This window comes from Tachypleus tridentatus, chromosome 10, assembly GCF_004210375.1.
Source record: "Tachypleus tridentatus isolate NWPU-2018 chromosome 10, ASM421037v1, whole genome shotgun sequence".
In the NCBI taxonomy this organism is placed as follows: Eukaryota; Metazoa; Arthropoda; class Merostomata; order Xiphosura; family Limulidae; genus Tachypleus; species Tachypleus tridentatus.
The window spans coordinates 88204054-88267672 of record NC_134834.1 but is presented as its reverse complement, the minus strand read 5'-3'; the positions used below and the strand labels follow the sequence as shown (position 1 = coordinate 88267672).

Genomic DNA, 63619 nt, shown 5'->3' with positions numbered 1-63619 from the left:
AATCTCGAAAAACTACTCACTTCTGAGCATTTTTTTTCATTTTTTGTATAACTTTAGTATAAATGCATGTAAATCTTGATTCATACGTTGTTTGATTCAAATCTTATGTAAATTAAAATGTGCAAATTTGCCTGTTTCTACATAGCAAAAAGGTTAATTTCTAAATTTCATTGTCCAGGTCACAAAAGCAAAGTTTAAAGGGAATAATGGCCATTTTCTGTACTTTTACAACATAAGCAATTAAAAAATAACACATACTACGGAGGAACAAAATTTGTGTGACGTAATGTAATCAGAGAAAATCTTCTGAACATAAAATAAGTTGATTTTAAATTACACTAGTATGCAACAACAATGACAAATTTAATCATGAAACATTTACATGAAATATATATTACATTATTTCATTCACTTTCGATAACATCATAACACAAATTTAAGAAATTGAGATCTCGATACATCGTGTTTATAAAATCGCAATCACACACAATTTATAACATAAAGATCTTAGAGAGAAACTGTCAAATTATTTGATAAATGGTATTATTATACGTAATTATCTTTATAGTCAGCTATAATAAATTGTTGTGAACCAGCCTTTATTTGTTCGTGAAAAACCAGTTGAACAAGATTGTTGTCTTTATATTAGCTTAAGAAGTGTTTTAAATCCTCAAGCTATAGGCCTGGCATGGCCACGTGGTTAAGGTGCTCGACTGGTAATCCGAGTGTCGAGGGTTTGAATCCCCGTCACACCTAACATGGTTGCCCTTTCGGCCGTAGGGGCGTTATAATGCGACGGTCAATCCCACTGCTCGTTGGGTGGGGATGACTATCTGCCTTCCCTCTAGTTTTACACTACTAAATTAGAGACGGCTAGTGGAGATAGCCCGCGCGTAGCTTTGTGCGAAATTCAAACAAACCTTAATGTACGTTAAAGATTTCTTTTTTTTCAACTGTAAGTACGAAATATTAGTTGTAAGACAATCAAAAGCTGTTTATAGATTGATATATCCCAACTGTTGATCATTGTTTATAGGATTTGTCATTAGATGGTACAAATCTTCGCGTGTAAACATGAAAATAGTAAAGAACAAACTATAAGTACATATATATTTCTCTACAAGTGGGTTTTTTCGACATCACTGATTATAAGTACATATTGCACAGTTTATTATTCAAATTGCTTTAACATCTTTTATTCGTTGGCTTTTTATTTAACGCAAAGTTACACTATAGGCTATCCGTTGGTACTGAGCCCATAATTTTAACTATAAAACCTCGAGATTTTCAAGATATTAATTAAGACGAATGATAAGACACAGTCACGGTATAAAGTACACTCCGTTTGGCCTAACCATACAAGTCTGTTAATGAAACTAAGAAAAATAATTTTGTTTTTCACACTAATTACAAAATGTTGAAAACTGCTTCATTTATTTTTATTAATTGAAAATGCATATGAATTTGTTCATGTACATCCGGGAAGTTTTAGGTTTAAGTAACATATTAAATAAAAAGTAAAATAACAGACAGACAGACAGACAATAACCAGAGAAAAGAATCAAACAATAGCAAAACAATATTCCGCCAGCTACACTATTAACAGAAGAAAGGAAACAATAGTTTGTTTGTTGTTGAGCATAAAACTACACAATGAGCTAGCTATCTTAGTTCCTCCTCACATGAGTATCGAAACTCGGTTTTTAGCATTATAAGCCTTCGGACTGAAAGTGGGGAGAAAAAAAAAACAATAGTTAAATAATATTTCACCAGAGACTATTTTAACACAAAAGTATGAAACAATAGTAAAATAATATTTCACCAGAGACTATTTTAACACAGAAGTATGAAACAATAGTAAAATAATATTTCACCAGAGACTATTTTAACACAGAAGTATGAAACAATAGTAAAATAATATTTCACCAGAGACTATTTTAACACAGAAGTATGAAACAATAGTAAAATAATATTTCACCAGAGACTATTTTAACACAGAAGTATGAAACAATAGTAAAATAATATTTCACCAGAGACTATTTTAACACAGAAGTATGAAATGAAACAATAGTAAAATAATATTTCACTAGAGACTATTTTAACACAGAAGTATGAAACAATAGTAAAATAATATTTCACTAGAGACTATTTTAACACAGAAGTATGAAACAATAGTAAAATAATATTTCACTAGAGACTATTTTAACACAGAAGTATGAAACAATAGTAAAATAATATTTCACCAGAGACTATTTTAACACAGAAGTATGAAACAATAGTAAAATAATATTTCACCAGAGACTATTTTAACACAGAAGTATGAAACAATAGTAAAATAATATTTCACCAGAGACTATTTTAACACAGAAGTATGAAACAATAGTAAAATAATATTTCACCAGAGACTATTTTAACACAGAAGTATGAAACAATAGTAAAATAATATTTCACCAGAGACTATTTTAACACAGAAGTATGAAACAATAGTAAAATAACATTTCACCAGAGACTATTTTAACACAGAAGTATGAAACAATAGTAAAATAATATTTAACCAGAGACTATTTTAACACAAAAGTATGAAACAATAGTAAAATATTCCACCTGAGACTATTTTAACACAGAAGTATGAAACAATAGTAAAATATTCCACCAGAGACACTACTCCCAGGAAAATATTAAAATAAACAATAGTAAAATAACATAACACCAGAGATGTATTCAGTTTTGTTGTTCTTGGGCAGAAAGCTACATAATTGGCTATCCGTACTTCAAGTATCGAAATCCGAATTTATGCATTTTAAGTCTGCAGGTGGAGCATACGCTCATAGAAAAAGAAATGAAACAATAGTAAAATAATATAACACCTCAGACATATATCATCAAATAAAGAATGAAACACTACACGTGAATGTTGTTAGCTAGTTTACTGAAATTTTAAAAATATATAGAAACATTTAACACTCGCGCTGTATAAACTAATTAAACCAAAACACTTGCATTAAACTTAATTGAAACATTCGTATATATCTTACAGAACACGGTTTAGAACTTTTTCGTTTTTTATTTACGAGCACTATTATTAAATAAATTATACCGTGGCATTTATGAAATGAAATACGTACGTCATGTCATTAAATAGCTTTTTAACAATAACATAAAAGATATGTAAATTGTGAAAGCTTACAGTTATGACAGAAAGTGCATGTATCCCTGCGTCGTGAGTAGTTTTTTCCTCATAACTTAAAAAGTATCACGATTAGAATAATGAAAGTAGAGTATATTATAAATATTAAACTAACACACATCTACATAATGTTTTATGTGAATTGAACGACAAATAAACTGTTTATAAACAAATAACCAAACATAGGAGGGGCAGAAAGTGTTCGTGCGTCTACTTTAATGGTCAGTTGTGTAGCATTTCAGGTGAATTACTTGGCGCAATCTCTCCTCATAGCCCTCCATGATCGTTTGACAGTACTCGACTGGTATTTTCTTCCATTCTTCTTTACAGAACGCCTCCAACTCTTGCAAGTTTTTAGGATGACGCTGATTAACCCTGGTCTTCAACTCATGCCAAACGTTTTCAATTGGGTTGAGATCGGGTGACTGCGATGGCCACTCCAGAATGCTTATATGGTTCCTCTGCAACCAGGATTGCACATATTTCGATGTGTGCTTAAGGTCATTGTCGTGCTGGAAGATCCAACGACGCCATAGCCGCAAGTTCCGAGCATCATTCTTGATATAAGTGCCTAACATATCAACGTACTCTTCTTTTTTCATGATTCCGTTGACGCGGTGAAGGCTGCCTACACCAGAAGAGCTGAAGGAACCCCATAGCATGATCGAGCCACCTCCGTGTTTAACTGTAGGGACAGTGTTCTTTGGAAGATTTCGTTCCCCTTTCTTACGGAAAATATTGCGAACATCATTGTGGCCGAAAAGCTCGATTTTAGTCTCGTCTGACCAAATGATACTCTTTCAATAGGTAAATGGTTTATCTACATGCTTTCTTGCATACCTCAATCTGCTTCTAAATGAACAGGCTTCAAATATGGAGTTCTACGAGGACGGCATGATTTGAACCCAAAAGAGCGTAACATGTTCGTAACTGTAGAGGTGCTTACTTCAACCCCAGTTTCCTTTACCAGTTTCTGTATGTCATTACGTGTTAAACGAGGGTTCCTACTAACTTCTCTGAGAACTTTCCTCTTAGTTCTCTCTGGAATTTTGGTGGGGCGTCCGGAACGAGGGAAGTTAATAGTTGATCCTGTAAGCTTAAACTTGGCAATTATGCTGTGAACAGTAGATTTCGGCACATTACGTTCTGTAGCAATACCGGAAAGAGACAGAGGAGACTTCTTTTTACAATAATTCGATTTTTTAAATCACTGGACAGTTGTTTCCTGTTCACCATGATGACCAAGCAGATAATGACGGAGACGGCGCTAAATTGCCAGAAGTACATTTTTCGCTGGCTAAATCCAAATAATTATGAACCCAGTGTCTAGTTCTGAAATGGTATAATGTAGTTTATTCGCCAAACTAAACAAACTTTTTATGGGAATATCAGTTTTTCACACATTCTGAAATGTACGAACACTTTCTACTCCTCCTATTTTTGGTTATTTGTCGTTTAATTTACATAAAAATGTATGTAGATGTGTGTTAGTATAGTATTTATAATACAACACACGTCTATTAGCCTAATCGTGATACTTTTTACGTTATGAGTAAAACACCACTCGGAACTCAACGATACGAACACTTTCTGTCGTAACTGTAAATTAATGCTTCGAATTTTCTTGATTATACTTTCAATTAAATTTCTGATACAGAGGATTATGGGCAAATCAAGGATCTACGTGACATCATTTCGGTATGTCTGCGGTCTTATACTGCCAGAAACCGGGGTTCGATACCCTTGTGGACAAAGCACAAATAAACCCATTATTTTGAAGATTAGCACCTAAAACATTCTAAACGTAAAGGATTGGTTTGTTTGGAAGTTCACGCAAAGCTACACGAGGGCTATCTGCGCTAGCCGTCCCTAATTTAGCAGTGTAAGACTAGAAGTAAGGCAGCTAGTTATCATCACCCACCGCCAACTCTTTGGCTACTCTTTTACCAAGGAATAATGGAATTGACCACAACATTATAATGCTTCCACGGCAGAAAGGACGAGCACGTTTGGCGGAATAGGGATTCGTACCGGGACTCTCAGGTTGCAAGGTCCAGTACCCTAAACACCTGGCCATACTGGGCTATGTGTACAATAATTTGTGCGTCTCGTTTCAAAGGTAGAGCTGAATTCCCTATCCAAATGTGGCCCAGAATGGCCAGGTGGTTAGAGCGCTCGACTCGTAATCCGAGAATAACCTAATACGCTCGCCCTTTCAGCCATCGGATCGTTATATCGTGAGCGTGGTCAATCTCACTATTCGTTAGTAGAAGAATAGCTCAAGAGTTGGCAGTGGGTGGAGATGATTAGCTGCCTTTTCTCTAGTCTTACACTGCTAAATTAGGGATGGCTAGCGCAGATAACCCTCGTGTAGCTTTGTGCGAAATTCACAAAAGAACAAACAGTTACAAACTATTCTAACCAAGTAAGCATCATGAGAATAGATAAACTCAATGCTTGGTATGTACCTCATGTTTTCTAAACTATCAATTTATTCAAGACGTTGGGAATTCGTTTGCTGCTTTCAAAATTTGCTGAAAAAAAAAATTCAAAGAGTTCCTGAAATTCAAGTGATCCAAAACCTTAAAAGAACTCTAACCAGACCAAAAGTGGTAAATACTAGCGCTCAAAAATATTCTGAGATCCTCACTACTTTAATAACGATAACTGATTCAACAAACTTCAAAATATTGTCTGAGTGCTGCTGTTGTTCTCTAAATCAAAACTAACCCTTGATAGATCAATGGTAATTTGACGGACTTACGAAATTAAGAACCGGGATTCAATTCCCAATGGTGAAAAGAGTGCAAATAGTGCCTTGTATACCTTTGTGCTTAGAACAACAACAACATCTAAATGTTCAGAGCTAGTTCCACGCTAGTACAGCGGTATGTCTCCGAATTTCCAACGCTAAAACCAGCGGTTCGATTCCCGCGGTGGGCTAAGCAGATAGCCCTTTGTAGCTTTGCTATACGAAAAACACACACTGAGCCCAATGCATAACCACCTTTTTATTCTTTAGTCTGACATGGATTAAAATACAGGTATATTTGTAGTTGTGTCTCCCGTTAGAGGGAGTGTAACAAAGTAGTGATAGCTATACAAAATGTTATGTATTATAATTTATCCTGGACAAGCCCCCAATTTATTATGTTACGTGTACTATGTATTGAGATTTCATATAGCCAGAAATTTTAATTTAACTTAGAAGTTAATTGAATGTTGATGTGTATCAAAGGTATGTTATTTGTCAACAATATTGATACATACAATTTTCTTCCTTAACATAAATATATTTTAATATACACACAAAAATACAATTTATATTAACGTTTACTACAAATAGTTATTAAAAATAGTAGTTTATATACGAGAGTTGTATAACTTTCAAACAATATTCAGTATTTTACCTGATATAGAACTGAATATTTTATTAACGGTCTAGGTCTACGACGAGCACATTAATTCTGAATTGATGTTGTTACACTTAAGCTAGCCAGTTTGGCTGGCCTCATGCCGCTTATAAGCTGACTTTTTACCGATGAAGATATTTAATATTCGCATAGAAATACTGACGTGCAAAATTGATTGTCTGAAGTTGAATGGTTTGTAAGTTTAAAATATATAAACTTTCCTGGTCAAATATGTAGTTTTCCGATTAATAACACTGCACAACAAAGTTTTTGCTTCTTGAACACTGTTGGATGTTCCTTATATATTTTTGGCTGCTGATCACGAAAATCACATTAAAATTTGCCAATCACGTACCGTTTCATCGAAATCTTCAGTTTCACCAGGACATTGCTACAATGAAAAAACTATATCGGGGCAACTGGAATCCGTCAATGCTTGCTGACTACTATTGGACACTGCAATGTGATACACCGGACATTGAATACAAACAATAATCAGGAGCAAAACACTTTTAATTATGTTGAACTTAATAGCATATTAGAAACATAAATGTAATTAAATACGTTATTGCCAGTAAACAGTTAACTGTCTATTTTTCAGAGTTCCTACGTGATGAAGCAAACACAAAACTATATTTGTGTATATGCACCAGGTACCTGTCACAATCAGCAAAAACTTTTCAAAAAATTACTGTGCAGTGTAAGCGTTGTCACAATTGTAGCTTCCGAGCCATATAGTATACTGATTATAGCTACTAAATAATATTCTATATCTGTCTTTTAGCGCTTCGATTTATAAATTTTCAGGCGAGGTGTAGAAAGTTCAGTTAACAACATTACTGGTAATCACTAGTATTTTACATACATCGTACATTGTTGATTCTTATGCTCGATAATATTTTACAAATTTAGAGAAGAGGACCTGTGCAATACACATTTAACAATATAAATTATATGCATTAAACTGAAATAGACATAGGTATTAAAATAAATCTATAACATTAAATATGTTTTAAAATCCTCACTTACCTATTCAACCTGCGGTTATTATTAAAGCAGAGTCTGATCCAGTCATATATTTTAAATACTCTACATTGTTTTCGCTCTCAGATGTTTAAACACTCAAAAACGTCTTATTTTAATTCCAATTTTGCTTCTTGTGGTCAAAAAGACTACGATAGCAACAACTGCTAGCTACAGCCTCACTATGTCAAATTCTTTGGTCCCAAACCTTTTTATTTGAAGAAAAATATTTTATTATTTGAGTGTTTTTGACATAGCTACTAAGACAACCAGTAGCTAAGTCTAGATTTGATCTGTTACTGACCAGAAAGTAGGCAAATCTCTTCACGCTCAGCTCTTTAAACTCTAGCCCGGCATGGCCAGGAGGTTAAGGCACTCGACTCGTAATCCGAGGGTCGCGGGTTCGAATCCCCATCACATTAAATATGCTCGCCTTTTCAGCCGTGGGGGCGTTATCATATGATGATGAATCCCACTATTCCTTGGTAAAAGAGTAGCCCTAGAGTTGGCGGTTGGTGGTGATGACTAGCTGCCTTCCCTCTAATCTTACACTGCAAAATCAGGGACGACTAGTGCAGATAGCCCTCGTATAGCTGTGAGTGAAATTCAAAAACAAACAATCGTTTAAGCGTTGCTCTGTCATAGAGCAGCGAAGATAAATCTTTATATAGTTTGGAGGAGAATTTGGTGTTTCTATAGAACCAGTTGCTACTGGAGCTACAAGTGAAAGATAAAGAATACGATAAATGTTGGGACAAAGATCAGAATTAGGAAAGTCAGTAGAGAATACTTTCTGGAACTGTCGATTGTAGTTTCTGAGTTGGAATTACAATTATATTTTTAGGAAGAAGACAGGACTAATTGCTCTGATTGATAGTTGGTCAAACCTTAACTTCAGGTCCTCCACAAGATGACCGGTAAACTCTTCCTTTGACCCTGACTAACATGTTTGAGATATGTGGAATATCTGATATCTCGTGTTTGACCATCATTCATTGCAGATGCAATACATGTAATAACACGAGATATGTAAGGAGCAGCGGGGTATAACTTTGCTTTCACCCCCAGCCGTTTAGAAAGATTTTTTTGCGAATCTAAAGAGCTAACAACGAACACAAAATACAACCAAAAACTCGGATGACTGCCTTTGCTTTAGCAATCCCGAAACTTCAGTTATACCGTGAGTGTCCCATTTCACACTGGTATCAACATTAGGTATCTGCTCGATACATAAAAGTCGACATTAATAGAGATCATGGAAGCTTCCATTGTAGTTTGTTCGACCCATCGAGTACCACACAAAAAATTAAGCTTTTTCTTGAAAAGTATTAGCTTTTCTTCAGATTTTCTATTCTCGTTCACACGTTCTGTACAAGCCCGTAATTTACTCTGGCGTTTAGCTCAGTATTTAGAAACTATGCCTAGTCCTTTCATTGAAAAAGCCATTCTATGCATCTCCGGAATTGTACGTGCCTTGGACAATGATATGTTGAGCTGATGACTGCTACAATGACAATGCATTATCCTTTCTTAGCTCCTGTCATAGTACAGTTCCGTCACATCCTTGACTTCGATACTGATTTAAGTCTCTTTCGGGAGATGAATTTTTTTTCTCTCAAAACGTTTTTATCTCCCGAAAGAGATCTTTCCCACGTACACTTTCACACGCCACGAAACCAAACAATTTCTCAACAGCCTTTGACGTACCTGTTTCACTATTCGTAATTGTTTCCAGTTTAACACACCAGCTACCCCATCGACTATGAAAGTGTAGAAATTACTTGCTTTGATGTCGGTGACAATTACATCACCGATGCACGTGCAGGCTCATTTGTTTTTTTTCGCTGATGGGATCTTCGAAGATATTTTGAGAGTCTGAAGCACGAGTTCTAACAGGACACTTCTTTCCAGATACATAAAAAGCTGTTATTCCTACTTCTGTTCCTTTCATTACGTGGAACTATATTTCGGATATTGCGGTAGTAGACGTGTGTATCAAATACTTATTGTACATTTATGTAAAAGATTAGTATTAGTCTATTGATTGAAAAATATTTATGTAAAAACTGTTCGTTTGGGTTGAGAAAAATTTTTACGTAGAGGAGCGAACAACGTTTTGACCTTGTTCGGTCATCGTCAGGTTCACTGATTATTATGAGTCTATTGACTGAGTTTCATATAACAGCAATTGGTACTAAATGTGTATCATTCGTTAATGTTGTTAACACAGATATGTACACGAGGTTTTGTACAAAGAAGGCACTCCCTTCTTTTGAAAGAACCTAGCCCTAACATGGATATCCATATATATGATTGTGAAGATAATCTTATAATATTTTCCTCCTAGCTGTTAAGCTAATTTTGAAAGATTAACAATCTATGTTTCTTTATATTAAAAGGAAAACGTTAATACGTAAATAAAACTTTGCTAACAGTGAGTTTTACCTCATTAATCGTGTTTGACTGAGTATTTGTTCAATACCATTGTACTTGCCAATTTTAAGAGACGGCCTCCCACTGGCACAGCGGTACGTCTGCAGACTCACACCACTAGAAACCGGGCTTTGATACCCTGGTGGGCAGAGCACAGATGGCCCATTGTGTAGATTCGGGCTTAATTCCAAACAAACTCCATTTAGGAAACGTGTTTAAAATTAGTTATATTAGCTTAACTAGCCTTCCCTCCTCTCTATTTACAATACTTTTGTCTATGGCTGAAGGAATTAGATTACTAAATGAATGTAAACAAAAATAGGCATGATGAGTCTACAAACACATAAAATGAACATTGTACATAAGTTTTTCTTATCTCCAAGACGAAGAGGAGTCCAGACCACTGTATGGTAGAAAAGAAATATTAGCTACAAGACAAAAAAAAAATCAAATGAAATCAGGAGCAGAGAACTCTACCGAAGAGTATGTGTTTTTTTTTTTATGACAAAGCCACATCGAGTTGTCTGCTAAACCCATCAATGGGAATCGAACCTGATTTTAGGGTTGTAAATCCGTAGACTTACCGCTGTACTAGCGGGGGCTCTAGTGAAGAAACTGTGTATATTCTCTAGCTTCGAGTTCCGAATTTTCTAATTTCTAGATAAAAATTTATATTACCTTCAAATATATGTTTTAGAACATAAGAAATGTAATGATTACAATAAAATGTCCCCAAATCACTGTAATTTATCTGGCTTTAAGTTTTAAATTAGTTAAAAAACATTCCTTAAGTGCCTAGAACAACAAAATATGATTAGCATTAATCAAACAATTCTGCTAACTACTGAAAAAAGTGGGAAAACTGGTGGATATAAATATGCCTATCAGTCATGCAAGGTCGAGTAGCAAACAACCTCAGAGAAAGGGAGAGAGGTTTCACGAATTACAAAGTAAAATTTTTGCTTCCAATTTAATACAGCATGTATGATTAATCTGTTGGTAACTATAGAGGCCTATCACTTGAGTTACACAGTTTTTAAATTCAAGAACTGGAGCTCAGATGCATCGTGCAACAAAAATCTAAAAATTATTTCTCTTTGAAATGAAGATGTGGAAAATGCAGTAAAATAGAGGGTAAGCAAAGATGTTCATTTTATACTATCCACTAATTTTCTAATTTCCGAATTGACTAATGGTAATTTATATTAATGTAATATAATAGTACTACATGCTTAAAACTTGAAGAAACTGCAACAGAAAGTACTTAGCTATATTAGCAGTACATAACTGGTAAACTAATCAGTTAGAAAGTCTACGTTACGGAAAAATAACATTATTCATTCCATTACGTTATGTCGATCTACTGAGATTGCTATGCACCTAATATTATCAGATTCATTGACATATTTTCGACTTCTTGTGTAGAAGCCACAGAATAATAAGAAAACATCTATGGTTGAGTCGAAATCGGGCTCTCTCTGACCTCAATTGAGTGTGAAGCAAAACAAGAGACAATAATAAGATGGAGATAGCAAAAAAATATTTATAATTTCAAACACAATCACCTAGTCATACTGGGACCTACCGGCAGGGGAAACGTAGTATTATATAGTAAATGAAACAATGTCATTCTACGATGAGCACCACTTCGTGACTGATGGTCACTCTCACTACATAACACTTGAAGAGATATTGTATTTCTGGGTGACTGACGGTCACTCTCACTACATAACACTTGAAGAGATATTGTATTTCTGGGTGACTGACGGTCACTCTCACTACATAACACTTGAAGAGATATTGTATTTCTGGATGACTGACGGTCACTCTCACTACACAACACTTGAAGAGATATTGTATTTCTGGGTGACTGACGGTCACTCTCACTGCATAACACTTGAAGAGATGTTGTATTTCTGGGTCGTTTTCGTTTTATTTTTTTAACTGAGCATTTTTTGCAACATTTGAATATACATTCAATTTTCAGCGTTACATTAATGAGAGTTCTTAATATAAAGGGAAGTGCATAAATTATGATATATATTTGGTTTTACATTATGACGCGGAAATGTTTAACCACCTTACAAATATTTCACACTTAGATGTTAAATTTGTTTGTATAATACAAATAAAGAGAAGGATGAATAGCCTATTTTACAAAATATGTTAACTATGGTTGAGTTAATATAACACTATTAAATGTAAAATAAATATTGATTGCAGGGTTGTTTTAATTCAGTTGTTTTACAAAGTATAATTACGTTTACATCGATATTTATTTCATTGTTCTATCTACAGATGGCACTACAATATCTGCCATTCTCATAACTCAGCGGCAAATCTAAGAGCTTACAGCATTAAAAATCAGGTTTCGTTACATGCAGTGTGAAGAACACAGATGGCTACTTGTGTAGCTTTGTGTTTAATAACAAACAAACGAAAGTGGGACATAAATAAAGGTTTTATCTTGTTTCAGTATTTTGTACATACTGTATACACTGTTACCGCACTGCCGTTTGGTTGTTTTTTATTATTAAAATAAAAATAATACCTATATTTTAATCTTTCATTTATGAAGGCTGGTGAGATAGATGTATCGATTTTTTTCGATAGAGAGATTTATAATATTTGATTAAGCTTGAAATTATCACACTATAGAGGTTACACACGTGACGTCATGAACTGAGCTGGTTTTATTTATTCCGCTATATTTGACTAAGTACAGATTAGCGAAATAACGACGGGCCTAGCATTTATATCCTTAGACCTGAATCGTGTAATAATATCAGTTAGTTGTGTTTCTGTTCGTTGTACAAAATACAGAACTAACCTTTCTTCGTCTTTGATGTCGATTCTCTTTTAATTTAGAACGACATCAACGGTCAGCACACATGAAATACTGCTAAGGATATAAAAAATGATTATTCAAACTCATCCATGCACAATTTAAAACAATAACAGTTTTTGTACCAGTTGTTTCACTTTCGATCAAATTACGAAAACGCTGTGCATCCAGCCCGTCACACAGTATTTACATGCATATAAACTTTGTATGCCTTTAGTATAAGACACTAGAAACTAGGAAACTGAAATTATCTGGGTATTCCATGTTGGAAATGTCCATAACTGTGTCTCTCTTTGTCAACATGACTAACGAAGCGGTAGCTAAATTTGTGGTCATTGCCGAGGGAATATAGTATTGGTCACTCATAGCCATTCGAAACTGCTAATAATCTACCATCCATCGATGTTTAGACGGTTCATCTAAATCGTTAGTTAAAGCGACAAACGCAAAGTTTTTCTGTACAATGTAAGATTACAGTTGTTAAAGTTAACATGATCAAGTCCAAAATGGCAGATGGCAAAACCAGTTCCACTTCAGTCACATGCCTGCATAATTTATACATTTTGTGTATTTATTACTTGAAAATCATGTCATGCTCATATTGAAAACGTATTCATTTTGTGTATTTATTACCTGAAAATCATGTCATGCTCATATTCAAAACGTATTCATTTTGTGTATTTATTACCTGAAAATCATGTCATGCTCATATTTAAAACGTATTCACTTTGTGTATTTATTACCTGAAAATCATGTCATGCTCATATTCAAAACGTATTCATTTTGTGTATTTATTACCTGAAAATCATGTCATGCTCATATTCAAAACGTATTCATTTTGTGTATTTATTACCTGAAAATCATGTCATGCTCATATTTAAAACGTATTCACTTTGTGTATTTATTACCTGAAAATCATGTCATGCTCATATTCAAAACGTATTCATTTTGTGTATTTATTACCTGAAAATCATGTCATGCTCATATTCAAAACGTATTCATTTTGTGTATTTATTACCTGAAAATCATGTCATGCTCATATTCAAAACGTATTCATTTTGTGTATTTATTACCTGAAAATCATGTCATGCTCATATTCAAAACGTATTCTTTGTTTTTAATCAGAAATCACTTAATTATACTTCTCTCTTTGATGCTACAGTAACATATGAGATATTAAACATAATATTACTAAGTGTAGCATTAAGTTCCCAGAATATTTTTGTTATGGACTAATATTTTGTTTTCCAACGTTACCAAACACTTCTATATGTATATTGTTGTTGTTGTTCCCGATAAAACACTGGTAAGTTTACACACTTACAACGCTAAAATCAGGGATTCGGTTCCCCGCGGTGGGCTCAGCAAACAGCTCAAAGTGGCTTTGCTTAAAAACAAATAAGCCTGCTTTTATATCTATTCATTATTATTCATTCAGCAACAAGTGAATTTTCCAGCAGTCACTCCCATAAAACGTTTTGTTGATACACAATAGGTGGCAGCACCAGTTTTACTTTTGATTTTCTTCAGCGAATGTTGAAATTTATCGTAAAGTTTGTACTTTATTCAAATATTAACAGCAACTCGCAAAATGTTTGCAGTATTTTTCTTGTCCTTCACCTTAATTTTCCTTGTTGTATCATTTTCACGCACGCTATTTAACTTATGTTTTCTTGTAAACTGTATGTGTTGCATCGATAAATCTTGGTCTATTTGAAGCAAACAAAATTATGAGAGTAGACAATATAACTCAAGTGGACGTAACTTGACTTAATAAACTACACGTAAAATAAATGATAAATTAAAGAAATGATACTTATAATAGTGTAAAAAGTATAAAACACTTATGATCGTTTAGTGTATAAGACTGTTTTACGAGTTGAAATAAACTCACGAAAAAAAAATGAGAAATGAAAACCCGTAGTGAAGAAGAAATGTATCTAAAAGGTGTTTGTAGCAGACTATGAAACTAATCGAAGATAAATTATTGTAAAGTTGTAATGAAGGCAAACTTATCTGTAATGCAGAAATGTCTGAATGCTTGTTCAGAAAGTGATAAGCTTGTGTTTTGGAACGAACTGGGCTATCGTATTTAGACCTAAATAAGTGAAGATTGTTTGTTTTGAATTTCGCGCAAAGCTACTCAAGGACTATTTGCGCTAGCTGTTCCTAATTTAGCAGTGTAAGACTAGAGGGAAGGCAGCTAGTCTTGAATATACATAAATAAGTAATATTATTTTATGATTTTATAAGTGTAAATATCTGACATACATCGACTGATAAACTTCTCAAATGTCACGTTATCCAGGTGAAAAGATATGTTTCATTATTTTCAAAAGAAAAATGAAAGTTTACAGCATATCTGTTTTTGCCAAATGTCACTAATACGCTGTAAGACATGAAAATATAAAGTGTACAGTGCTTATTAGTCATATAAAAAGTCAAACGTCATGAAAATGTAATTAAATTGCACGACTTTTGTAGAAAATCAGACACCCTATATGAGTGACTGTCTAATGACAACACATGTAATTCACATCTACTTCACATACAATGTGTATTTTTACACAGGAAATGTACACTGAAAGTTTGAAAAGATTATTTGAGTACACTCGAATAAGAATATATTAATTTCCCAAGCCATAAAATGGTTACAACTATAACATTTGGTTGTTACAAAAAACAGTCTGTCAGAAAATATTATAATAGAAGTATAGTTTGGACGTTTTGATCAGAGAAACTGATGTTAACATTATTTTCGTTAATCATACTAAATTCAAATCTACTTCTATACAAATATGTAAAGCAATGCTGTATTCATCACTCCTCATAGATGTAGTTTTTTTTTTTTTTTACGTGCTGTGGTTTCAGCCTATATGGTATTTGAAATATAACATTCACTCTTGTACTCTGTTAACTTTTTGTATTTTACTGTCAATACACTTTAACGGTACAAAGTAAGCAGGTGTTTGCAGTTATTTATGAATGTTTTTAAAGTATCCATTAATGGTATACAATATATAGTAAATATAGTTTTAAAGTAGTGTCTTAATGAGACACCTTACAAGTAAAATAAAATCCTAACGAGACACCTTACAAGTAAAATAGTGTCTTAACGAGACACCTTACAAGTAAAGTAGAATCCTAACGAGACACCTTACAAGTAAAGTAGAATCCTAACGAGACACCTTACAAGTAAAATAGTGTCTTAACGAGACACCTTACAAGTAAAATAGCTTCTTAACGAGATACCTTACAAGTAAAATAGTGTCTTAACGAGACACCTTACAAGTAAAATAGTGTCTTAACGAGACACCTTACAAGTAAAATAGTGTCTTAACGAGACACCTTACAAGTAAAATAGTGTCTTAACGAGACACCTTACAAGTAAAATAGCTTCTTAACGAGACACCTTACAAGTAAAATAGTGTCTTAACGAGACACCTTACAAGTAAAATAGCTTCTTAACGAGTCTCCTAAGTAAAGTGGTATCTTAAGGAGTCACCTTACAAGTAAAGTAGAATCCTAACGAGGCACCTTACAAGTAAAGTAGTGTCTTAACGAGACACCTTACAAGTAAAATAGTGTCTTAACGAGACACTTTACAAGTAAAATAGCTTCTTAACGAGACACCTTACAAGTAAAATGGCTTCTTAACGAGACACCTAAGTAAAGTGGTATCTTAAGGAGACACCTTACAAGTAAAGTAAAATCCTAACAAGACACCTTATAAGTTCAGTGAGTGTAAGACAGATATGTTTTACTTGTTGCACACCTTATAAGTTCAGTGAGTGTAAGACAGATATGTTTTACTTGTTGCACACCTTATAAGTTCAGTGAGTGTAAGACACATATGTTTTACTTGTTGCACACCTTATAAGTTCAGTGAGTGTAAGACACATATGTTTTACTTGTTACACACTATTTTTTTTCTCCATATGAAAAACACCTCATGGACACAATAGGTTAAGTGGCCAGGTCAAAGCCTCTCTATAGTTCAGGCATATTCATCTTTAATTTAAACTGTGGCTAAAGATAGTATAACTGTTTGGAAAAGCCCACCGCACTTAACCAAATAATGGAACTGATTGCCATTCTTATAACATGTTTACCTCCGAAAGTGTAAAAAGTGTTAAAAGCATTTCGCCTTGAGCTCGAGACATTATGGTCCACAGTTCGAGACCACAGAGACACGCTTGAGCCCATTATTGAAGTAATACATACGGGTTATTAGTGAAGGTAACTTATTTCTGAAAAACAAAACAAAAATGTAATTTGTAACTACTTGTAACAAAATGGCTTCAGGATATGTTTACAATTTCTGTGGCATTTTAACTTGCCCCGTCAGTTATTCAGCGGTAAGTCTTATGGCTTATAACTCCAATATCCTGGTTTTAATATCCGGTGGGAAAAACATAGATAATTAATTGTACAACTTTGTGTTTCATAAGAAGCTAACAATGTAAAAAAATCGTTTCAGCATTTTTTATTTGGCCCTATTTATAATTAAGCACAAAGCTACACAATGGGTTAGGCCTGGCATGGCCAGGTAATTAATTACGGCACTTGACTCGTAATCTGAGGATCGCGGGTTCGAATTCCCATCGCACCAAACATGTTCGCCCTTTCAGCTATGTGGGCGTTATAATGTTACGGCCAATCCCACTATTCGTTGGTAAAAAGAGTAGCTCAAGAGTTGGCTGTGGGTGATGATGACTAGCTGCCTTCCCTCTAGTCTTACACTGCAAAATTAGGGACGGCTAGCGTAGATAGCTCTTGAGTAGCTTTGCGCGAAATTCAAAACAAACCAAACCACAATGAACTATTTGTGCTCTGCCCCCTAAGGGTATCGAAACCCAGTTTTTAGCAGTGTGAGTCCGCAGACGTTTTTTATTGCCTACTGTTATTTCTTTTTTCTGGTTTTCTGGTTAAAATAACTTTTAAACAAACACATTCAATAGACGAAAGTCAGATATCTGGACAAAATTGAAATAATTATTATTTTGACTTTGTTCACAGCTGTGGAGGTTGTGTAATCGAATTAAAGCTTACGAGTTGCACACAGCGATGAATAAGGTTCAGCTTCCTACTCTGATTTTGAAATATGTGAAGAAATAAACGTGTTAAAGGTTGACACCACCAAATGTAGGATGGACACCCAGCAGAAAACTGAGTAGGGGTGACGAGCATCTTGCAGTTTCAAAATTCAAATTTGTTAAAATACCACCCACGACTTGATTAGAGTTTACACAATTTTAGGTGAAAAAAATAATATTAAGAAACAGTATTTAATAAACAAAACAACAACAACGTCTTACTTACGTGTCATTAGAAAAAACTGTTGAAATGAATGCTACCGAAATGTCATTAGAATATCAATGACAAAACAAAGTTAACTAGAGAGACACTCAGTAGAACGTATACCACCTCCATTTGGCATTAGTCATATCCGGATCTCAAAAAAATACAAAAATGTGTTCATATGTCCGTTGTTATCATCAGAAACGGACCATTATAGGCAGAGTATGTGTGTGTGTGTGTTTTCTTATAGCAAAGCCACATCAGGCTATCTGCCGAGCCCACCGAGGGGAATCGAATCCCTGATTTTAGCGTTCTAATTTTAGACAGAGCAATGAGGAATAATATTCTATATACGTCCATCAAATTTCCTCAACATCCAGTCACTCGTGACTAAGCTAACAGACCCGTGTTAACAGATAGTAATTTTTATTTTCGTGACATTATTGTGAACTTTGCCCTCCAAACAAGTTGGGTCTCAGTCCAAATGTTTACTAACATTCAAATCCATTGATCCGTTTTCGGGAAATCCTCCTGACAAACACAAGTGGAAACATAACCCTCGGTGGCCGAGGTAAAGAAACACAAGTGGAAACATAACCCTCGGTGCCCGAGGTAAAGAAACACAAGTGGAAACATAACCCTCGGTGGCCGAGGTAAAGAAACACAAGTGGAAACATAACCCTCGGTGCTCGAGGTAAAGAAACACAAGTGGAAACATAACCCTCGGTGGCCGAGGTAAAGAAACACAAGTGGAAACATAATCCTCGGTGCTCGAGGTAAAGAAACACAAGTGGAAACATAACCCTCGGTGGCCGAGGTAAAGAAACACAAGTGGAAACATAACCCTCGGTGGCCGAGGTAAAGAAACACAAGTGGAAACATAACCCTCGGTGCCCGAGGTAAAGAAACACAAGTGGAAACATAACCCTCGGTGGCCGAGGTAAAGAAACACAAGTGGAAACATAACCCTCGGTGCCCGAGGTAAAGAAACACAAGTGGAAACATAACCCTCGGTGCCCGAGGTAAAGAAACACAAGTGGAAACATAACCCTCGGTGCCCGAGGTGAAGAAACACAAGTGGAAACATAACCCTCGGTGCCCGAGGTAATAATTACAATCTCTGCTTTTATTTCAGTAACGTTCCTTACTTTTATTTACTTACAAATACCAATTCAAACACGAACGAAGTCGATGATTCATGGTTACCTTGTCCGTTGCGTGTGTGTTTTCTGATTTTAGAGCTGTAAATCCAGTTTATTACATACATTCTGAATTAGTTTGTTTGTTTGTTTTCACAAGCAGCTACAAAAGGGCTATCTGCAATAACCGTCTATAATTGAGCAAAATAGACTAGAGGGAAGACAGCTAGTGAACAACCATCTATCCCCAACTCTTGGACTACTCTTTACTCTTTTACCAGCAAATAGTGGAATTGACCATCAGTTTATAACGACATCATGGTTAAAAGAGCGAGCCTGTTTGGTGACAAGGATTCGAATCCGAGGCCCTCAGATCGTGAATCGAATGCCTTAACTATAAAAAGTGTCATTAAATGAAGCTGTTAATTTTATGAGATTTCTCTCACAGAAAATTTACAATTGTGCATTGAGCAAATCACAAATGCTTATATGTTTATATATTTTGTAAGTTATACTATTTTCTCTCTTTATCGTTATTTCTATTAATTCTCTTTTTTTCTCATTGTATATAAATATATAAATAGATTTCTTCTTTTTTTTTGTAATACGCTTTAGGGTAATCTGTATCTCCTCTGCCGGCCTTGAGATATCATTAGGATTATGGACGAAAATAACGCCAACAGTGAGAGTATTCAAATAATGAAACAATGTAAGAACAGTACTTTAATATAAGTATATTTACTACTGCCATAAATTTTAGTTCTGATCTATGCTGGTAGTTTGCTTTGAGTCGAAGTTCATTCATGTCTAAGCTTAAAACGATTAACTAGGGATCCAGTATTTGTTAAAGGCTTTCACTTTTATCAGCTTTAAAGATATGTTGTTGTTGTTTTTTAACAGACTGGAAAACAAAATCACACTACATCAACTAGCTTTCCTTTATTCTTAACATAAAACGAGAAACTAGAAACGAAATAATATATTTCGAAGCATAGGATCCTGCTGGTATACAGTGTTTTGAAAAGATTAAACTCTTGCACAAAAATTTCCTTTTATATATATACACATTTATAACAATGCGAAATTTATCTGTTTGACCTTATTTAGTAAAGAAGCAGGTAACTTCAGTTCCAAGTAGTCAGTCAATATGCTACATTACACAACACCTACTCGCTCAAGGGTCCCTGGCATTCCACGTTGTTTTCTAAACAGAACAGGAATATATCTACCACGGTCACGTGCAAGGGCGCGACTTCAATTAGCAAGGACGTCATTTCGTTTCTTCTGTTGTATTTTAATGAAGTAGTAGAAATACTAATTGAGGGAACTAGAAGTTAGATATCATTCTTAGCACCCGTTATAACCCTAAGCACCCGTTATAACCCTAATTTTCTCCCCATTGGCACAGAACTATGTGTGCGGATTTACTACGCTAGAAACCAGATTTCGATACCCGTGATGGGCACAGCACAGATAATCCATTGTGTAGTTTGTGCTTAACTACAAAAAAATTATAAACAATATAATTGTAATTACTCTCTGTGAACAGATGGTGTTTCTTATATCTTCTCAGACCGTTCGCGTAAAGCTACAGAAAAGGTTATCTGCGTATACCCGTCCCTAATTTTGAACTGATATACAGTCATAGCGTACCAACTGAATGCAGGGAAAAAACGACAAAGTTTTAAAATATATGTTTATATATTTTTTTTAATTTATAAGCTAAACTGTTGAATTATTACACTCATTCATGTGACGATTGACGTCATATGTGCCTGAAAAGCGCACTTAACCATGCGCTGGATATAAATACATTTGTCAAATTAACAGACCATTTGTAGAGTGTTATTTGATCCAAACGCATGGTACTATGAATCTTAATGAAGAACTACTAGATTAGATAATGTGTTAGTAAATTCAATATATAATGTATATATAAGGAAAACCATCCAGGATTGTAGTCCAAACTGATCTCATGTGAGGTCAGGTCAGGCACCAAGTTCCTCAGGCCAGATGTAAAGCAATAGAGTAGATCCCCATTTACTTTTTGCCCGACATGGCCAGGCGTTTAGGATACTTCACTCACAGTCTAAGGGGCGGGGGTTCGAATCCCCGTCCCGACGGATGTGCTTGCTTTTGAAGCCGTGGGAATGTTATAATGTCACGGTCACTCTCACTATTCGTTGAAAAAAAGAGTAGCCAGGTGGGTGGTGATGTTTAAGCTGCCTTCCCTCTAGACTTTCTCTGTTAAATTAGGGATGGCTAGCGTAGTTAGCCCTCGTGTAGCTTTGAGAAAAATTCAAACAGTTATGTAAGGTATGCTATTAACGCATGTTTGAGAAAGCATTCGACATTGTATGGCACAATGGTCTACGGTTTCGTATGCATGAAATGTGACTACCGCGTGGAATTATTCGCTGGTTATCTAAGTTTTTGGAAAACAGAAAAAGTAGAGCAGACGTAGAGGAAACCTTTCTTGAGTTCTTTGCTCTAGAAGATGGCGTCCCTCAGGGAGGGGTGATTAGCTCTATTCTCTTCATCATGTATGTAAGCAATACGTCACTGAAGAATCGCAATCATGGATTTTCTTCACAGTTCGCTGATGATGTGGCAGTCTGGAAAAGTGTCCCAACACCAGCAATAGCAGCCACAAACATACAACCACAATTAAACAGAATAAGTAAATACTGCCAAAAATGTAGAATCAAAATAAATACAGGAAAAATACAACTAGTTGTATTTACCAAACTGACAAAACACAAAAACCTACAGCCTGAAATATATGTGAACGGAACACTACTTCAGACTGCCACAAAATTTCTCGGTTTAACCTATGACTCAAAATTAACATGGATTAACCATTTAAATGTTAAATTAAAAGTAAAGTCTGGCGAAGAACCAACTATGCTGGAAGTCTAACTGGCAAGAACAGTGAAGCATCCACAGACAACACACAAAAAATTTACAAAACATATATTAAATCAGTAATTGACTATGCAGCTCCAACTTGTATTAATGTAAGTGACAAGATAATAAAAATCAAACTGCAAACAATACAAAACACACTACTCACAACAACATACAGAGTTCCCAGAACCACATCATCTAACTTCATACACAAATATTCAAACACACCAACGATAGCAGATAAACTCCTACATAGTACAATAACGTATTTTGATAAAAATTGGATGAAAAATAAATTATTATACGAACTATGCAGGTACCTCATACATGATGAAGATAGTCCTAAACATATCTCCCCGATCAACATATATTTTAAACACAAAAGTAAATTAAAATAAAAAAAATATTAAAAAGGGAGAAAAAAACAAGGCCACCATCAAACTGGACTTCCTACTGATGGGGCAAATCATATCGATAAATGTACGAAACTAGTACATGGACATTGTCATAAAAGGGTCGGAGTAAACTCTGACCCTAAATGCTGCATGACGATGAAAGTGAAGAAAGGAGGAAGAGGTACATAAGATCACCCAAATCCCGAGAAAGAGAGATTAGTGCATGTATGCCATGTTCTTTTCATATTCTTGTTCAACATTTACATGTATGTTATTATTGCAATAAATAACTAACCTCAAATGTTTAGTGTTTATTTTGTATTACTTTATATTGTATTCGGGTATCAAAAATTAGGGACTTCTTCTCCAAGACACCATTCTAACTTTTCAGTACTGAGTTTTTGCGACAAGACGCGAGCTCAAGACTACCATAGCTACAGCCCAAGCATGATAACCAGTAGGATGCTGCCAACTCTCGTTGGTTATATTTAATTTTTAAAACAGATGAATTACACAAGTTAAGTCCGCCAGTGGGGTTCGATTCTACCCGACTCTCGGTGGACACAGCATTTGCTCTGAAAAGAAATATACAAAAAACAATCATGTTCAAAACACTTTAATGTACCTAATACGCGTAACACTTCTTTACACTGCAAAAACTTTAATGTTTTAATATACTACTAGCTGTGGTGAAGTTGTTAGAAACTGCTGTCTTTAGCTGATCGTAACACAGATGATAATGTCGTATGTATTCTATTAAATATCGTTATTCATATTCTTAAAATTCATTCTTCAATATTTAATCGTTACAATTCTTCAACTTGGCAGTGAAATCTATAAAATATTCACAGTCAACATCACTAGTATTAAACTAATGTTTGGCACTAGATAAAGTAAAAAGGCCTAAAGTTATTTGATAGATTATTCAGGCAGAGTGAGTATTTATGATGAAACTTTGTAGAATGGACGACAACTGTCTGTTGTGAAACAGACAGTTGTCGTCCATTCTACAAAGTTTCATCAAACTAAGAAAGCATATAACAGAACGAGGAAAAAAAATATGTATCCAGTACTTGGGAGGTCCTTGTTATAGATAAGATTCCAGGCTTAAGCTAAGAAACCAATCACTTTTAGCCACTGACATTCTACACGAGACTGGTTTCTAATAAAGGTACATTCTCTCCTACCTATAGAAACTTAGTGGATTTGTCTACTTGAATGCCTTTACTAACCGAGTCCGCAGTTGTTCAGAAGCACAATAATTTTTTTCTAGTATTTCACTACTAATTTTCTGCTCGGAGCTCTGAACTTATTGGTTTATGTTTAGACACGCTCATGATTTAACACTTTTCACAAATCATTTATGACCGAACAAAAACTAATACCTTATAAAATACAAAAACTACCTTCTATATTTCCTGCTACTTTTGTCACAGACCATGCAAATAACGAAAGGTTTTTACCGTATTGTACTGCTTAACGTTCCTCGTATAATTCGTACGAGACTTAACATAAATTTGTACGTATAATTAATTTTTACACTTTTTTTATTTTCGTTTCTCCTTACTTTTTAATCCGTTTACAACTAAATGTTCCGTCACATAAATCATAACTACGTTCGAAATTAATTACTGGACGGTATATTAATAGCGTACGTTTAAACACAACCAAACTAATACTATTTAGCTTAACACCCGAGGCAGAAAAGAACAAACATAAACAATAAGTTCGATCACCAGAATATAATGTAGGGAATGCAGCATTTTTCACGTACCTTTAAACTCACTGCTTTGGTTTGTTTTGGATTTTGCGCAAAGATACACGAGGGCTATCTGCGCTAGCTCTCCCAAATTTAACAGTGGGAAGGCTACTCTTTTACCAAGGAACAGTGGGATTGACTGTCACATTATAACGCCCCCACGGCTGAAAAGGGGAGCATGTTTGATGCAACGGGGATTCAAACCCGCGACCCTCAGGTTACGAGCCGAGTGCCTTAACCACCCTGCCACGCCGGGCCTACACTTACTGTATTACATAATACATATGACAATACGAGACTTTGTTCATTGTGCATGCCAAGAGAACAGGATGAAACGAGTATACTGGTATATAACAATCTTTATTTCTATGTTGGCAGTTGTTGGCAAGTTATATAGTTGACATCATCACAGTTTCAGAAATACCTAGGAACTTTACAAATAAAACCTACAGTAGTATTCCAAACTAAATTTCTTGCAAATGTATTATGCTATCACGTTTTCATATAAACTATTGTTTCAAAACCTTAACCCAAAATATTAACGTATTTTTCTCCACAAAACATAACAACTAACACTAACTACGAGCTTCAACTGGCAGTTGGAAGTAAACAGTGTCTATGTAGTATAGCTAAACAAAGTACCAGTTTGTTTTTTCGCGTTATTCATATACTAAAATATCAACCTTTTATATACATGATCAAAACACAAAATCAATAAGTCAAATATAAAGACATTAGTGAAATACTATGCGCATAAAATTTTGATCATGTGGAATTTTATTTCTCAAAGAGTAACTCGATCTGTTTTCATTTTCCAAAAAACAGAAAAGAAAAGAGAAATACCTAATGACACTGAACTCTGGCTACATTAAGGTAACATTTCTGGTGCGCTACATACTCTTGTCTAATTCAGTCATACGTCAATGTTTTGTGTTTTTTTACAAAAAATGTTTGAAACAAATAGAAGATGGTTTGAGTTAAGGTTCAATAAGTCAGGACCCATTACTCTTTCTTGCGTGTTATTGGAACATTAGCTTGTGCTAGGTAGGCCCAAAGTTCTTTGGGATAGATGGAATAAGGATAATGAGAATGCATCATGTTTTCTTTCTTTAATTTTTGGTATCGTTCACCAACATCTGATGTTTGAGAATTCGCCAGAAGGGGTTTCGTTGTAGTACTATGGAGTTGTTCTGGGGTTGTTATAATAAACTGGAAGGTATTAGATGTATTAGGTGTTTTCAAAATGTTCGGTCCTTCTGTTTGAGTGTTTGGTTTTTTTAACTTTAAAGATGAACTATTATTCTCTGCTGTTGTAGTGGAAACAGGGTCTATTTTCTGAAGTCTTTCTGGCGACTCGCTCTTCGTGGGATTTCCAAATTCAAAGAGATTTTCAGTATTGTCTTCATCTTTCACCGGATCATTCACAGCTTTATCTATACTTGTGGTTAAAGTTTTATTGTTTCTCAAACCTATAGATGAAACTCCATTTTGCTCTCTTCTATTTGTTAAAACTTCATTGTTCTTCATGTTTGTTTGTGAACTTTCGTTGATGTTCGTAGATGTCGCTCTACTACCACTATCATTCCTATTTACATTGGAAAACTGATCGCTAACCGTAACTGTAGTTGTCACGGACTTCGTGGAAACTTCAATGTCACCTACAGTCGTGTTCATACCTTCACCGATGTCCACAAAGCTTGTCAAATATTCCTTTTTGATTGCACCTAAAACTTGCCCTCTATTTTTCTCAGTTTCAAAATGTTCAACAGAATCTAGTATTTTCGATGATGGAAGGTTTCTACGATTAGAAAAAGAATAATTTCTTTTAGGAAATGAAGATCTTGATTCTCTAATCTGGCCTTTATTGGTATTGTCTGTAAGCATTGAAGTTGTTTTGGTTGAATCTGGTATTGGGTCGTTTGAAGTTGATGACCTAGTCTCGCCATTAATGCTCACTGTTGAATGACCATCACTATGGCTGTTCCACTGGGAAATGGATGGTTTAACAGCTCTGTAACGTTTGCCGAAAGAAGTTTGTGAATCTTGTGTAATTTGGTGGTCATGATTGGTATAATAATTTTCAGATGAATGTATATTCCTCTTGGAAGCGTCTGAAAGTCTAGGAATATTATTGTGTGAAGAAACGGAATCCGTTACGACTTGTGACGCTTGTGGATAATGGTTGTTTCCAGAAGGTCTCGAATTGTCCAAAGTGTTAGAAGGAGGTTGAGCCTGTGACCATCCATCCGGATACACGTCACCCCAGGCCTTATAGCCTAAAGGCCCAGCTTCATAATAGACAACACGGAGCTTTCCATATGGATCAGTGTAACCATAACGACCTCGAACGATCCCGTTTTCTTCGCGATATTCCTGACGAAAGGAGTGAGCTCCAAAGAGGCCCGTGTCGTAGCCGAAATTATATGTTCCTCTGTCTGTTTGGGAATGATATTGAATCGGATGGTGTACGTAGTCTACCGCTAATACAGCAGTAACAGTAACCAAACCGATGAACGAAATAAATAACAAATCCTGAAATACAAAAGAGGAAACGTTATTCAACCACAAACTGGTATTAGATGAAGCAAACTTCAATTTTTACTGATTTCCATTTATCACATATTAAATAATATACGACGATTATCGTGAAACAATATTCGGAAAACTTTTAAATAGTCTTCTCTATCTTATGATCTCAGCTTGTATGTTTGCTTGTAGTGAATCACAAAGCCACTCAATGGGCTGTCTGTGCTCTGCCCTCTACGGGTATCTAAACCCGTTTCTAGCACTATAAGCACACAGACACTCCGCTATGCCAGTGAGGAACTGCTCTGAGCTAAAGTATACCAATGAACTTTTCTTTTTCTTAAATTCATCTAACAGCAAAGGATAGTTTGAAATTCCTGTTTTTAATGGCACGATATACTTTTAAAAACGAGCACTTGGTTGAAAACCATTATTTTATACTTACACATATGTTTATAGATAATAAAAATCTTTTGTTTTAAACTACCATAAGCTTCTTACAAGGGTGACGGAACGTAAACAAAGTAACCTATTCAATGTCAACCGTTTACAGTTTACTGTGATGTAAATATACCAAATTTTAAAATCAATTCCGTATATGTTTGTCGTTTAATGATTGGTTCAAGTACAGCCTGTAACATTGCTGTATATTAATCATTTTAACATACGTGCCCATGTTAAAGTAAGCCGTAGCTAAGAGCCTAGTTAGAACTCACTGTTTGAAACATTCTTCGTTATATTGTGGTCTCATCGTTACATATTCATGTTACTTAACGTTATTTATCTAGAATTAGGCTTGGCATGACCAGGTGGTTAGAGCATTGGACTCGCAACTTCAGGGTCACGGGTTCGAATCCCTATCACACCAAATATACTCGCCCTTTTAGCCGTAGGAGGTGTATAATGTGACTGTAAATCCCACTATTCATTGATAGAGAAGTACCCCACAAATTGGCGATTGGTGGTGATGACTAGCGGCCATCCTTCTAGTCTTACACTGCTAAATTAGGGACGGTTAGCGCAGATAGCCCTAGTGTAGTTTTGTGCGAAATTAAAAAAAAAAACAATATGTAGAACTGTATTTTTATTTTCAGGTATAAAGCACGTGTATTTATTGGACCTTCTGGTCAATGATTAATAAGGACATTTATTAATGTTTCTGACTTGACGCACAGTTGGAAGAGCTTATGCTTAACGGATATAAAGATGGAGCAGGTGTTTATAAGACCCGCTAACCTTGACGAGGTTTGCAAACCATGTGACTTTTGTGCCAGGAGAAGTTTTTAGTTTATTTTACAACAACAAACAAATAATATATCTTAGACACAGTTAAGTGGTATAATCTTTGTGTTCTTAGTTTTCCAAATTATTTTCTTATAAAATATGCACATATTACTGATGACGCTTTTGATAGCATGGTATCTAACAGCTGAGCATGCCTAACTGGTAGCTGATATCTGGCGTTTCTTCCAGCTAATGAGTAACTGAAAACTAGTGTTGTTGTCGATTATTCGATACCTGATAGCAGGTGTTGCTTCTAACTAATTAGTAACTGAAAACTAGTGTTGTTGTCGATTAATTGGTAACTAATAACTGGTGATGCTGTCAATTATTTGTTAACTAACAGCTGATGATGCTACAAAGTATTCTGTAACTAACAGTTAGTGATTGAAGCGATTATCTGGTAACTGAAAGTTGGCGATGCTATCAATTATTCGGTAACTGACAGTTTATGGTAATCGACAGCCGACGTTTAAGATCTCTTTAGGATTGTTGTTTCCAGCTCATGATACAAACACTGGTTTGTGTCTTACTGTACGTGGGATGGGTCTCATTTAACGTCTGTTTCTAATATCTTGTTCACTGACCCAACGTTAAGTTGTTGTTGAAATATCTGATTCAGGTTAACAGGAGGTTAGCCTTCGATTTCAGCCAGCTAGAGTTAAAAAATAATGGGCGTTTGCTTGCGTTATGGATGATATACATCTTGTTCGAGAACCCAGCTATTTAGGAACAATATTTCTTCATATTTTCCTTATGGTTCTTTGTAACACTCGTAGCTAATTCACAACAGAGTACTGTGATCTGGCAACTTCCATTTGTCCAGTAGACCTCCACACGATCCAAACCTTCAGATATGTTCCTCAAATCCAACTATGGCTCACGAACAACTTTGAATAGCTTAAAATATGAGATTAACTGTGAAGTAATATCTAAGATGAGTATGTGCGGGACCACCATAAGTGAAATGTTCATTTCAGTTCACATGACTGACCAGATACTTAATCGTGCCAAACATTGAACTAAAGCAGTAGTTGATAGTATTCAATAACAATGGTTTTCACCTTGTCATAACCGTAACTGTAGCATGGCCCGATTCTTTAAATACATTGTTATGTGCACAGTAGCTATCCATCCCATAATACTTTACTCATTTTTACGCGCACACAAAAATTCGACAACTGTTTTGTTTGTTTGTTTGTTTTTTTGAACTTCGCACAAAACTACTCGAGGATTCTCTGTGCTAGCCGTCCCTAATTTAGCAGTGTAAGACCAGAGGGAAAGCAGCTAGTCATCACCACCCACCGCCAACTCTTGGGCTACTCTTTTACCAACAAATAGTGGATTGACCGAACGTTATAACGCCCCCACGGCTGAAAGGGCGAGCATGTTTAGCGCGACGGGGATGCGAACCCGCGACCCTCGGATTACGAGTCGCACGCCTTAACACGCTTGGCCATGCCGGGTCACAAACTCGACAACCAACGTTGATAAATTTCATTTTAGATACTGCAAAAAACAAAAATAAATAGAAAACTGTAATAAGTTTTTTAATCAAATGTTTAGAAAGCAGAGAAGAAAATGATTCATCTCCAAAAAATCAGAAATTGTAATTATATGTCAGGTTTCACTTATTGCACAATCAAATATTGCGTGAATTCACTTCGCGCACATGTAATTTCTATAGAACAATGGTCCTTACGGATTTTTTTTTTTGTGAATTACAGAAGTGTATTCTTCTTAAACAAAAAGGTGTTTGTTATTGTTTGTTATTAAGCACAAAGCTACACAAAGGGCTATCTGTTCTCTGTCCATCACGGGTATCGAAACCGTTTTGGCGCTATAAGTCTGCAGATATATATATATATACACAACTGTGCCATTGAGGGGATGGGGGAACAAAAAGTGTCTTCAGAAGATTTTAAATCAGTTTCAAAAATCTGTAGGCGTCTCTAGGAACTTCTTTCATATGCCAATCATATTGATTATAGGGAGCCTGAGTTACAGAATTAATTTACTACAGGTGATGCAAATAAGTAGCTTAGGGGCAACTTAAACTAAAACAGTATACTATATTGGAAATGTGTCTTGTTGCATTGAGGGGCAAATGTTGGTGATAACACTAAATACATAGATTTGAGGCAAAACATTGTTGTCACTTTTAACACCAAAAATTTAGATCGCTTGTAACCTAGACTGAATATATTTTTTTCCTGATCAGTGTCTGGGTGACGTCTAAACATTCTGTGCAAAATATTCTCCAACTATACTAATACATTTTAGAGGTAGTACTTTGTAACGAATTTTCATGGTACTATTTCGAAATGAAACGGCATTATTCATCAGGACAGCTTTTGTTTGATGTTAGCCTTTTTACCATTCTTTATCTTTAATATTGAATAAATAAACGAGATTCTCGTTCTCACTCAAGCGACTTATTCACACAGAAAACTACCAAATAGCTGATAAAAATAGGTTTTCATATTTGGTTAAAAGTTTGAACACACTTGTGCTGTTTGAAGCCGGGAATGCATTGTGAAGTAAGCCTTCAATGTTTTGTTAAAGTGTCAGAGAATCACCTTTTAAAATAAAGGATAAATATTTTAAAACTGTCAGTTGAAAACACAGGCACGTGATGGTTTTCTTGTCTTGAACTTTTTACATGTTCTAAAGTAATTCTTGTAACCTAAATCTAAAACAAGCAATGCTATTTTAAATTTATTGTTAGCTTCAAATATAGAAATGATTGAGAGGGTGGAAAATGAGGATCATCTGTGTGCAAGTTAACATTGCTTTATTAGATTCAATACTGCATCATATGTAAAAAAAAATATTAAATATATATTTTTAACTACTGAAGATAAAATATTCCTTGTAAAAGTTTTGTTTTGTTTTTGAATTTCGCGCAAAGCTACTCAGGGGCTATCTGCGCGAGCCGTCCCTAATTTTGCAATGTAAGACTAGAGGGAAGGCAACTAGCCATCACCACCCACCGCCAACTCTTGAGTTACTCTTTTACCAACAAATAGCGTGATTGATCATAAAATTATAACGATCCCAAGGTTGAAAGAGGAGCATGTTTGGTGTGACAGAGATTCCAACCCGCGACCCTCTGATTACGAGTCGAGTACCTTATCCACCTTGCCATGCCGGGCAACAAATCTGAAAATGATATCCATTTATTTCCATCAATTACAAATTTTTCATGAATCATTATATGTACTTTTACATAAATGAATCACTTCCATCGTAATCGGGTCACATTTTGTTGTACTTAAAATTTTGACAACCACTGACTATAGATTTCTCTTACTAATTGCGACATGATAATCTTATCGATCATTGTAGAACCCACGAGAAACACACCGCTAGTATATAAACGGTTAAAGGCCACATGATGAGTCATTTCTGAATAATATTTGTTTGTGCCTTCGATTTGATATCATTATTTTTTCAATATTATTTATTCGTCGTTATGACAACAAGAGGTTGTGTAAATGACCCAAATATATTTTGTATACCTGTGGCAATTTTTTTGTAAATTTGATCTAAGTAAGAGATCTTTCTTCTCGATTGGTAAAAAATTCTTACGTAACAAAAGAAAGAATATTATTTTCGAAATCCGCACAGCTGAATTATGAAAAACCGTTATTAAAACTAAAACAACTTTTATGAAGCTTAAATTCGCAGACCTGTGTAATTAAACGCCAGGAAATAAAACATAAGACAGCTACACGAGAATGAGGAAACCTCGACTTACCTGTAAACCTAAAAAAGTAACAATACAATGAGCCCAAGACTTACCTGGTTATACATAACAAAAGCCTCAGGTATGTCTGCGATCGGTAATATTGGAGATGCAGTCGCTAGCAGGACTTAACGGGAGGTCTTTCCACTGCGCGTGAGTTTATAGGTTTCGGAACATGATCGAACGCTTTCGTTCGGACTTCTAACCACCTAGCGAGTCTCGGCTGTCCATATATAAGTTGTGTGGGTGTCCATTACTGGCAAATATCCAAGCATTTCATGCTGCCCCTCCTTTCTTTTTTCATTTCCCTTGCTGATAGCCCCAACCAAATACCTCTTCTAAACATTGCCTTTAAGGGTAAGGATTTTCGGCCACTACACGATAGTTTTATGCCCTTTCTTCCTAAGACTAACCTCATATGTCTATGTTATCTGTCACTCATCAGCTTGAGATAATGAAGACAATCATATTCTTCTTATAACCTTCGTATCCCTGATGATTCGCCACGTGTTTACTGATTAATTATTATTAATCAAAGTTTGTTAATCATAGACTTGAAACCAAAAAAAAATAAAATAATGTTTGAAACTAGTGAATTTGTTTTCAACCTTTCACTTTAAAATAAAATACATCGTAGTTTGTAGTTTTTGAAACACCTGGATATTTGATAGTACAAAAGAGTTAGTGCATCACCAGTGACGTCATATGTTAAATATTATATAAATTGATGACATAAAAGAAACAGGTGAATAACCGGGTTGACTGGTAGAATTAAATGGTAATTAGATTTCCACTATAACGGTGAATACTAACTGATGTTTTTAACTACAACATCTGAAGTTATATTAGCCATGGTGAAAAATTAGCACATAAAAAAATGAACTATACGAAAAAGCTCGAGTTTCTGGGTATTTTAAAATTTATATGAAATTATATTATTTAAAAATACCTATTAACTAGGCATCATTCTGTAAGATTACTACACCACACTTTATTTTTAAAAAAATTAACTTTGAGAGAGAAAGAAGCTTTTGAGTGCAGTGACCTTTAATAAACCACCTGGTGACGAAAATTGATATCAAAGATTTATTTTAGTATCGCAAGCATGTTTTACATAATTGTTTTTTGCTGACCATTGCAATAACATAAATCCTGTTTCCAAAAATAGAAATATGCAACATTTCAAATTTTACATAAAATTAGTTTTCATACATTTTCCGAACACCTTTTATTTGACGTAGAGGCAAACAAAACAGTATGTAATACTGCATAAACCCTTTCCAAAATTAAGTGAGGTTTTCTTCTACCTTGCAGCAACCACAGACGAAAAATATTTGGCAACCTCCTAAAATGGAAAAATTTATTATTAAAATTTGAAGTTAATCAGAAAGCTACTCACTGTACTATCTGTGCGGTTCCCACCATGGGTATCGAAACGCGGTTTCTAGCGTTGGAATCCCGCAGATACACCACTGTGCCACTATGGTGGATCGTGTTATAGAGCCAGTAATAGCGTCGAATTGAAGCGCATTTAGCTTTGCTTAACGCTATGCAAGACTATACAAAAATAATCTCGAACAAAGACATGCAGGACTCTTGAAATGTCAAAGCTTTAAATTACTTCAATAAGTTATTTCCAAACAAACAACAAGCTGTAATCCAAATCATAAATATGTATGTGTATGTGTTTCATAATTCATATTAACAAAACGAATTTCATTTAAAATGTAGGCTTTCCACCAAAGGATAGTTTTGTTCTTTGTATTAGTAATGTCGGTTCGTTTTTGTTCTCGTAAATTGTAGATAGGTTTACAAAAGTTATCGATTCAATTGTAGCAGAGCGGATTTGACGCAGGTATGAAGAAACAAGAGTACACGAGGGGAGATAAGAAATTGCGAAGGCGACGATTTAAGGTTAAGAAACTTTCATTTTCAAGAACTAGTACCCCCAGGGCTAGAAGGAGAGCTGTATTCGTTTTTCGCATATCGAACATCTGCTATTAAGTTATAGTAAAATCTTAAGTCCAAAACATGCGACTGAATTGAAAATAATGTTTTAATGGCGCAGAGATACAGAAATATGCAGCCTGTTAGCCGCTATTAGGACTTTTTCGTTCGATAAGAACAGCTTTCTAGAAATAACCATCTGATGTATAAAATAGTTAATCCTTTCTTGCTATACATGTATACAAAACAAAGAAAAAAGAAGCATACAAAAAAATCAACAGGTTTTGGTAATATTTCATTTTTTTCTTTAGTGCCTATATGTTAAATTGCTTAAATCTTTCGCTTATTTACATTTAGCTTCAAAATAATTAGATCGCGTTCCTGATAATAATAAATGTCAATAAAGATTTTAGTAATCTAGTACGAGAACTTTTTTTTTACCTTCTAGGAAGAATAAAAGTTTAATTAGCACTAAAATAGTGTGATAATACCAATTGTATCTGGCAGGAAGAATAAACGCCTAACTAACATTAGAATAGTACGAGAACAAACGTTTATCTGCGAGGAAGAAATAACGTTTTATATTCACAAGCACGGTACGATAATACGTTTTATCTATCAGGAAGAATAAACGCCTAGTTAGCATACAATGTACCCATTTGTCGAAAGCAGGACGACAGGTGACAAACAAAATTAACAAATTCATCATTTTGTGTGTAATAGAAACAATGGTATTGAAAAGAAAATTTAAACTGCTATTTTTGAAACTGTTCAAGTCACGTATGCGCATCGAGCCATTATAGTGGTGGCGAAATATTAAAAAACAACGTATACAAATAATTGAAAGATTAGTTAAAATTATCTCGCGAGCATTTTGTTCAATAATATGAAAAGAAATGATACTTAAAAGTTATATTTAGCATAGTAAACAGTGCAAAATTTATAGAGTTGTTTAAAGTTTCAAAGTCTTGTTATTGTTTTCCAAGTGAATGTAACAAAATAAATGTACAAACCTGATGCAGATTTATTGGTTTGACTGATGTTTGACACATATTCCCTAAAAACAACATTTGATGATGTTAATATAGTTGGGTTACATTTATTAAGTTTAACACTATTTATAAACTTGGAATAGTCATAATAACAAAAGAACCTCAACATCAACAACTATTAACACTTACGACTTTTACTTAGAGGCTTGTGACGACGTTCAACGTTATGAATGTAGGCCTACAGCGCATTCAAAGTTTAATATAAATAACTATAACATTATATAATAAGTCAAATACTAAGTAAACGCAGTATTTATAGTTTTTTAACACATATGCAAAGTCAGGAATTCGAAGCACAACCATGTTTAAAAACCAACCGAAATAACCGTTTAAGACGTAACATACTTATGATGAAAACATTACAGAAAGTTAATATGTTTTGTACGCTAGGGTAGAAACAGAAAACTCATGAAAATTTCAAATACAAGACTACAGACTTATTATTTCAAAATTACCTTAAAAGCACTTCTTTTTTTTTTCTTTCTTTCATTTTTGATAGTTCTTATGGGGTTATGTAATTAAGTATTTCTCTCCTGTAACTACCTGTGTTGTGGTATCTATTAAACATACGCAATACAAACGTGTGCTCGTTATTGTTAGTTAGTAATACAGCAGAAATTACGCATTTTCCAAACTCGTTTATAGGTATAAACGTCTTTAAAACTACCGATTTAATACAAGTCTAAATTACATAATGTACGTGGTGTCTTTTATCCTTAAAGTAGTTCGAACTGAATTTGGACATTTGAAAAATTCTGCTCTCTCGCCATTAGATTTCTTCTGTTTGCATGGATAAACAATAGGCTGTTGATACCGTGATACCTTTTGTCATCCCAAGGAGGTTTAAGTTGATATACAAAGTACCCTACTGAGAGTACGAATTCGTTCTTTGAATAACAACTGATTAAGACAGATTTTAGATTACATGGTTAACGTAAAATCAACGTGCGTTAAGCAGTTACAATAATAGTTTTTTTTGTAATATTGTGCTAAAAAGCCTGTGTGCGTTATATACATTGGAAGTTTTGGCATATGTCATATCTCATTCCCTAAAGTTGGTATAATTTCACAAAACTCTTAACAGTGTTCTTGTTTCATTTGGTCGTTGTCTGATCATGTGACCTGGAAGAATCAGGTACACCTGGACTTCTACCTCCATCCTTGACCATTGATTTGGTTCTTAAGTGTTGGATAAAGTCTACATTAATTTTTCAGTAGAGCACAACAGTAGCTAAGAAAATGCGTTCTTACATCGTGCAGTCACTACATAAATCATTCGCACAGGCCAGAGACCCTTTTCAAGCCGTATCCATGAATTTTTAATAAAGACACAGGCCAGAGACCCTTTTCAGGCCGTATCCATGAATTTTTAATAAAGACACAGGTCAGAGACCCTTTTCAGGCCGTATCCATGAATGTTTAATAATGACACAGGCCAGAGACCATTTTCAGGCCGTATCCGTGAATGTTTAATAACCTTTTTTTTAGTTTTCTGATATAAACTTTCCTATTTTTATGCATTGCCAACATAAACATGGAGAGATCCATAAATATAAATTAAAAACACACAGCATTAATTCTGTTTTCACATAAATAAACCTCTTTAAAACATAATTAACACAATAAACCTAGTTATTGTTTTTACTCAGTAGAAGGTGGCCATCGATTACACAAGGAGTTTACTAGATTTAGTGGTGAGAAGTACTCATATTTAATATTATAAAGTATGATAAAGTTTATTAGCGTTCGTAATAATTCATTTTTGTTAATATTTTTACAGAAGTAATCTTCTGGTTTACTTTGAAGTCTGTCTATTAATATGGAGATGTCTGTGTAAGAATGTTGAACATAAGTAAGAACTCGAATACACTTTCGCTCCTAAACTTTTATTACTCTGTTATGTGTTGTGATTTATCGCGGTTGAGTTTCCAGTCTAGCATGTTACATATTATGATTTCATATTGCCTAAAACAGATTTACATTTTAGTTTAGTTTTCGAAGCTGTAATAAACGCCGACTTATATTCGTCAACAAGAATGATACACACAGTTTCTTTCTTAAGGGAAATATATTTTAATATACAAGTAATAATACAATTTATAGTAATGATTATTACAAATAATGATGTATATACAAAAGTTTTACAAACTTACAAACAAGATTGAGTCTACTATCTGATTCACAACTTCCATGATATCTTATTTGGGGTTCACGATGAGTGAATTAATTTCAAGTTCATATTGGTACAGTTCACTTAACAAGGAGCGAGCTAATTCTTCGCTGATCACACGCGAATTTTTCGCAGTTGATGTTATATAATATCTTCATAAAACTTCTAATGTCTGATGTTAATCGGTTAAAGTTAAACGGTTTGTAATGTTGGAAATCTATAAACGTTCCTGGTCAAATATTTGTTGTTTCCTGATCAATAAGCGTTAATCACAGTTGTAGCTTCCGAGATTTATAGTATCATTACTGTAGCAAACCAACAATATACACTGTCTCTCTGCGTTGCGTTGGTTACCTTTTATAAGCTTGAGAAGATAGCTTTTAGAAATTTTGACTAATACAACAATACTGTCAGTCGCTAGTATTTACATACACACATAGTGAAATGTTGATTCTTACATTCGAGAATCTTCTACAGATTTAGTGAATAAGAGGGAGTTTCGCAATATAGAATTAACCACATAAGTTACACGCATTTGTAAATATATATTCAACTGAAACAAAGATCAATATTAAAATAAATATGTAATAGTAAATTCGTCACAACTGATAATTCAATCGATCAATATTTTCGAATAGAATTTTTTGTACATACACAACTACAACATGACAGTCCAATAGCAATCTCCAGCATGAAGCATAGTCACTCGTGCAACCGCGTGGCATTTATTTTGTCAGCTTTGAAAAGTGTGATTTTACTTTAATTTATTTACAGTTTTCTAAGACATTATATTTCTAATTTTCCTTATTAAGAATTTTCAATCCCCCACCCTAAATATAATTTATGATGTACAATGTAAAAAGTAGCCACAACGAACCCACATATTCGTTGTCTGAACAGTTAACGGATGTCGACTCAAGTAATTCAGTTTCAATTCAAACTCGATAACATCAATAAAATAAAAAGCTTTTGACATCAACTTATTGGACGAGAGAGTTGTTATTTAAATTGGCGTCTTATGTTACTAAACACATTGTAATACATTATTAAAGCTCAACTTAATGGCACCGCAGTACGTTTGCAGACTTACAATACTAGAAATCGAGTTTCGATGTCCGTGAAGAGCAGAGCACAGATAGCCCATTATGTAGCTTTGTGTGTAATTACAAGCAATATTATCGTAAGACATCTGAACTGTACTGATAGTTTTACTTTCAAGAATAACGTTATTTTACGAAACTGTTTGCATATCATTAGTTCTATCGCACTTTATTGTTGTTGTTGTTGAGATCTGAACATGAATGGTAAAATATTCAATTTGATTTATCCAGTTTCTGGACTGTCCCTTACTTAACGATTGTCAAGGTGATAATTTATATGCTAACCTAAGCAGCTACTTGTGCACTAAAATATTACCTTAAGCTGAGGAAACATACTGTAATAAACAAGGAACTATTGCACGAACAAATGAAACTGTTGTTAACATTAACTAAAGTCAATGTCTTAAGGAGGCACGTGAAAGTAAAAGTTCGCTCCTACACCTCTTCTTTATTCGTACGGTTCCGCCCTTCTTGGCTCTGGTTTCTTTTCTTTTTCTTCTTGTTCTCACCTTGAATAACTTCCGGGGAGTAAAGTGTTGTCATGATTTTGGCCTTGTATTACATCTATATTGTAACAGCCAAAAATTATACACTAAATATATAAAATTATTGAATCTCTATAATCCAATGGTAAAGTTGTGTAAATGTTTGCATAAATATTTTATTCAATAATGACGTAATTAAAATAATTAAAGCAGCAGGTTTTATTGATGAAGGTGACATATTTTAACAACACGGCTATTTGTTTGTTGTTATTAAGCACAAAGATGCATAATCTGTGCTGTGGCCACTACGGGAATCGAACCCGAATTTTAGGGTAATAAACTCACAAAAGTATCGCCGAGCCATCGAAAAGGGAAGTAAATATAAAAAGGCCAACTTCAGTCAGGGATACTGGACAGTTGCTTGATGGCCGGTTCATTTGACGCATTCTTAAAAATTGGTTTTAGATTTAAATTGTTTACCAGTTTATTCGGGACTGAGCCTGTAATGCCATTTCGGCATAGAATGTATTCAAAATCTAAAATAATCTGGATTTTTTTTATGGTAATATATTTTGGCCTTAAGTTAAACACAAAGTTACACAATACGATCTCTGTGTTGAGATCATAATGGGCATTGAAATTCAGTTTTTAGTGTTGTTAGCCATCAGACTTACCGCTGAGCCGCTGGGGGTACAAGACGAGAAATACACTAGGGTCAAGAAAAAATGACCATGCTGCAGTTAAAGTGCCTTAATAATGCACTTATATCAACTTAATATCTAACATAATTCCTCTTAAATAAAAAAAAAACACTTTTAAAGACATATGAGTTGAAACTAAAGAGGAAACAGAGCATCGAAAGTAGCAGCCATCTTTTGAATAGTTGGTCCTCAAACTTAGCTATGTTATAGAATGAAATATTAAGATAACTATAACCCTAAATACTTGGAAACTGCAAGAAAAACAAGGGTTAAGGTTGAAACCAACTGCTGTCATGATTGTTGGTACTATGTTTTATAGTTTACATATACTTCTAATACATTTATCAAATATTTGGATATATATATATATGAGCATAGAAATACAGAAATAAGAGTTATCAATAATTATTCAAATAGAACTAAGCCTTTCTTAGAATTCTATCAAATATTTATTACGAAACCATACTGTCTACAGAACGGAAGAAAATTAGTTTCGAAAATTAATTAGTTATATTTTACAAACTTAAAAGTAAGACGTCACAAAAGAAAACAATACAAGATAATTCCCATACTTTTAAAACCCTACTTTTGGAACGAATAAATATGTTTTTATTCAAACCTTTTTACTTCTCATTTAAAAATTTATTATACAAAAGAACTTCAAGGAGACCCAAAAATGAATTATCAGCTTTTCAAATGTTAACAACAAAACACATCGGTGTAATGTCATTTCCTAAAGATCAGTGTGGCTCATCTTGGACTGATAAATGTACTTAGTATATTTCAGGTTACCTTCTGGTAGCTCAGCGGTAAATCTGAAAGTTTACAACGTTAAAAGCCGTGTTTTAATACCCGCGATGACTAAAGCATAACGACAAACAAATTTTCAGTTTCATTTAAAAGTAAGACAAAGATATAATAGCAATGAACTTGAACTCTCGCGAACACACGCTGGGAATATCAGTCAACGCCGCCTACTGAGAAAAACATCGACAGCACTGAAGTGATAATAGCCATATTTGTTGGTTTCTATATGTGAGTAGGAGACCGTAATAAACTAACGGTAGAATAAAGCAACGTGATAATAAAAATAACCATGGCTATAAAAACGTATGGCTTTATTTAATCGTTGAAAATTTTTGAATAAGCAAACCTGTCACGTGTGTAGGTGCGTATTTTATGCATAAGCCACATTTGGCTATTTGTCGTATCCTTTTCATAGTTTGATTTGATTTGAATTTTTCGCAAAGCTACAGAAGGGCTATCTGCACTAGCTGTCCTTAACTTAGTAGTGATAAACTAGAAGAAAGGGAACTATTCAACACTCTCACCGCCAATTCTGGGGCTACTCTTTTACCAATGAATAGTGTAATTGACCTTCACTTTACGATTCCCCCAGGGCTGAAAGGACAAGCACGCTCGATGAAGGGTATTCAAACTCGTGACCCTCAAACTGCGACCCTTTCACATGAATAATGTTTGAAGAAAAGTGTTAAATATTTATGGAATAGAAAAAAAAAAAATCTCACACTGGGACAGAGGTAAGTCTTCGGATTTACGATGGTAAAATACTGGTTGAATTCCCTTTGGTAGACACAGCAGAAAGCATTATTTCTCCTATAATACTTACTCTTTTGTTTGAACGTTTCCATTTTAGTTGAATTTAATATCTAACATATAAAAACCTGCCATAGAAGGAGCATCATCCACATCATTATGATGTCACACTTGGTAGAATGAGAAAGCCTGGAACACTCCTGTGAAAAATAATTCGAATCTATGCTTCAAAATTATTACGAAGAGAGGCTTTGGTTTCAATCATTTTTGACAGGCTTAGGTTCTAGTACAGAAATAAGAACCATTTCTTAACATTGTAGGATACTCATGACCACTAGCCTATAAGTTATATTTCCTACGTGATCAATACGGACTCAGCATAGCCAGGTGGGTTAAGGCGTGCGACTCCTAATCTGAGGGTCGCGGGTTCGCATATCTGTCGCACCAAACATGCTCGCCTTTTCAGCCGTGGGGGCGTTATAATGTGATGACTAGCTGCCTTTTCTTTAGTCTTACATTGCTAAATTAGGGGCAGCTAATGCAGATAGCCTTCATGTAGCTTTTCGCGAAATTTAAAACATAAACTCCCGAAATGTTGTTTGTAAATTTGTGTAACAACAAGACATTTGTTCCATAACACGAGCACTTGTTACCCTCGAGTAACTTTGCGCGAAAGTAAAAACAAACAAACAAACGTGATCGATATATAGGTCACTCAGATTATTTTACTCAATCAATATTTACTGGTATCTCTTTTTCTTTCATACACTAACTAAACTACCATTTATCTAATAAAACAATTAATTGTCTAATATAAAGGCATGCGCTCTACATTTAGATATGTTTCATACCTTTTCACACGAAAAATAAAGAGAAAAAATATCTACTAAAGAAATTACTTGAACATGACAAAAAAACTCACTTGTAAACTCGTTAATGTAATTTTGTATGTTTCAGTATCACACAAACAACACTAAACCTGCTTCTTCTTTGTTATTCAGAACAGGATTTAGGTCTTTTAGTAGGTCGGCTTCAATATCAGACCTTTTATTTCCATTCTTGGCATTTGGTTTCATAGACAAAATACTATTTTTATCACATTACGAAGATCGGATTTTTTTCCAAGATATTGAATACACTCTCAGACCATTTTCTAGTCATATACGTGTACGTAATGAGAGTAGTGTTCCAAATGTTTTTATCTATTATTCTTTGTTTAGTTTGCGCGACAGTTTTACAATTACGAACAGTTACAATGGTAACGCGCACTTTTCGATCGGGTAAATTACTGTTACATATAAATACCCTTTATTACACCCATAATTCGTCAATCTAGCAATATGTTTAAGTTCTAGCTGAAGGTGGCTGTTGGTTAAATATATAAATCATAGTAGATGTAAGTAGAGAGAAGTGCTTAGAACGCTTCATCAACATTTCTAGTGCACAAATAAAACCTTCATTGTACGCCTGATCAACAATATTAATACAGACATTCAACATGTTTCAACATTAAATTACGTCATTCTAGGAATGTAAAAATAAATTTTGTTTAGTTCTGAACGACTTTGTCGCCATGACTTGCATGTTCAACTGGTGAAGAATTATCACTGTTATTTTAACATAAAAAAAATGTTATTTTGATTCAATCAAATGGTATGACGGCTACAAGTATTAGAGAAGCTATAAAAAATAATGAAACATATTAAAATAATATAATATATGTCTCAAATAAAGATGAAGGGCTGGAAAGTCAGAACACATGGAAATAGCGTCGTTATTTAAAAACAGTATGAAAAGCAAGTAGTCGCGTGACAAACGTCTCTCTATATTATGAACCACCACATCTTGGTTCATAATAGGAATCGCAAGGAATTGCACGATAAATAGAACATTTGAGCAAAAGTATATTAAAGACTGAGTTCAAACAAAACCTCAAAAGCTTTAATACTGACTGCTGTACAAACTGTAATACTGTACATAATGAAAACATAGGAAGAAAAGTACTCATGCTAGACTTTCAAGTAATAGAAAATCCACTAAAAATGGGTCGTTCATAATTCTTCTTATGTTTATTTTCTTTCCAGCTTACAACAAAATCAGCTTGTTATGTTGCACCTAAACCTTTTTATAAGATATTAAATAAGGTACTACGTAGGTCATTGGGAACATTAAAAAGTCGATTTGTTTTCTCTCTATTTTACGTAAACAACAACATAAAAACATTATAATTCTAGTGTGAAAAATGTTGTCATTACGCCTTGAAGTTAGCTTTCTTCGTAATATATGATATTTCTTCAAAACTTAAATACAGGGTGAAATAGGAATTACCATACAATACATAATATATGAATATTAGATGACTGTAACAAGTAGATACTCGGTATTTTGTACACTATACAATCGATGTATTTAGGGAGCAAACTGCTATATTATGTACGAAGTAAAAGATTACAAAAACAATCAACACACTTATTAAATTTTATAACACACATTTGTAGAATAATTACTTTAAAAAACACGAATGTTTGTTTAAAGCAATGTGTTAGACGTATATGTTTTATGTAAAAAGAATGCTTTACTACTGGTAAAATCGTATACGTGCTGATGGGGGTTGTGTTTTGCTCTGGGCATATATTTGCCCATCGATATGCATTATATATATAGCTTAAAATATTACATCTCGAACTAACGCGATCAAACAGTCGACAGCAAGAGTAAATCACCAGAAACTATTTATAAAGTTAACTACCACATTAAGTAGTCCTTTGCTCGTAGTCGAGCGTTTAAAAACTAGCCAATAAGACAAATGAAAAATTAGAAATTTAAAAACCTACAAATAGGAATCGTAAAAGAAATAAGTAAACAAGGCTAGAGATACTGCACAAATTATTTACTCAGACTATAAATCCCTATTTTGATTCCAGCAAATGTAATTTTAGGTAACAGCATGGAACCAAAACATGAAGGTGTTGTTTGAGTTAATAATGTCTACAGCTTTATTTCCTTTTTTTTTTTATGCTATCCTTATTTGAAGGTTTCTAGATTCCCAATTTTCTATTTCTTTTGTTTCTTTAGAAAGATTGATTATTTGAATTTGGGTATTTTGTATGTGATTTTATAGGTGTTAGTGCTACATTAAACCATGCCAGACATCCACAGTTGGTTATTATGCGAGGGTAAATAGTGTAAATATTATTGATATTTTTGCCAGTGTTCTTTAGTTTTACCTGTAAGACTCCTAGCATAACGCAAAACCTTCAATAAATTTACATTATTTCAAATGTGTCTCACGATGTACTAACAAATATTTTGTAAAATTGCATTCCATAATAGGAGGAAAAAAGTATGTGGTTCTATAGGCAATAAATTACGAAAAAGAAAATAATCCACATTCTCTCGGGCCCAGCATGGCCAAGCGTGTTAAGGCGTTAGACTTATAATCCGAGGGTTGTGGGTTCGAATCCCCGTCACACCAAACATGCTGGCTCTAACCGTGGGAAGGTTATAATGTTACGCTTAATCCCACTATTCGTTGGTAAAAGAGGAGCCCAAGAGTTGGCGGTGGGTGGAGATGACGAGCTGCCTTCCCTCTAGTCTTACACTGCTAACTGAGGGACGGCTAGCGCAGATAGTCCTCGAGTAGCTTTGCGCGAAATTCAAAACAATTTCAGGTGATATATTTATTACTTCGACAACATTAGAAACAAGACAGATATAACAAAAATATCTACATTGTTGACTTTACAGTTCGTGACATCACTAACTTGAATAATTCATTGTTTTTATATTTTAGCTAAAAATAAACTTTAATTTATTTTAATCCTGTGCATTTTCGACTTTATTGCTTCTATTATCAATTTATTTCTGTGAAGGTGAGAAATTTATTTATTTACGATATTTCAATAAAAATTCAAAATAGGGCTGAAAAATCAACAATCAGGGCTAAAGATCCAGTTACTATCTCACCAAAGACAAATATTAATAAAACTTACGTTAAAATAAAGTTTAAAATCTCATTTTTCCCTTATTTAACAGTACATCTCAAATAATTTTTCAAATTTGTTGTCGCATATTTTCTCTGATTGCGACCCGGCAGACCCAAGGATATATTTCGATTAAAAGTTCCAGTAGAATTGATTGCATAATGTGTATCACTTAAGCATTGCTAAAAGTAAAGGAAGACTATGGTGGTTTATCTTTTAAAATGTGACATAAACACACATACAATTAACAAAGAAAGATAACACTACGTGCGTGTGTGTGTTTTCATACAGCAAAGCCACATCGGGCTATCTCCTGAATCCACTGAGGGGAATCGATAAAAACATTGCGTCGGTCAGGATTTTCTGTGAATGTTTGGTTGATATACTTTTGAAAGAGATATAATAATCAATCAATCAAATATACTTCTTAATTTTGTTTTTTGGTAAAGAGCCATTCCATTTCAATCACGTTTTCAATTCCAAATATCTAATATCACTGGGGTTCGATTCTCGCGGTGGAACAACAAATAGTCCAACATGGCTCTGTGATTGTACTGATCAAGCTCGTCTATTATCCCCAGTTACTTCTATAGCTATCTCAGGGTGAGGGAAGTCTATACCCGAAAACAAACCTTGTTATAATACCTACCAGTGGTAGCTTTCCTTCCTTTGCCTTGTCGATAAATACACCCTCGGGACACCCCAGATAACACTTCTTGGCCCTGCTCATTTCAAATTTGTGAAAGATGTTATTGGACAAACAAAGAAAAAAAATGAATTCAAGCTAATTTTAATTAATATAGGTTGGTTGTATGGTTATTAAATAACATTTGATATTTAAATAGTCCAAAAATGGAAAATATTACTTCACGTATCAACCTGTTGCCATACAAATTAAATAAAAATAATCTATTTGATAAACGTGTGGTCTAGTATTAAAAATGAGAAAGGTTGTCTTTAGTTAATCAAATCAATAAATTCACCTTCTCCTATGCAAACAATGTCTAGTTTCAGTTTCGCTTTCTAGAACACAGCGCTACCTGCGAGAATATTTTAGAGCGAGAGTCTTTCTAATCACCTAACGAAGCAGATGGAGAAAGGATGAGAAATGAGATGTGTGTCGAAGGAAACATGTCAAGTTATGAGTGACGTTCTAAACATCATGGTGACTGCTAAAAATTACGGAAAAGTGAAATAATGTCCACTGTAGTAAGTATTCTTCGTACCATTAGCTGAAAATTACACATTATTGTTACCTGCTCTTTGTTTTTCATCACTATTGGTATGAAAAATAGAGTTTCACGTACCTTTTTAATATATTACTGTTAGTGTATATGGTGGTTTTTGTTTTTATGATGCAAATGTGTAATACAGAACTAAGGACAACTAATATTATTAACATTTAAATTAACTTTATAATTTGTTACAAAGTTTGAGGTCAAGTACTACTATTTTTAGAAGTACAATTTCATAAAGTAATAATTATTGTATCTATATCTGTGAAATATCTTCTGTGTTTTAAATAAAACCGTTATAATATTGTTTTTAAGTACAACTTTTAAGCACATTTTTTTTTGCAGTATTAATAATGGATTATAATGTATTTCATCAACTTCTTTTTACCATTTTATACTTTTCCTCAAGAGAAGCAGAAAGTGCAATGTCTTTGACAATGGCAAAAAATCTACTATATATTATGGCAAAAGTAAATAATAATTATAATATTTAACTATATTCTTTCTGTTATTGTTATTCACATATTTATTCCTAGTTCATTCTTTTTTAACTCAAATATGTGTTTATTGTTAACAATAATGTAACTTTTTTTTTTCTAACAAGTGATGACATATTTTAAAGATGAAACTTTGATTACTTGATTCATTTTTGTACATGTATGTAAAATTCTATCACAAATGGTAGTATGCCTAGAACCTGCAGAACTTTAACATTTCTCTGTTTCTTGAGATTGGTAACCATTCATCTGTGATGGATATATATTTCTTTTTCCAAGCTTTGGACTTCAAGATATAATACTTAGGAAAGAGCTTAACTTCAATTCCAGTCATAATATGTGATGTGTATTATATGTGTGTGTGTGTATTTTACAAAAATAATGTTTTTCAGGTATTACAAGTATGTTAAGAAATATTTCTAAATATGTTACCATGAAAATACCACAATGCATTTAGCAGCTAAAGATAAGCTAGCTCATTTTGGGATAAAGCATTTTTGTAGTTTACTCCTGTATATTATAGCTGAACTAACAGGATACTAAAATGTAATTAGAAACAAAGATAAAACAGACTCATTTCAGCTTTTCCAGCAGAATTAACAGATAATTACTGCTAATTAGTCACTTCTTTCCAATGTTTTACATGCAATTTGTTTAATATAGACTTTCAAAGTTAAGATTGCTGATTAGTTCTTTCAATAGTTCTTCTTCCAGTGAAGTGTAGACAAGAAATTTTGAGCAGAATATGAAAATTGAAAGAGCAACTACACTTGTGGTAGAGATTTGGGAGTATAAGAGAATGATTTGTTTGTAATGTTTAAATTATATTTAGACAGAAGTGAGGAAGATATGTTGAACAAGTTTTTCTTGTGACAGTAGTTGATAATACACACTTAAGTTGTATTTATATCATTAGAAGTTTACAGTTAGGATTGATATCATTGGATGGTGTAACCTGTTTAGATGTTACTGGCACAAACATGCATTGGTAAGTGAAGATTGTGATAACATGGTCTTGGTTTTAAGATTATAATATACAGATAAGGAACCACATGGTCCTACAGCATGTACACTCACCTCAACAAAACAACAGCCTTTCTTTCTTTCTTTTTGTTTTAGCCGAAGCTTTGGGTGTCTTATTGAAATATTAAACTTTTACATTCTTTTCCTGTTGGCTTCAAAATTGTGGACAAAAAAATGAGAGGCCTTTATCTTATGAATCACCTGAACAGTTTTGTGAATTTCAATGTAACCATGATTTACCTCTCTTTTTCAAGAGAAATTTAAAGGATTTTATTACCTTATGGTAATTTTACTATCTGTGGAATCTTCTTGTAGCTTGAAAAGTATGATCCAAATTATAATAAATGAATTACGTTGCACTTACTTTAATTATATACCAATTAGCAATTATTTGTTCAACTTACCAATTGATCTGTATGATTCTGTAACACTGTAATATGGATAGGAGCTTAATGCCATCTTTAGAAATTTTAATAATTTACTAATTATTCCTTTGTGACTATCATTAAAGTAAAAAAAAGAAAAAAAAACATGAGTATCTAGACACCGACTTCTGAGGAACACCACTAGTAACAGAAATTCCATTTTTACAGAACTCTTATTAACAACTTTCTTTCAGCTATCTTTCAACCCATTTAAATAGTCTTTACACTGTATATCAGAACAACTGGATGAAACATTGTTTTCTGCTGTATAAGTAAAACTGTTAATACCCATACCAACCGTCCTGAGATACATTTTTATTTCAGGTGGGTTTTTGTCTTCAAGAATTAGTCTTTACACTATCCCCACTCATGTGACTTTCTTAGCTAATGTGTGTGACAGTTTTTTAAAACCTTTTGAACATTCTAAGTACACCAAGTTAATGCCTTTACCATAGCTTAAATTAAAAGTTTGTCTTGAAAAATTAACAGATTAGTAAGACAAAATTTTTCTTTAGTGAAATAATTTTTGTCCTCAGGATATCAGAGTTCACTAAATTGTTTTACAGAGTTTCTTTTAACAGATAAATTTCTTTTAATTTTAAGGAGAACCTCCATTAAACTTACTTAAAAGAAAATAAACCTATGGAAGTGCTTGAAAAAAAAAAAAGAACTTTTCCTTCCAAATTAACTCTTTTGCTAAGCTTCTTCAAGATAGGGGTCATATCTCAGATTTTAGAAAACTTATCTGCACTAATTTTGAGATGATTTGAAAGCAAAAAATTGAATGGCTAAACTGAAGGGGCAGAATGTTAATGATACTTTGCATACATTAATAATTTAATTAAATTAGCTGAAAACTGAAGGGGCAGAATGTTAATGATGCTTTGCATACATGAATAATTTAATTAAATTAGCTGAAAACTGAAGGGGCAGAATGTTAATGATGCTTTGCATACATTAATAATTTAATTAAATTAGCTGAAAAGGAGTATTCATAACAAATGTTTGTAATGTTTAAATTATGTTTAGACAGAAGTGAGAAAGATGTCTTGATCTTTAGAAGACACAAGTCTAATTACTTTGGTTTTATTGATGACGGAGAAATATATAATACAAACCTAGTTTTATTTATATTATTATGTGACTGACAGAATAGAGAAATTCAACTTATAATAACTAAATATCTTGCAGGAATATTTAAAAAACAATATTATGAAATTTATAAGTAAATTTATTTTTTGTTTAGAATTTAGTGGTGTGAATCCAAAGACGTACGTCTGTACCACTAGGGTCATTAAGAGTAGAAAGAAATCAACCACTATATAGTTTTGTCCAAAAAAAAAGATTATGAATGAGGTTTTTGTTTGAAACATTGAATATGATTAAAACTTTTTTTATGCTCATATTGATTGTGATATATATATATATATATATTCAAGAGTAATCTTCCTCTAACAAGTTTTAAAATGAACCTTATTTCAGAAGGAGATAGCTTACTTAAAGGTAATTATTTCTAAGCTAATCAGTTTCTTTAATGGTGAGAAATTATTCTGAATTTTTATTGATTTGTTAATATTTTATGATGAAGATTGCACCTTTTAGGATTGGTTTGCCCTCGTTATTATTGTTTACCACTAGTTTTGATGGGGTGCCTTATGAGAGATTATGTAGAGTTGGATGTTTATGAGATTAGTGAAAATGTTTGGAGATAGTCAGAAAGTTGGCTTGATTGGGGAAGCATTTTTTTAACTTGAAGAATGTAATTGATGAGTCTGAGGTTCATTAAAGTTCATTAGAGTTGGTTTTTTGAGATGTATGTTGTTCATTATTTCTCTTAATGATAGAGAACTTGTTGGAAATTGGTGTTTCAAACATTGCTGTAGGATGATAAGGGCTAGCTATTTTGAATGCCTATCCTATTCAGAAGGACTTTGAAAGTCTTGACGGATGAGTGAGAGTGTAGAAGATAAGGTTTGACATTGAAGGGTATAGAATTGCATGCTTTGAGATGTAGAAGTTTGGAGGAAATTGCATTTTTTGTACAAGTAGCATTGATGCTATGAAGGTGACATAGCCTTTATTGTGAATATTGAGTGACATCTGGTTTAGGTAATTTAAATTGCAATGAAAAGTTTGAAAATTTTTATTGTTCATTCTGGAGCATGAAGGAGTTGGTGAGAATTTGATTCTATTATCCAGGATTATTAGATGATTAGGTAGTCTGTTTGGCTGTTTGGGAGAAGTAGGAGTTATACATTTTTTTATTGAGTGGGTTCTGGGAACTTGGATAGGGTATTATTCTTCAACATGTACTTTTTTAATATTTTTCAGTTGGAGTTGTGAGCTTCTGAAGAGGTTGTTCTGGCTGATGTGGAATGTGTACTTGGTTTGTATTGTTTTTAATTTTTGTTGATGTATGGATGTGAAGGACAGTTTTACATTGGATTTTTTATTAGGGATTGTCTTGATTCATTAGGTGAATGACTTTGTATAACATTGCTTTTTTGCATTTTACATTTATCAAATAACCTTCTAAATACTTCTTGGTGAAGAAATAGTAGAACTTTAGTTGTCACCTATAAAAAAAAAAAAAAAAAAAAGCAACTGATACTTTAAATATTACAAATCAATAGAATGGCCAATGTTCTCTGTATGAATTTAAAGTTAATGTAGGGCATTTAGTTTCTTTTCTGTTGTTAGCTAGATGTTAGAATCATAATATCATCTGGAAAGCTTTTGGAAAGTTAATGCTTAAAATTATTGTTCTTTTGGTAGGACATTTGCTTTTCTTTTGGGTAAAAGCAAATAAATTGTTTATGTGCATTAGAACTTCCTAAAAGTATGATAACACACAATTAGTAGTTAACTTTTAATAAAACTGGTAGAAAAGCTAATAGGAAATTAGTATTACCTTGGAAACAGAATAGTGATAGATTAAAATGTTTCCAGACACGAAAGTTGCTTGTAAAGCTTCAAATACTTGTATATCTGTCTTATTTTTTTAAACCTGTGATGTTCAGTATTTGTGCAGTTGTAATATAAAGGTATCTTATTAAAGTAGATAATTATCATTCTTACAGATATGTGTATGTGCAGGTATTGCTCTAGAATCATTAAACACCATAAAAATGCACACAAAAATGTAACTCAGTTCATATTTTCACAGGGTAATTGAGGCTATTAATATTTTGTTAGTATTATGTTATGGCTAAAGGACTAATATTTTGACAAAGTTTTGGGTAAAATGTAATTGATAAAACAGTTGGAAAAAATGATGAAATTATTAAAAATGTAATTTCATAATAATTTGTAAAATTGATTAGTAGTTTATTTGCTATTTTTATGCAAATAGTTTTTCTGTAATTTGCATGTATTGTAAAAGAAATAAAAAAATCATTCCATTACAAAAACCCTGGAATGTAATTTTTGCTTCAAGCAAAGCTTACTTTGTATACTTTTAAATCACTAAATAATTCTAAATTCTTATCATTGATGAGTTCTTCGTATGTTCAATACAAAGAATTTTATCATTTTACCCTTCCTTCCAGGAACAGAGACAGTTTCCATACAAGGTATGGAGCTGCCACAGAGAGACAAGGAAAGCAGTTGTGGCAGCTTCTCTCTCAGATCTTCGAATTAAAGGTGAAAACTCATTTCAGCAAGATGTTTTTATTACCAGATTTTCTTCCTGTAAATTTGCATGTCATGTTCAAAGTGATTCATACTCAGAATTCTAAAATTAAATATACAAGAGCTGTTAATTACACAATATACCAAACTTAACCATGCATATTATGTTTAAAATGCCAATTTTTATCCTTTCTGAGAAATGTATGTACCATAATTATTCTGTAAAACAAATAGCTGTGTAAGAAATAACCTGTAAAAACAAATGTATATAAAAAATTAGTTTTTAAAAACAATATATATACCAGAATTAGCCTGTAAAAATAACTGTGTACCATAATTAATCTGTAACAAAAGAAACATATGTACAACAATATTTTGCAATGCAAACATTTTTAATTTGAATGTAAATTGGTGTATAATTTTACCATATATAATGAAATTCAGTTGACCGATTTCAGTTTTCTATTAGGCATACTGTTTTTTGTTTTGTTTTTTTACTTGGAACTTAAAAGTACAGTACTTGTGTATGAAATCCTAGTTCTAATGAAAAGTTAATATGTACATGTATATAACATAACATACTGACAGTAAGTAGCCTTTTGGTAATTTATGGCTGTCTCTACATCCTTGAGAAAATAAAAAAATTAAATTTGCACTTTATTTTTTGGCAATTTTTTTATTTTTTCACATCTTGTCTCTATTACTGCAGGTGGAATTTCATACCTAAAACCAATGACCCTGTTCAAAAAGTTAAATTGTTTTAACTTCAGCCTATTCTGATTTTTACACTTAAATTTTAATCTTCTCGGCTTCCCTCATTCAGATTATAGCACAAATAAAATAGTCTTTTATTGATCCCCTTGATAATCTTGTAAACTTCATAAGGTCACCTCTTACCCTTCACAAAACAAAAGCTGAGATCTTAACTTATTCCCATAAGATTAACCTTCTATTCCTGGAATAATATCTTTATAGCTCTCCTCTGAATCATTTTCAACAAGTTAATACCATTTCTTAATAAAGAGACCAAAATTATACTCATTATTCCAAATTAAGCTTGGCTTGTGATTTCTGCATGGAGTTACTTACCTCTTTTGACTTGTAATCAAAAATAAATTAATCCAAAGCAGTGCTTCAATACTGAGTAACTTACCATCTGTATCAAATGTGTGGTACAAATTATGATAATTGTATTGTCTTGCACTTATTATAATTAAAGGTTATTTGCTAAAAACTTGTTCAACTAACCAATTACTTCAAGTCATTTCTACTGCTAGAAATACCCAAGAATTTAATGTCATAACCAAACTTTCATAATTTACTAATTATATCCTCATCAATATCATTAATGTAAATCAGAAAAAACAAAAGTCTCATGAAATGTTTAACTGATAACTTAACTTCTCATCCAATTTAATTTACTAGCCTTTCTTCAAATCCCACTTTCATAATTTTCTTAATTAATCATATTTGATTTGTGGCACCATATCAAAAGTTTCTCGAGATTCTAAGTATACCATTTCCATACCCTTTCTATCACATGCTTGAAAAAATACAGATTAGTAGAGCTGGTCAATTAACTTGATTCATTGATATAATTGAATATCTGTAAATAAAAATTACATCAAATAAAGTCAGGTAAAATAATCCAATAATTGAAATTATGGTTAAATCTATTAATGTCATAAAAATAATCAACTAACCAAAATATTGACATAATCTCTCATTATTTTATTTGATTAACTCACAACTCTTCAACTTAATCAAACTGGCCCAACATGGCCAGGTGAGCTAAGGCATTCAACTCATAATCTGAGGGTCATGGGTTCGAATCCCCATCACACCAAACATGCTCGCCCTTTCAGCCGTGGAGGTGTTATAATGTTATGGTCAATTTCACTATTCGTTGTTAAAAGAGTAGCCCAAGATTTGGTGGTGGGTGATGACGACTAGCTGTCTTCCTTCTAGTCTTACATTGCTAAATTAGGGATGGCTAGTGCAGATAGTCCTTGTGTAGCTTTGCACAAAATTCAAAAACAAACAACTCAATCAGATTCACAACACAGAAAATAATTAACTTGTTAAAATTAATGTTTCCAGTTGCTACTGTTTTTCATCAATTTACTTGTCAAAGTCTCATGTGAGTGTAAGTAATTAAATAATAGGCCAGAAAATGAATAAGTTAGAATATTCTATTAATTTTTCAACACCACAGATTAGTAAGGGAAGATGTTATAAAATCTATACTTAATTTATCTTATGATAAATATATTTCAACAGATTATTTTGCAAAACTTCTTTATATCAGATCTCTAGAATTATTCCTATTAATGAAGAAAGAGTAACTTATTTCTAGGAAATCTTGTTCTTCATAAGATAACCCTTCCATTCCTTAAATAATTCTAGTAGCCCTTATCTGAGTTTGGATCTTTATCGCATCATTACATCACCATTGCTTTGTCTGGTTGTGTCCTGCCTGATGGCCATGCATCTTGACAATAGCCCTGCAGCACAGTTTTCACTGGAAGAAGTTCAGTCAGAAGGCTGCCATGTTCAAAGTTTACCACTCCTCCCTAAATGTTTTCCATAATCAATCTGGTGTATGAGGATGACAGGTTTCATGCATCTGATTCAGCAGCCCAATCACACAGAAATTTATAACTGATGCATCCATCTGCTTGAGGTATGCAGTGGTTGATTGGATATGTCAGGGAAACAATTTGTCTGTACATAACTTTTGTCACTTTTCCAAATAGAGATTCTTCATGAATGTGGTGTGTACTGCTATTCTTGCTTGAACCACATGAATAGTTTTTTTCCACAGACCCTTGTGTTTGAGGATTCTCACCTGTTACAAGGTGCTGCAATTTACTTATCACAGCCTGGAAGTGACTTGTTGCAGGTCTCTTTCTAGATGATTCTGGGACCCAAAGTTGATCTATATTCCCTTGTTTTTCAATGCAATTAAGTATGACAGATATTCCCATCCTGAAGATTCTAAATCTTTAATCTAAACACATTTTTGTAATCTGAATATATAAATATTTTGTATCAAAAAAGGCTATTACAACTTCTTCCTAAAAGTAATTTTTTTGTGGTATCACACCAACTACAGAATGACAAACAATGTCAAAATTTAGTTTTGATGCATGCCATGTCTCCACAACTTTATAATAGGTTGTGGTTCCCATGTGACTTTTTGATTTGTATGTTCAAATAATTTTAGTATAATGTACTCAAACATCAGAATTTTTACTACAGAGTGTTTTAATTTACTGATTGTTTTATTTTATTTAGTAGAAATTATTTAAAGCTTTCACATAAATATTATAGAAAATAACTTCCATACATTTTTGCTACATTTTGATAAATTGCTTAATATTAAAACTAGCTAATGTTTTTTATAACATATTAAAGCAAACTCATCAAAATTTGTATTTTAAGAATAACTCAGTTCTCACTTTTTTGTTCTGTTAAGTATCTTTCATGAAAAAAGGAATTTTTTTGCATGTTATTACAGTTTGTGCTTTGTTTGAATATTTGTTAGCTTTCAGTTTTGTTCAAGGATATCTCTTTGTAAGTGTATTTACAAGTTCTTCAACATATCAAACACTACTCATAAATTGAATTTATGTTTTATCCTATATTTTGGCATATGTATAGACCAGGTATAAGTTGTTTTTTGCAATGTTATCAAAATGATTTTTCATGAAAAAAATGTGTTAGCGTTTTATAAACTTTGTAACATGGGTCATAACTTAACAGTAATTGGCTGCTGTTTAATAATAAATCAGAATTTTTAGTTACAAAGATTATTATATGACTCTTCTTTGTAATTTTCTGTTTATTTTTGCAACCAAAAAAATTTCAGTGAGAAGTTTTTGCTGTTTGGAAATGAATAATAGAAGCTGATTGTTTTGTTTTTGTTTTTTATTTTACTAAAATATTTAATACATCTAAAGCATATTACACTTGTGTAGTTGCACATTGTGCTAATGAACAAATGTAGTGCTGGATAGAAAAGTTGTGCAGTTCTATTTTGTAATCTGTTTTAGAGATAAGTATATTTCTTAAACTTAGCATCTTATTTTTACATATTTTAATAACTTTTGTTATTTATATCATTAAAATATGATGATTTTATTTGTAGTACATTTAGTTTGTGGAAATTGATTTTGCCTTTAGAAAAATCTTGTTGAACTTTTAACATTTAATTTGATAATGTGTTGTAAGATGTGTCTTTGAAAAAAAAGAAACGTATTGGAAAGAATATCTAACAACCAAACTAAAAATAAAACTTTATAGTTTTATTTGCATTTCTTCTTTACCTCAGGTGGAGAAAGGTTAGGCTATAGTAACCCTTCAGAGCTCAAGGTGGTGCTAGAAAGTGATGGAACAGAAGTTGAAGATGAAAATTACTTTAAAACAGTGGACAGAGACACAATCTTTATCCTGCTCCGTCCTGATGAACAGTGGTTTCCTCCTAGCATGGAAACATTGCGAGCAGGTATCTCATTTCCAAAGAAATAAACTCAGGGAATAAAAAGACCTAAATATAAGTATGATTTTTTAAAGAACTCAACCATACATCAAGTCTTCATAGGGATAGTGGTTTTAGGTTTTTCTTTGAAATTCACCCTATGCACCTGTTTTAATTTCATATATCATAATGTAGATATTAAAATGTTTCATTACTAAACAAGACTGCTTGATTTTTCCTTTTTTTAGAACTGTCAACAGATTTTCTTGTTGCTTCTAGTGTATTTTATGTCTCTTTTATTTTGTCAGATATCACTGTATGTTGGGACCTGCATGGCCAAACGTGTTAAGGTGTGCGACTCGTAATCTGAGGGCCGTGGGTTCGAATCCCCGTCACACCAAACATGCTCGCTCTTTTAGCCGTGGGAATGTTACAATGTGACGGTCAATCCCTCTATTCGTTGGTAAAAGAGTAACCCAAGAGTTGGAAGTGGGTGGTGATGACTAACTGCATTCCCTCTAATTTTACACTGCTAAATTAGGGATGGCTTTTTTTAAGACATGTTTTTTAAGACTTATAGAAACTTTTTTTATTTGGAATAAATAAATAAATAAATAAATAAATAATTAGATGAGGGTCGTGTGTGTGTGTGTGTGTGTGTATATATATTTTGATGTGCTATTGAAGCGTACTTCTCATATTGTATTTTTCTTCCTGTGTACTTTTTCTTATCAAATATAGTAAATTAGAATTTATTTGGTTGAAATACTGTATATGTTTGGTATTGTATATGATTTTTATGACTAGTAAATGTTGACTTCATGTGTATGTTAGTTTTAAGTTTTAAACTAAAAAATAATAGGCATTTGTGAGAAAATAAAAAATAAAATGTTAAAATAGCATAATAACTAATTTTAACTGTAATTAGATGCAGTTGGAGAAAGGATTATCAGTCAAAAGATTTAATTTTATCACCTGAGTTATCCCCAAGCAATTTATGTCATTTCAGTTATAAATGCTTTTATAAGTTGTTACAGAATAGTTTTGTTCAGCCATTACAGCCATTCCTCGAATTGTTTGTGATGTTATCAACAGCCTGGAGTTGGTAGATAAGCAGCCATCATGGAAGATCATGGACAATAAAGGCCGCATTACTGTTGTGTTACACTGGGATCAGCGAGATATTCGTAGGCCACCTGGCCGTCAACCGTCCAGCAAACAGGGTCCCATGTGGAGGGTAGAAGTGATGTCGCAAGATATACAAACTGCTGACCAAACCACTGCCAATATTAAAGACATTTCAATTCAGAAAGAAGCTTATGGAAAACTCAGTTTTGAAGGCGTAGAAACCAGGTTTCCATCTTGTATGCTGCCAAAAAAAATTATAGAAAAGGATGAAGTAATTATCATTATTTATTTGTGGATGTGAAGGATACTATTGTTTTTCTTTTTTTATGATACTATTGTTTTTCTTTCTTTAGGATACTATTGTTTTTCTTTCTTTAGGATACTATTGTTTTTCTTTCTTTAGGATACTATTGTTTTTCTTTCTTTAGGATACTATTGTTTTTTTTCTACTATTGTTTTTCTTTCTTTAGGATACTATTGTTTTTCTTCCTTTAGGATACTATTGTTTTTCTTCCTTTAGGATACTATTGTTTTTCTTCCTTTAGGATACTATTGTTTTTCTTTCTTTAGGATACTATTGTTTTTCTACCTTTAGGATATTATTGTTTTTCTTTCTTTAAATAACAGAATCTTGATTACAAATAATTAGATGTCATATATATATATATGTGTGTGTGTGTGTGTGTATTTTTATTTTTTTAGGAACTGTCAGAACGAGGGATTTTGTAGGACCCAGTGGACCTGCTGTACAACGGAAGGCAGGAAAAGGTCGTGTTAGATTCTTGAATGTTACAAGAGAGTCAAAGATTCCTCAACAAAATGAATCTGAATCAGACACAGAAAAAACAGCTTATGATGAGGAACAACTATCTGAACGTTATCTCCTATTAACAGACCAGCTATCTTTAGACCAAAACCGTCATTTGACCATTAAAGACATTGGTGTTATTCTGGAGAGATTAAGTTCCAAAATAGTAGACGTTGACAAATTAGAACGAGAGAAAGAAAACTCTGAGGTGCACAACTGGACAATCAAAGCATCTATTCGAGGAGAAGTGCTTCGAGAAATTGGAGTAATTTACAATGGACAGTACTATGGAATAATAGAGCACCCAGGTTATTTTTGATTGGTGTTTATATTTAACACTGAAATTTGTTCTGGTCATTGCTGGAGTCAGGTGCTGCGTAGTTTCAAAAGAATTAACTTTGTTCATTTACCAAGAGAAGAAAGCTCAAAGAATAATGCATATTAATGTAAATTTAGTGTACCTGGAACTTTGTTTATTCAGTAGCTCTGACACTCATTAACTTAGTTAAAATATTTCTATTCATAATGTTTTATCAAACATATATCATTTTTTAAAGAATTCCATGAACTTTGATAATTTACCTATCTATCTCTTTACAGAATTAGGTGCAGATTCAATGTTCTACTTGTAACATTTTGTAAAGTTGAACTTAAAATTGTGATTAGATAAATAGATATTCATCTGTAGCGGATAGTTCAGGTAAATACTTGTAAGTACATACAATCTTTCTAAGATGATGCCTTACCTCCTATCATGTAATAGCTTTTTTTGTTCAGCACTGCTTTCTTTATATGCAATTTTTGCTCACCACTAGCATTAATACTCTCACATGTTTACTGGTGATACAGCTGCACTATAGCATGTGTATATAACTTCCAGTATGTTACTTTACCTTCCCTCACATAATAGGAGTGTGATGTATACTCCTATAGCATAGCTGGCTCCCTCTATACCATAAAGCCCAATCTTTTCTTTTTAATTTGGCATATTAAAGTTTGGACATACCTAACATTTGCTCATGTTTATTTTGATTTGTTAAACTACTAGTTTCTTTGTTGTTTTTTTTTCAGTGAAACTAAATACTATAGGTTGATTTTACAGGTTTTCATTCTCATTTTGAAAATCAAATTATATCAACTTTTACTGCTGTTACTCCTGCTACTACACCTCAGCCAGCAGTTTTTCAGGAACTTTGTTCTTCTCCTGTAACTAGCAACTGTTCAGTTGAGTTGATGTGAGCACATACACAAATCAGTCTTCACGTTTCCTGTTGAGAAGGTTTCAGTTTTGTATGAATTGTGCTCAAAATTCCATGGTTTCAGTTGACCTACCCCCTTTCTTACTACAAGTCAGTTTAGCTTGATGATCCAAAAGGTACAACACCACAGAACACTTTTCTCTTCCTGAGTTACATCTTTTTACAGATGCTTCTCTGTTGGTTTAAGGATCAATTATAGATTCCCAGGAAATTGAGTTGCTGGTCTTTGGTCAAGTCAACTGTGCTTGTCAGTATTCAGGAACTTCTTGCCTTTCGTCGAGCTTGGGATAATTTTATATCATTAGTATGAGGCAAATTGGTTGTAATCCATTCTGACAATTTGACCACTGACAAGGGGTACTTATTCTTGTTCACTTTGAACTCATATGCTGAACACATTCACATCCCACACACCTGTTAGATTGTCTTATGTAGTTTAAATCTTAGTGTAGATCGATTCTCTTGACCTGACAAGATTTTCCTCAAGGAATATTTTGTAGATCCTCAAATGTTTTTGTGGTTGTGTAGTCAGTTGGGTACTTCACTTCCAGATGCGTTACCACCCATCTCATTTCCTAGGTACCCCTTATTTAGTCCACAATTTCACATCCTTTAGCTTTGGATGCCTTGAGTCAAGATTAATTCAATCTTTATTCCTATTCTCCTTTCCAGAGTGCCCCCCCAGTGGTGCAGCAGTATGTCAGTAGACTCGCATCACTAGAAACCTGGTTTCAATATCCCCTTGGTGGGCAGAGCACAGATAACCCATTATGTAGCTCTGTGCTTAATTCCAAACACTCAACCAAATACTTTAGCACAGATAGTTCTTATAGCTTTGCATTAAATTCAAAAAACAAACCTTCCCAGAATTTTATTCATTATTCAAATCACTTGAGTCTTTCTCATTGCACTTTTCTGACCTGTTTCACCTTGGTTTTCATATCTATGTCAGTCATTATTTCTATTACCATTTTCTCTCTCCTCCTCTGTGCTTCATCAGCTTTAGTCATCTGCATGTCATCCTGTCATCATCACAATCCAGCTACACATGTGGTATTTGTCCAGTCCCTTGTGGTGCAGTCTGGACTCTCCTCATGTGTAGCATTCTTTTTCCCTGTTCCCCTAGTTTTCATCTCCTGTCCTCTTCCTTTTGTTTTGTTATTTTCAGTTGCTTTATCTCCCTCATTCTACACTCGCACCTTTTCCCTCCCTTCTCTTTCACATTTGTGTTTCTCTTTTTGTCTGGATATTCTTCTTTGTCCTGGTTGTGCTCTTCAGTGATGTGTTACCTGCATGGCTTCCTTCTATAGTTACTATCCCCACCTCTTTCTCAATTGTCTCTCAATTTCCACTGTTTCCCAGATGTCCTCATCAGATCTGTTATTTCACTCTCTCTCTGGCTGCCCACTTTCATTGTCTATGGAAAAAGATCATTCAAGCTGGCACTACACACCATATTTTTTCATTATTCATTATGTAGCCATTTCTTCCTCACTGGGATCAAGAATTCCATCCATTGGTATTTTACACAACTCAGTTCTAGGTAATTTTTTTAATTCATTATTTTTATTACAGGGGCTCATTTTATGTGTTGGATCCCACTCTGTGGCAAGTGAATTTTATCCAGGTATACTAATCCTTAAATCCATGCTGTATGTCATTTAAGATCCATACCACCCATTGTTGAGAGGGATGGAGTGTTCCACAAGACCACAAATAGGATCATAAATATGTCCATCCCATTCCATACCAACTCATGGAGTTAAGCAGTGTCAGGATAACTGCCCATCCATCTGATCACAATTGAATAAATCAGGTCTGGCATGGTTCTAAAAATAGGATTTTGTGATCACCTATTTTATGTTCTCCAGTATTGTGTCCCTGTGGACTCCCCACAATGTTGTTCCCCTCACCCTCTTTGAATGAAGTATGGTAGTCCTTGTCCTATACCAGCTCCTAGCCACTGAAATGGTGGATCATGGAGGCATCCTCCAGAGTGTGCTCAATCCCATTCTTTGGACTGGATGATACATTCCCAAAGCCACCTGGTTTTGGTCTGGAGTTTATCCTCCTCATGCATACCATCTTCATAATGTCATCCAGATGTTCACTCCAAAGTGGTTGATGTTGATTGTGTACTAGATCTGCATGGATGTACCGACCTGGGTTTTTGGAAGGGAAGTCCTCTTTCTCTTTTGGTTCCTGGTCCTGAGGTGAAGACCCTTCTCCTACTGTGGCCCATTTGCTCCTCTTCTTGTGCCAACAAGTTTTGATTACAGTCTGATGTACCTTATCAACTCTACACAATTTGGTGCATTCATATAAATGTTAGATGTGCTTCTTTTCTATCCAATGTGTATCTTCATGTTAGACAAAGACTATACCTGGTACAAACATGGTGCAGTCTCTAACAGGTATTTTCCTCTACATAGAGATATCACATTCCTTGGGCTCTCTATGAATGCTTTTTGAAGGGTATTCATTGAGGTACATTTTGCATCAGTCTCTCCACCATTTCAGTGTGGGATTCTAGCTGTTATGTGAGGGGAAGATAAAGTATCATATTGAAAGTTATAATTTTCCTACACTGAAAATTAATTTCTTATAGACACGTACCTCTACTAACACTTCCCACCTATCATCTCCACTTCTGGTGCTTCTTTTCTTAAGTGAAGATTGGGTTCCACAATATGGAGGGAGCCATCTGCACCAGAAGGGTGTGTTGCACTCATATAAATGGATGGTTTTCACATACTTGCATGCTACACTGCAGCTGTATCATGTGTACACACTTGAGGGTAGATGGAAGTATCAGTATTAATGGTAAGCAGACACTGAACATAAAGAGGGCAGCACTGAATAAGAAAATCTATTATGGAGGTAAGTATCTATAGGGAGTAGGTTATCGGTGTAGGAAAATTATAACCTTTTATTCCCTTTGGGTGTAATAAATTTACATGTACCGTTAGCTCTATTCATAAACATCCTTGTGTAAACATATTGGTGAGAAATATACAGAACAATTTTATTGTTTGATTGGACCATAAAATCTTCTCTCAATTTATTATATGGGCTATAATTATATCTTTTGACTCGTATGTTCTTGTGGGTATGAATGTAGGATTATTGGTCGGATTCATTGTATCATACCTTCTTATCACTGCCAAGAAAGATTCTGTATTTGTAAGTTGCCTTCCTATGAGGAATGAAATTAAAATTTGTTAACTGCAGGATTGATTTTGAGGCATCCTTTAAGTCAAGAAATACAATGTTTTTCAGGGTTTATTTTAGGTTCAATCTGAAGGAATGATATGGGTTCTTTATGATTTCAAGTAGAAAGTTTTAACTATAACATTGTAACTCAAGCCTTTGGTAACTCATGAATGTTTATTCCATGGAATTGTGCACACATTGTAAATTGTGGTGTATGGAAGTCATAGTTGAATAAGTAGCACAATTTTCAATACTCACCTGTTTCTTGTAATATTTAGTGACTACTTTGGATTTTTTCAAAACCTTTTAATCCATGTATTTTACATAAATGTGAAAACATGTAGATACTTGCAAGTATAAAGACTAGTCTTTTAGCCTGCCACCATGCACTGGACTTTTCTGGTTCCACATATTGGTTTTCTTGTTACCTATGAGGTGACAACAACAGCTCAGGAGTCAGAATGGTTCTCCCTCATACCTTGTACCTGTACAAAATTTATATTTATGCCTTTTCTAATCCTGTTCTCAGCTCAAAATCATACCCAGAGATAGCTTTACATATGTACATATAGATAAAAAGTAAAAAGGGTAAATTTAATCACCAAAGTACATAGTAAGTAAAAATGTGGCATTATCAACTTGCTTTAATGTATGCTAACATTTTTAAATTCAGTTATAGTAAAGTTTTTTGTTGTGCAAAGTGCCAACAAATAGACAATTTGATCCAAAAAATACTAATTTATGGCTACTGTGATGAACAGTGTTAAATAGATAAGGAAGCTTCTATGAGATAAAAGACAGAAGAGTAAAAATAAATTCAAAGCTCTAATGAAAGAGGGCCTTTTCTAGATTAAAAAATTCCTTATACTTCTAGAACTGTGGGGAAAATTTTTTAATTTAATCATGATGAGGGTTTAAAACTATAAGCTTGGAAAGGAATTTTTTCCTACATTTTTAAACTTTTCAAGA

At 33.7% G+C, this 63619-nt stretch overlaps 2 protein-coding genes across 3 annotated transcripts; one reads left to right on the top strand and one right to left on the bottom strand.

Annotated features, from left to right (window-relative positions):
* Positions 1 to 24743: 24743 nt before the first annotated feature.
* LOC143229826 (uncharacterized) lies at positions 24744 to 32178 on the bottom strand. Its single transcript, XM_076462635.1, has 2 exons — positions 32014 to 32178; positions 24744 to 26934 (listed from the first exon to the last, which is right to left on the bottom strand). The coding sequence occupies exons 1-2, from the start codon at positions 32023 to 32025 to the stop codon at positions 25405 to 25407; spliced, it is 1542 nt and encodes a 513-aa protein (XP_076318750.1). The 5' UTR covers positions 32026 to 32178; the 3' UTR covers positions 24744 to 25404.
* A 13851-nt stretch (positions 32179 to 46029) lies between these two features.
* On the top strand, positions 46030 to 58232 carry LOC143229824 (uncharacterized). 2 transcript variants are annotated; one of them, XM_076462631.1, is made up of 6 exons: positions 46046 to 46161; positions 50464 to 50518; positions 51681 to 51774; positions 56096 to 56269; positions 57295 to 57641; positions 58073 to 58232. In XM_076462631.1, exons 2-6 carry the CDS (start codon positions 50501 to 50503, stop codon positions 58097 to 58099), a joined length of 660 nt encoding a protein of 219 aa, XP_076318746.1. In that variant the 5' UTR covers positions 46046 to 46161; positions 50464 to 50500; the 3' UTR covers positions 58100 to 58232. The 2 variants fall into 2 exon arrangements, with proteins under 2 accessions (XP_076318748.1, XP_076318746.1); XM_076462633.1 differs by lacking the exon at positions 50464 to 50518 and having other exon boundaries at positions 46030 to 46161.
* The last annotated feature ends 5387 nt before the right edge of the window (positions 58233 to 63619 follow it).

What these genes read in the sequence shown, in the direction of transcription:
- LOC143229824 (XM_076462631.1), top strand. An exon ending in CTCAGATCTTCGAATTAAAG is followed by an intron (nt 51,775 to 56,095) that starts GTGAAAACTCAT and finishes TCTTTACCTCAG; the next exon opens with GTGGAGAAAGGTTAGGCTAT. An exon ending in AAATTATAGAAAAGGATGAA is followed by an intron (nt 57,642 to 58,072) that starts GTAATTATCATT and finishes TTATTTTTTTAG; the next exon opens with GAACTGTCAGAACGAGGGAT.